Below are 72,089 nucleotides of genomic sequence, written 5' to 3' on the forward strand. Positions count from 1 at the left end.
TGAAGTCAAGATCACTTGGTTGTGCATATTACTTTGTAACCTTCATTTTTAATATTTATATCAAAATCTGAATGGTAACCCATTAAATTCTAATTATCATAATTTAAGAATTTATATATAAACAAATTAATATTTCTCTTTTTAATTTAGTATAGTATTTCATTTTCTTAATTAATTGATCAAGTTTAGAAAAATAAAATAGCAATTCTCAATTATGAAAAAAAACTCCATTTAAAACTAAAATATGTTAAAATTAATAAACCGTAAAAAAAAATTAAGTCGTTATTAAATTTTAAAACAAATAAATACAAAATTTATCTCTATTCAAATTTTCTCAATTTTTCAAAACATTACACATTTTCTAATTACCCAAACCAACTTTAATAAATTATAATAATTAAATCTCGAAAATAATACTCATGTTTAAAAAATATATGCAAATTATATTTTAAAATATTATTTCATTTAATAATGTGACAAATTAATTAGAAAACAAAAATATACACAAAACAAGATGAAATACACTTTTGTAAATTTGATAATTTCAAATTTCATGTCAAAATTTAAAATTTAAGTCTCTTAAAATGAAAATCACCCAATTAAAGTCTCAATTATATTTATTTATTAAATATAATATATATTTTGTTTATTTGATTTATATATATATATATATTCTTTATTTAAAAAATATATAAATAATTATTAAATTAATTAATATTGAATAAATATTTAAAAATTAATAAAGATAATAAAAAAAAAATAATAAAGAGAAATAGAGAAATGATCGTTTTAATTATTATGTTTACTCAATTAAATTTTATTTATTCAAATTTATTAGCTACACATCTCCCTATATAAATTTATCAACCATATAGTGATCACCTTCTCAACACTATGATCCGCGTGTCTTTCCTGTGCATTGGTCGATTCATGCATGATTACACGTGTTAAAATATTACAGTGCAATAATTGTTATATATATATATATATATATATATATATATATATATATATATATATATTCATTCTATTATTATTTATTTAAAATTAGTAAATAAAAGAAAAGAAAAATAACCGCCTTAAAATCTTATATTTAGTCAATTACTTCTATTCAACGTTCAAATTTATTAGCTAGACTTCCCTATAAATAAATTTATTGGCTATTACTTCCAAATTCCAATGCAACACTTAGACCTCATTTGATAAAAGATTTTATGATAAAATTTAAAATTCAAACATTTTATTTACAATAAAATTAAATAATTGTATCATTTAAATATTAAAATTATTCTTTAATTTTATCTTCTCTTTAAATCATTATTCTCTCACCTACACTCTATCCTTTAAAATCAAAAAATAAAATAATCTTAAATTTTAAAAACTAATTTTTTTCATAATTTTACCAAATCAGTAAAACCCAAAAATCTCTTTCCTCTCTTTAATGAAATTTTATCAAAAACCCAACTGTTACAAAACACTTGTGCCGTAGATTCAATGGGCCTTCATGCATGATTCCATGTGTTAAAAATGATCGGGTGTAATAATAAACACATATTTTAAATTGAAATTGAAACTGTAAAATCCTAATTCACACTCTTCCACTCTTCCCGTGACTTAAATTGAAATTTATTGATATGCATTTTAACTCGATTAATGAAAAATGACCTAATTGCCCTAAGTTGTTTACAACTAATTTTGTAATAAATAATTTGTAATCTAAAATGAAAATAAATAATTTGTATTTTACACATCCTCCTTGTGAGAAAATAGATAGGTTCCATTTATTCTCTTCTTCCAACAAACTTCATTTTCTTTTTTCATCCTCTCCTTCAAACCACCATCCCATCTCCTTCATTGTTCTATTGGTCAATTCAACCGTTCCTTTCCTAATCGACATGACTCTCCATCTTCCGAATTCGACCGATAACGGAATCATTAAGGTATTTAGATTTTTTTTAATTTATCAATTCAATATTGTTAGGTTTGATTTAGGGTTGGATTGATATTCCAAAGGTTTTTTATCTTTGTTCATTTTTAGATTGTTTTATCTTTGGATATAAGGTGGGGACACAATTAAATGATTTGATTTCAAATAAAGTAATCAAATCATATCATGTAATTGTATCAACTTTTATCATGTAATTGTATCAATCCAATGATAAAATAATCTAAAAAGAAAGAAAGAGAAATTTTTAAAATATGAATCCAAAATCAATCCAACCCTACATCAATTTAAACTCTTAAGATATTGATCTGATAGATTAAAAAATAAAATCTAAATACCTAAATCGATTTGCCGCCAATCAAATTCGTGATATGAAGAGCCATCGTCGATCGAGAAAAGACTAGTAGGTGAGCTATTCGATTGAACATGGTGGATGGTGGTTATTTGAAAATGAAGATAAAAGAAGAAATCGGGGTGTGATGGAGGAGAAGCTAGATGGAGAATGTGGAGGAAGGATTGTATTTCATAATAAAAAAAATATATTATTTCTAGAATCTACTTAATGATAGGTGACAATTAACTAAAAATAAAATGACAAAATCTACTTAAAACAAAATCTTTGACATCTAGATGGCTAACTTAAAAGTTAAATCACTATTTTAGTTTATGTGTCATTTTTATTTAATTTGTTTTTGAACTTAACTTTGAATTGAATGGTAATTATATGAAATTCTAACTATCATAATTTTAGTCACGTATACATCTTTAAACACATTCAAATTTATTGAAAAAACACTCCATTTAAAACTAAAATACCTCAAAATTGGTTAATCGTAAAAAAAGTTATATCGTTATAAAAAAAAATTAAAATAAATACAAAATTTCTCAAATCTTTCAAAAACATTACACATTTTTTTAATTACTTCAAACAAACTCAATTTTTTTAAAATACATTAAAAACTAAAATTTTGATAATTTGAATATTTAAAGGAAAACCACCCAATTAGTCAAGCTCGGTTCTGCTGTCCCACTTTATTGTCCGAAACGGTGTTCCATATCTAAAACAACGTCGTTTTAATTTATTTTAAAAAAAGAGTTTCACATCGTAAATGAAAAGTGGTGTCCATCTAAATGACATATCACCATCCTTCTTCTCTCTTCTCGTTGTTTCTAAAATAACAACACTTTACTCTTCAATTATAACAATCATATTATATAATAAAACTTTTAGAGGACATCATGAATGGGAAAAAATCTCAATTATCCATACAAATTTATACAAAGATTTGCAAGAAAAATAATTACTATTCTTTATACTAATTATCAAATGTGTTTATTTTTCTGCTTTTACAATGGTGTATTGGTATAAAGATAAAGTTGTTGAATTTTGATTACCAAGCCAAGCTAATCTGAATGTGTTATTTGAAAACACATTTTTTTTTTATCATACTTATTACTTGGATCTCCAAATTTGCATGCTATACAAGTCACTTAATTCACTTTAATACTAGACTTTTGGGTGCGTTAGACAACTCTAACCAAGATTAGAGGAGGGTTAGAGTCTGAATTCAAGATTTGTGTTTGTTCTGTCACAGAAAAGGGGAGGGAAACAGATCAATTATATTTTTTATTTTATTTTTAGAAAAATGGTTTTGTTTGCCATTTTTATTAAAAATCAAAAAAGAAAGAAAAATTAACATGACTTCGTTTGTATCATTCTAGACAAACCCTATAATTGATAGTTATGAAAACAAATGAAACCATTCATAAACACACATGAGTAAATGAAAATTACAATTACACACTTTTAAACAACTAAAGCACCTTATATAAATCTAATTTCGTGAGTTACTCGAACTTGAATTCCCATTCCCGACATAGCTCACAAGGTGTGATTGGAATTGTCACGCCCCAAACCAAGGCATGAGGCGTGCAGACGCCGCATGTCATTACCCAAATATAACAAGCTAGGCTAAACCATTCTTACTAATAAAATAAACACATAACTTATAAAATCCGTCTTCCATTACAACTATTATGGTCAATTCATCTCTAGTTCAAAACAGATGATGACTCTCATTCTTACCAAAAACTTTCCTTACATATTACATACTATCTATATATCCATACTAATACAAAAAGAGAGTAACTTTTTACCGTCTAGTCTATATATACTACTATAGTCTTTCGTTTCTTAATCCCTTTGACTAGTCGTTGTTTTATCTGGGAAAAATCATTTTAAAAAGGATGAGCTAAACACGCTCAATAAGAAAACCAAACCCTTCTATAGCTGGATCAAGAAGTCAAAGATAGGTTAACCAACTATTAAATAATTAAGATTCTCATTCGACAGAAAATAATATACTTTAGTAATAACTTTGGGATCAAGATAAAGTCTGAATTATCATAATAACTTAATAAGTCATCTATCAAGTACTTTAAGTCTTTCATAGATGCATTAGCCATCAACTAAGACATAAGCGTCTTGCGTTGACGCACTATCAATCAAGACACAGGTCTTGCATTGACGCATGGGCCATCAACCAAGACATAAGTGTCTTGCGTTGACGCATTTAACCGGTGTAAGCGGCACTCGTGGCACAAATAGTTCATTATTAGACAAACAATACAAAATCAAGTCCAGAGTAATAAAATAGGCATATCTTCAAAATTGTTTAGAAGCCAAATCTTTTAAGTTCAGATATACCAATTTCTATTTCAATGTCGAAATAAAAACAATATCATACTATTTGAAAACAATTTATCCCTAAATCATCATTTTCACAAAATCATTTCAGAATTATCCTTCATAAACTAAAGACTATTTAAAATCAAGTTTCATAAACCATCATCACAAACCATTATTTCTTTATCAAAATTTACATGCATTCTTGATCCATAAATTTATAAACCCATTTAACAATAAATTTGTTTACCCTAAAATCTGTTGGATGAAAACCAACATCTTATACCCAAAATACTTATACATATATATTTTTTAAAACAAAAACTGTAGAAGAATAGATTTCCTTACCTAATTTTCAATAAGCTCTTATTTATCTTTCTTCACTTCAACAAAACCCAAATCTATAAGCCCCGATTCTCTCTATGTAGAGAGTAAAAACAAATAATCTCTTGTTTTAAGACTACATGCATTGAAATGTTAATAGTTAATGACATTTGTCATTTACCTAGTATCTCAAATCCATTTCACAATTCTCTTTCTTTAGAATAGTCCAAGTGTGATTCATTCTTTGTTCCCTCCACTTATTTCCTTTAAATTAAAGCATTTTTCACCTACATATTAAGCCACTATAATTAAAATATGAAGTCTTTTACTTTTTTTTTAAAATTTGGATATTACAGGAATACGCCTCCACGTGTGAATTAGAGCATGACCGTCAAAGATAATATCATTCCAAACTTTCTCTTCGGTTCTTCTAACTCTCGAAAAGACCCTAGCATTCCTTTCCATCCATACTTGATATACAATCACCCCAAAATAGCACAATATTAACTAAAAATGAGCTTCCCTTGGCCTTTTCAATCATTAAATCCTTTATTTGGTGTCAATATATAAGGAAATCCAGTAACACTATAACTTTAGCGAACTATCTTCATATTTTAGCAATAAACAGACAATCACCAAACAAATGATTTATAGATTCTTCCTTCCTTGAACATAAAATGCAGCAAGTACTTGAAATTGACATATTTATGGAAACAAGCCATATGATGAATTGATGACGCGAGAGGATCTTGGAGGACCACACCACGGGCACCCACTCTACAACTGCCCCCTCTCTCAGATTACATCCCACACTTCGCTGAATTTTAGTCTTCCGTCCTCATTGTCTTCCTATGAGTGCAAGTCAACTTTCGTGAAACTAGATACTATTAAGGTGCTCGAGTACTCGCCTCCCGTCCGGAATACATCAAAGAAGTGAGTTCCAATTCCCGTCTCTAATTTCCTTAACCGTGACAGCCATACAATCCCTTTAATTCGAACGTTTCAAAATTCTTCCTTGAGTATGATTTATTTGGTTTTTCAATCACAAGTCATGCCAAAACAGCGTACCCGACCGTGCCCCAACCGAATGTCAAATAACAAAGTAATGCTGATTTTTAGTTTTAAAAAACAGATCAAATGTTAGAGACTAAAGTAAAGTAAAATGGTTGCATTGAGAATGAATTTGCTTGCCTTTTGGGTTCATGGTGTATTGCATACTAAACAGAATTGAATTTTGAATTAGAATAAGTTTTAAATGGCAGTGGCAAAGACCATTTCAAGATGTATAACATGTGGTACATTTTCATTTTTACATTGCAATCTCAAATCTTTCTCGATTTTTGAAATATTATAAACTTAACACATTTATTGAATTATTGAGATTTTAATCTTAACACATTTATTAAATTATTGAGAACTAAATTTACGTTTATAAACTATTCAATTAATATTTTGTCCGACCTTCTAATTTAATTTCCGTGCATATAGGACTAAATTATATTTTTATTTTGTCTTATTTTTAAAATAAATTATTATTTTTGTATGTGATTTGTAGTTGCAAATAAATGATTTGTAACAACATTTGCAGATAATATTTCATATATTTTTTTTAAGTAATTGTGATTTTTAGTAAATATGTAATATTAAAAAAAGTTAGTAATAAAGATATACACATCAATACAAAATATATAAACAAAAGAGTGTAAAATTAAATGGATGATTATTTCCATATATGTTATTTAATATATGCGGATTAAATTTTATCAATTTAGCAAAATAATTGTAATAATAATAATTTTATTACAAAATCAAGAAAAATTTTCTTTACTTCTTTAACTTTGAGCCTGTAGTGAGTAGCCCTAATACAAACTTTGAGCCTGTGAGAAACCCTAATACAAACTATAGCTTCTGCAGTGAAAAATCCTTCTTTCATTGTCCGATCTGTGAAGATGTCGCTGTTGCCGGATGATATTCTACCTGACATTCTTTCTCGGTTGCCTGTTAAGAGTCTACTCCGTTTTAGTTTTAGGTGCGTATCTAAATCTTGGCTTGCCCTAATCAGTTGCCCTGATTTCGTCTTTTTCTGTGGGAAGACAATTTTTATCGTGTGGATTTTGATCCCGATGAAGGCGTTCTTCAACCGGCTGTGGTCAATAACCATCCGTTGAATAGTTGTCCTGTGATGACTTTAATTATGGAATTGTGCCATGGGAATTATGATTGTGGAATTATGTTGTACGGGTCTTGTGATGGCTTACTCTGCATGTCAGATGCCAATTCCATTAACGATTTCTTTATTTGCAACCCATCAACTAGAAAGTCTAAAAAATTACCTTACGAATCGGTTGAATTACCAGATATAAATAACATTTTCTACGACTGTATTTATCGATTTGGTTACGATAACACCAACGATGATTACAAGGTTGTGAGACTTGCGTTTCGTCAAAAAACTTTTAGAGGAGACATCGACGAATATGAGGTGAAGGTTTATAGTTTGAAATCAAATTCGTGGCATAGGCCAGAGAAGTTTTCTCAATGTCCGAAGATGGGGAGCTTTGGAGATTCAATAGCTGGTGGAGCTCTGCACTGGATCTCATATGTGAAAACAGCTACACCAAAGAAAAGATTGATTGTTGCTTTTGATCTTGGAACAGAGAAATATAGAGTAATTCCACAACCAAAATACGCTGGCCCTCATTTCTTTTTATATTTGAATAATTTAGGTGGATGTCTTTCATTGAGTTGTCAGTACGAGTCATCGGTTGTGGAAGTATTTTTGCTGAAAGAATATGGTGGAGAAAATGAGCATTGGTCGAAATTGATTACAATATCACCGACAAATCCTTTTGTAATTTTTTACACTGTGAAACCTATTACTTATTCAAAATGTGGTAAGAAAGTACTTTTGAACATTAATTCGAGCCTTATTTGGTATAATTTAGAACAACAGTCATTTGAGGAAGTTAGGGTTCGTGGTATGGAAGATATAACTCAAGTACAAACTTGCCTTGAGAGTCTCGTCTCTGTCGATTTTCCACCAGCTGTGTGTATCTCATACTAAGAATCATCGAGAAGAAGAAAAAATGAATCTGTGAGTAACACTAGATTAATTTGATTTACAAAAATAAAAAATGAGTTTCTCTTTAATCTCCAGATTTTTGGTTTTGCAGGAACAATTACTTATTAAAGGGTTCAAGTTGGCGCTATAATTCCTACAAGGTGTCTAGATTAATGATTAAATATGTGTATTTATCTCTGTATACTATTTTGCTCATTATGTTTACAATGGTGGATTGGTATAAAGAGAAAGTTTTTGAATTTTGATAATTAAGTTAATATGATTATGTATTATTTGGAAAAACTTTTTTGTCGTATTTATTGTACATGGATCCAAATGAGATCATAAAGAGGAGTATTTCAAGATATGATATTGTCGTGCTATACAAGTGATCACTTAATTCCCTTTAATATGTCTTTTCACTCACAATTTTAGAATATGATTGATATGGAGAACTTTTTGTGGGTTAGAGAACATGAAGAAAGATTTGACGAGGGGTTGAGTCTGAATTCAATATTTGTGTTTTTCTATGTCACAGAAAAGAGGTGGAGGTGCTTGAGCGCTGTAGAAAATTGATGAAGTAACAGATGATATGTTAGAAGCTAAAGTAAAGTTAATGTCTGTTTAATACTTGCTTTTGGATTCTTGGTGTATTGCTAATGCATACTGAAAATAATGGAATTTTGAATTTGAATAAGTTTTGAATGGCAGTGACAAAGACCATTTTAAGATCTACAACTTATCTTAGATTGGAGATTAATATATCTTCACATTGCAATCTCAAATATTTTTTTTTTCTGCTTCTGAAATATTATTAGTTGTTGCTGCTGAAGTTAGGGGTGTCTAAACTGATCATTTCTGTAAATGGGATGATGTTTATTTTTCTATTTGTTATCCCTACTAGAATCAAGAGCCATTTTTTACATTAGTTTGGCTATGCCTATTTGAAAACATTATCTTTTTCTGGATGAGAATATGGATTCTGATGTGGATACCCTCATAATAATTCTTTTTTGAAATGATACCCTAGTCAAGATTGGGGCGGTTCCGATTGCTCCACAATATAAAATCTCTTGATCTCATTTTTATAAAAAAATATATTCTTAGACAAGTTGATTCTCCAGTATTTTCTTTAGATCTAGTATTGTAACTGGTGTGAAAAAAAATAAGTATGCCTATCACCCAGTTTGAGTCAACTCGACCTGCTAATTAAGTTGCTTGATACTTTGATAGAGGATGAGTAACTCATTTTATTTAGAAGTTCACTGTACAGTCTGTACAACGAGTTCCCATTCATCTTGAAGTTGGGTGCATAATCATCATTCCATTTTTGTTATGTTTTTTAGGCTCTTCATTTTAGTGGCCAATTAAAAAGAACGTGGAACCTAGAAAATTATTGAACCTCCTCAACCTAGATCATGATGTTTCCCTTATAAAGTCATTTGCTGTCAAATCTAGTTTTTGTGCCAATGGTTTACATCCATATCTTTTTCATGATTTTTCACTTTATCATTATGTTTTACATTCCTATTTTGATTGTATCACTTATATGGTATTTGTAATTGTATCATTTCCATAGTAGATGTTTGATGATATAGGGTGCATGGTTTCAATCAAATTGTATTTGTTTGAAAATTAAAAATGTATTTTTTTAAAATTAAGAATTGTTTCCTCAAGATGACCAAAAACTTCATTTTTCAAGTGTTGTTAGTAAAAATATTATATATTTATGATAAAAAATTAAGGTAAAATATTGTGTATTTCAAATCATCTTAAGTGTCTTCTCCATTTAAGGTGTATCTAAATTCTGGCTTGCCTTAATTCATAGCTCCTATTTGGTCAAATTGCATCAAAACAAGATTAACTTTAGTCTTCATAAGGAAATGTAGGAGTGTGATAACATTGCCATCTTCTTCTTCTTCTAAGGACAATTATTTATATACAAACTGTGTAGTGAATTCTTAATAACTTGAGTCTCTAAGCTTAAGAGATCACAAATACTATATCTTTCTATCTTAATTATTTTAAGCAAATAATAATTATGCATGTTGCTATGTGTTTTGGACATGTGTAGCTCTTATTTATTTATTTGAACTTCTTCTCTTTTTATTAGAGAAATACAATATTTTAGACAAAAACAAAACAAAAAAAGAACAAAAAAAATAAAGCCCCAAAACAACATAAAGAAAGTAATGCTTTATTTTCATTTAAAGTAATTTGCTGCTTAACTTGTTTGAAGGGTATATATTGTTTTATGTAATTGAGTGGTTTAGTTTCTTTTAAAAGTTATATTCCTTGAGTGTAGTGTTTTGGTTTGTATTATTATTATTATTATTACAAGTATCTGATTTGAAATGCTTATAAATTGTATTGATGTGGTTTGATAGCTATATTCTGGATTATTGTTTTGTTTGTATTATTATTAAAAGTAGCGAATTCAAATGATTATAAAAGTTATTGTTTGTGTCATACTATGAATGGATATAGTCAAATGTTCTATAAAAGTACTTGATCTAATTTTCTTTGCAGCTTTAATTGGATTGCAATTTTATTTTTACATATTTATTTGATGAATATATATAGTTAGATCTATCTGTTGATCAGAAAATTTCTACAGTTTGGTAAGTTAGAATTATTATTTAGGGAATGATGTATTGGGACTCTTGATTTATGATTGATAACCATCAAACTTTTAGAACATTTAAAATTTATGGTTATTTAGTTTTAGGTCTGTAAAACACTATAAAAGATTTGGGATGGTTTATATCTCTGAGCATAAAATCGGACAACTTTAGTGATTCAGATATTAATGGGACTGATATGATGCTCTTTATTTGTGTGATATTTGGATTAAACATGTCGGATTTTCTAGCAAAGCAAGGGAAATGGTGATGTTTTTTAATATATGTTCTTATCAAAAATGATTTTTACTTGTTCAAACCTGCAATCGGATATAGATTGATTCTTTGAAGTTCTCACTTGCATAGAAAGTCTCGTTACCATCGATGTTGTAGCAGTTGTTATTGCAAGTAGCTATAACCAATGCTCATGATAAGAAGAATCTTAACGAAAAAGAGGAAAATTAATAATATATGAGTAGACTATATACATTTATGTTAAATTTCATTTAGAAGTTTCAGATGGGTTTCTCTATGTGTTTTGGTTTGTATTATTATTACAAGTATCGAATTTCAAATGTTTATGTACACTACGAATCACAATCGAGATAGACAAATGTTCTATTAAAGGATTTGATCTAATTGTCTTTGCAGCTTTAATTGGATTTCTATTTTATTTTTAAATATTTGATTTGATGCATATATAGTTAGATCTATCTTTTGATTAGAAAATGTAGAAGTTAGAATTCTTGATTTATGATTGATAACCATTAAACTAAAGATGACATTTGAGGTCCATTTAAAAATGACACTAACTGAGTTGAGTTTCAGTAAGAACGGGGACTCGACGAGTGATCTCATTGTTATTTTGGAATATCTTCATGCTCGGTGATCTTACATTTTTATGTTTCTCATTTTGTTTTTCATTTTTTCTTCATTTTTCATGTAACACATTTTCGTTACTTTAATCTTACTTTATTTATAGTAACAAAGTTTAAAAAAGGACTAATTCTATTATATATTATTATTTTACTTTAATTTTAACTTGTACTAATGTTATCTATATAGATTTAATCTTCTTTGGAATTATTTATAGAGTAACAAAGAATACCAATGTGATTAAAAATTGTAAGGTATCATTAATTTTGGTTCCTTGATGTGAATTCTGACCAATCAATAATGAAGTAGGCTAGCTAGGTATACTTTAGTGGATAGAGGAAATGATATAAAATTTATCCTCTTCAATTATATATTTATTTAATGAATTCTAAGGAGTTTGTCGGATAATAACGCATCATCTTTGGATCATCGTCATCTCCAAGTGTTGTTACGATACAATTTGTCTTTTTCATGTATATACTTAATTTATTCAACTCCAAGTAGTTTGTCGTATTCGCATCTTGTTTGGATCCTCGTCATTAATGTCTTGAGCATTGTCTCATACAAAACGGAATCATTGGATATTGGCCCACATCAACATCATCCACGACATTTGGCGGCGCTCACCATTGATGATCGATTTCATTTCTCAATTGACTTTCTACATTAATTTTCGAGTGAAGGAGCAAAAGAACAATATCAAACTTGACATGAATTAGGATTACAATTTGATCCATTTTCTAAAATAACAACACTTTACCCTTCTATTATAAGAATCATATTAAATAATAAGACTTTTAGAGGACATCATGAATGGGAAAAAATGTCAATTATCCATACAAATTTATACAAAGATTTGCAAGAAAAAGAAATACTATTTTTATGCTACATATTCTCCTTCAATTCTAGTAAGTATATTATTTCAGATGAAATCTTTAATTTTGGAGATTTTTTTTTATGATATCCAAATTTCAATTTAATTACATTTAACATTGAGCTTGTATAGTGGTTTATACTTGATGTTTATTCTTTCTCTGTTTTACATTCGTTCTTATTTATAAATTTATATATATTCGTTTTTGTAAAAAAAAAATATTTTGGATGAGTCATTTATATCCTAACAACAAAATTATATATATATATATATATTAATATATTAATATATATATTTTGGAAACTCAACGAGAGAAAGTGAGTACCAGAGTTTTTTTTATTTTTAAGACAAAAACAGATTTTTCTCCTAGCTAATTTAAATCAAACAATACAACAAAACATGAATAAACAAAAAATCAGAAAAATATGAAACAATATTACAATAGCATGAAACACTGGTAAAAAATCGACCTTTACCGAAGGTTTTACCGAAGGTTTTTACCGAAGGTTTTATAAAACTCTCCTAAATACTCCCGAGAGGAACAAATCTTTCGGTATTAAAAATAGATTCCGAGAGGGGTGTAAAACCTTCGGTTTTACTAATTAGTACCGAAAGTTCTTTGTAGAACTTTCGGTTTTTACCTTCCCAAAAAACCAAAAATAATTCTAAGTGTTGGATGTGGGTTAATTGCGAAGGTGTTTTTTTTAAAAACACCTTCGTTTTTGCAATTCCTGAGATTTTTAATTGCGAAGGTTATTCAAAGAACTCTCGGTTTTACCTTTTTTGAATTCTTGTTTGCGAAGGTTTTTTTAATAAACCTTCGGTTTTGACTCATCCCAAAACAATTAAAAATAATTCTAAGTTTGGTGATGGTTATTTCCGAAAGGTTTTCAATAAACCTTCGGTTTTGACTAGTATTAAAACCGAAAGTAATATGAAAACCGAATGTTTATTTGAAAACCTTCGGTTTTGACCAAGGGTAAAAAAAATCGGAAAAAATTCTAAGTATGGGTAAGGGTAAAAACCAAAAGTTTTTAAATGAACCTTCGGTTTTGACCCTTGTTTAAAAATATCGGAAAAATTTCTAAGTATGGGTAAGGGTAAACACCGAAGGTTTATTTGAAAACCTTCGGTTTTGACCCTTGTTTAAAAAAATCGGAAAATTTTCTAAGTATGGGTAAGGGTCAAAACCGAAGGTTTATTTGAAAACCTTCGGTTTTTACCGAGGGTAAAAAAAATCGGAAAAAATTCTTAGTATGGGTAAGGGTAAAAACCGAAGGTTTTCAAATGAACATTCGGTTTTGACCCTTGTTTAAAAAAATCGGAAAAATTTCTAAGTATGGGTAAGGGTCAAAACCGAAGGTTTATTTGAAAACCTTCGGTTTTTACCAAGGGTAAAAAAATTGGAAAAAATTCTAAGTATGGGTAAGGGTAAAAACCGAAGGTTTTCAAATGAACCTTCGGTTTTGACCCTTGTTTAAAAAAATCGGAAATATTTCTAAATATGTGTAAGGGTCAAAACCGAAGGTTTATTTGAAAACCTTTGGTTTTGACCAAGAGTAAAAAAAATCGGAAAAAATTCTAAGTATGGGTAAGGGTAAAAACCAAAGGTTTTCAAATGAACCTTCGGTTTTGACCCTTGTTTAGAAATATTAGAAAATTTTCTAAGTATGGGTAAGGGTAAAAACCGAAGGTTTATTTGAAAACCTTCGGTTTTGACCCTTGTTTAAAAAAATCGGAAAAATTTCTAAGTATGGGTAAGGGTCAAAACCGTAGGGTTATTTGAAAACCTTCGGTTTTTACCAAGGATAAAAAAAATCGGAAAATTTTCTAAGTATGGGTAAGGGTAAAAACCGAAGGTTTATTTGAAAACCTTCGGTTTTGACCCTTGTTTAAAAAAATCGGAAAAATTTCTAAGTATGGGTAAGGGTCAAAACCGAAGGTTTATTTGAAAACCTTCGGTTTTTACCAAGGGTAAAAAAAATCGGAAAAAATTCTAAGTATGGGTAAGGGTAAAAACCGAAGGTTTTCAAATGAACCTTCGGTTTTGATCCTTGTTTAAAAAAATCGGAAAAATTTCTAAGTATGGGTAAGGGTCAAAACCGAAGTTTTATTTGAAAACCTTCGGTTTTGACCAAGGGTAAAAAAAATCGGAAAAAATCTAAGTATGGGTAAGGGTAAAAACCAAAGGTTTTCAAATGAACCTTCGGTTTTGACCCTTGTTTAGAAATATTAGAAAATTTTCTAAGTATGGGTAAGGGTAAAAACCGAAGGTTTATTTGAAAACCTTCGATTTTGACCATTGTTTAAAAAATCGGAAAAATTTCTAAGTATGGGTAAGGGTAAAAACCTTAGGTTTTTAAATAAACCTTCGGTTTTGACCCTTCCCAAAAACATTCTGTTTAAGGTTAGGACCGAGAGGTTTATTCAAAACTTTCGCAAATACACATCAAAACCGAAAGTTAATGGTATAACTTTCGGTGTTACTACTTCCTAATTTGTTAAATTATTTTGTTTTTAACGTACTAATCTAAACTCCTAACTAATATAATCAATTGTTTGTTGTATTTTAAAAATTAATATTGTGTTTAATGTTAAAATGTTTATGATTGTGTTTGATTATTATAGAGAAGTGTATTTGAATGTTTATGTTTGATTATCTTATGAATGTGTGTAATGTTTGATCATATGGATTGTGCAATATTTTAAGGATATCAAATGTGTTAAATTAATGTTGTTCAAGGTCATTAGAAAGTGAGAAATCATTTAATTTAACAATTTGTCAAGTGATAATTCCGAAAGTTATATAATTATCTTTCAGAAATAGCTATAAAAAACGAAAGTTAATGATATAACTTTCGGTTTTACCTTTCCCCATAAACATACTGGTTAAGGTCAAACACAATAAACTATATATATCTACTACAATAAATTATTTATTTCTGTCAAAAATCAAACCAATTGTGTTTTGTTGGAAAAGTTTATCAATAAGAATTATATAATCAAGAAAAAGTTATCATTTATTTTTTACATTTTTATCAAATTTAATTATTCTTATCTGATCTCATTTTCTTCTTGCATTGTACAGTCTGTAGAAGATGTCGCCGTTTCCGGATGAGATTCTAGCAAACATTCTTTCCCGATTGCCTGTTAAGTGTCTGCTCCGTTCAAGGTGTGTATCTAAACCCTGGCTTGCCCTAATCAGTAGTTCCTATTTTATTAAATTGCATCTGAACCGATCAGTCCAAACCAAGAGCAACCTCGGCCTCCTCATGTGGAAAGGCAATTCCTATAGGGTGAACAATGATTCTCTCGACAACGGCGTTCTTCAACCTATAGAGGTTGATAACCATCCCTTGAGGTGTTATAAGAATTTTGGGACCTTTGGGGATCCTGTGATGGCTTGCTCTGCATGTCGAATGACATTGGAAATGTCATTTTATGGAATTCATCAACCAAAAAGTCTATAAACTTGCCTTCCACACCAATTAAGATTACCATTGGTGGTAGTGAGAAGAAAGACTTTAGAAATACTTTACTAGAGGAGTTTATCGATTTGGTTATGATAACATCAATAACGATTATAAGGTAGTCTCAGTGGTGATTGCAAAAGATGCTAGAGGAGGAGACGCCTGTTTTGAGGTTAAAGTTTATAGTTTGAAATCAAATTCCTGGCGTAAGTCAGAGAATTGTCTTCACTGTCCGGACTTGATAAGTACCGGAGGTTCAATAGCAGGGGGAGCTATGCACTGGATCTCAAATGTGATATCAGATTCAGAAAAGGAAAGCTTGATTGTTGCCTTTGATTTTAGGACAAAGAAATATAGATTAATTCCACAACCAGAGTTTCGTGGTCTTAATTCTTATTTATATTTGGATAATTTAAGAGGATGTCTCTCGTTAAGTTGTCAATACCAATCGATGAATGTGGATTTGTTTTTGTTGAAGGAATATGGCGAGAATAGTGAATATTGGTCGAAATTTGTTACAATGTCACCTATAACTCCCTTTGGAATTGTTCACGTTGTGAAACCTATTGCCTATTCAAAAAGTGGTAAAAAAGTACTCTTAGAAGTTTATTTTCAGAGGTTTGTTTGGTATAATTTAGAGCAGGAGTCAGTTGAGGAAATTAAGGTTCATGATATGGATGATTACTTTGAAGTTTTCACTTGCATGGAAAGTCTCGTCTCTGTCAATGTTGCAGCAGATGTAACCAATGCTAATGCTATGAAGAATCTTCATGAAAAAGAGGAAAATAATATGTGAGTAGACTAGATACATATATGTTAAGTTTGATTTAGAAGTTGGAGATGAGTTTTTCTTAAATTTCCAGATTTTTGTTTTTGCAGGAACAATTCTTTTATCGAAGGGGCTCAAGTTAGTGCTATAATTCCTAAAATGTAATCTACATTAATGATTAAAAATTAATCAGGATTTCAATTAGAGAAACTTATGATTAAAACTTATGATACATATATGTGAGTTTTTCTCGTCTCTGTCAATGTTAATGATTAAAAATTAATCAGGATTGCAATTAGAGAAACTTATGATTTTAACATTTGTTTAAGGAGAATTGATTCAGAATGTTTGATTTGGTGGTGACTGATTTGATTAAATTGTATTGATGTGGTTTGAAAGCTATATTCTGGATTATTGTTTTGTCTGAATGATTATTAAAAGTATCGAATTTCAAATGCTTATAAAAGTTATTGTTTATGTGTCATACTACGAATGGATATAGCCAACTGTTCTATAAAAGTATTTGATCTAATTTTCTTTGCAGCTTTAATTGGATTTCAATTTTATATTTACATATTTATTTGATAAATATGTAGTTAGATCTATCTATTGATCAGAAAATGTCTACAGTTTGATAAGTTAGAATTCTTGTTTAGTGAAGGATGTAAATGAGCTTTATTGGGACTCTTGATTTATGATTGATAACCATTAAAATTTTAGAATATTTAAAATTTATGGTTATTTAGTTTTAGGGCTGTAAAAAACTGTAAATGATTTGGGATGTTTTATATCACTTAGCATAAAATCGAACATTCATATATGCTAGATTTTCAGATGTTAATGGGACTGATATGACGCTCTTTATTTGGGTGATAGTTGGACTATAATATGTAGGATTTTGTGAAATGGGGTGTTTGTAAATATATGTTCTGATCTAAAAATGATGTTTACTTGTTCAAACCTGCAAACTGTTCCGATATAAAATCTGACTGATTGTGTTCCAAATTACAAAGTGTTGTTAAAAAAGAGTTAGACTATTTTTGCATATACTTAATTTATTCAACTTTAAGGAGATTGTCGTATTATTATCTTGTATTGATCCTCGTCATTAATGTCTTGAGCGCTGTCTTATACAAAACCGCATCATTTGGCGGTGCTGAGCACCATTGATGATTGATTCCATTTCATGGTTGACTTTCTACATTTGGTCTTTAAATTGGAATATTGAAGCTTAACTCTCTTCGTTTAGATTATCCTAACAAATAAAAAATGACTAAGTCTATTATTTTTTATTATCCTTTTTTTATACTATTTTACTTCTATTCTCACTTGTACTAAAGTTATTTATATAGATTTAATATTATTTGGAATTATTTATAGTAACAAAGAGTAACAATGTGATTAAAAAGTCTAAGGTATCATTCAATTTAGTTTCTTGATGTGAACCTTGGACAATCAATAATGAAGTGAACTAGCTACAATTTGTCTCCTTCAATTTTATACTTAATTTGTTGAATTATAAGGATTTTTTTGGATAATATGGCATGATCTTTGGATCATCGTCATCTTCAAGTGTTGTTTCGATACCATTTGTCGTTTTCAAGTATTAAACTCTAAGGAATTTGTCGTATTCACATTTTGTCTGCATCCTCATCATTAATGTCTTGAGTTGTCTCTATTGCCGGTTGAGTGTCTGCTCCGTTTAAGGTATCTAAATCCTGACTTTCCCTAATTAGTATCCCCATTTCGTTAAATTGCATCTGAGCCTGCAGTGAAAAACCCTAGTACAAGATATGGCTACTACAGTGAGAAACCCTAGTACAAGCTATAGCTGATGCAGTGAGAAACCCTAAAATAAACTATAGTTGTTCATCCCTTCTTTTATTGTCCAATTTGTAGAAGATGTCGCTGATACCAGATGAGATTCTAGCTGACATTCTTTGTCGGTTGCCTGTCAAGTGTCTGCTCCGTTTAAGGTGTGTATCTAAATCATGGCTTTCCCTAATCAGTAGCTCCCATTTCGTTAAGTTGCATCTGAGCCCCATTTCGTTAAGTTGCATCTGAGCCGACCAGTTCAAACCAAGAACAACCTACGTATTTTTATGTGGAAAGACAATATTTAACGAAGGATATCTTCCACCGGTGGCAGTCGATTACCTTCCGTTGAGTTGTCTTGTGATGTCTTTGATTATGGAAATGCGCTTTGCGGATTATGATTATAATGGTGGAATTTTGCTTTGCGGGTCCTGTGATGGCTTAATCTGCCTGTCAAATGCCATTTCCATTAACACTGTCTTATTATGGAATCCATCAACGAGAAAATCTATAAAATTGTCTTACCCATCAGTTGATCTCCGAGATAAGTATGAAATTGTCTACAACTGTACTTATCGATTTGGCTACGATAACACCAATTATGATTACAAGGTTGTGAGAATGGTGTTATATTCAAACATTTTAAGAGTAGGCAGTCATAGTTTGAAATCAAATTTGTGGCATAAGTCAGAGACGTTTCCTCACCGTCCAAGGTCGGAGAGCTTCGGAGATTCAATAGTTAGTGGAGCTCTGCACTGGATCTCGGTGGAATCAGATTCAGAAATGAAAATCTCTATTGTTGCCTTTGCTATTGGGACAGAGAAATACCGAGTAATTCCACCGCCAGAGTTTGTTGGACCTCATTTCCGTTTTAATTTGAATAATTTAGATGGATGTCTTTCGCTAAGTTGTCATTACGAGTCATCGTTTGTGGATGTATTTTTGCCGAAGAAATATGGTGGGGAAAATGAATATTGGTCTAAATTGATTACAATATCACCAACAAATCATTTTGTATCTTTTCACACTGAGAAACCTATTACTTATTCAGAATGTGGTAAGAAAGTACTCTTGAACATTGATTTTCTAAGATTTATTTGGTATAATTTAGAACAGAAGTCATTCAAGGAAATTAGGGATCATGGTATGGGAGATTTATCAGAAGTACATATTTTCTTGAAAGTTTCGTCCCTGTCGATGTTCCGCCGGCTGTTTGTATCTAATACTAAAAATCATCAAGAAGAAGAGAAAATGAATCTGTGTGTAAACTAAATTAATTTGATTTACAAATAGAAAATGAGTTTCTCTTTAATCTCTAGATTATGGGTTTTGTAGGAACAATTACTTATCAAAGGGGTTCAAGTTGGTTCTATAATTCCTACAAGGTATCTAGATTAATAATCAAATATATGTATTTTATACTATTTTGCTCATTATCTTTACAATGGTGGATTATATAAAGAGATAGTTTTTGAATTTTTGATGATTAAGCTAATATGATTATTTTTATTTGCAAACACATTTTTTGTCGTATTTATCGTATATTTATCACGTGGATTCAGATGAGATCCATAAAGAGAAGTATTTCCAAATATGGTTATTGTCGTGCTATACAAGCCACTTAATTCCCTTTAAAATGTCTTTACGCTCCCGATTTTAGATTATTGAGAACTTTTTGCGGGTCAGACAACATTAAGCAAGACTTTATGAGGGGTCGAGTCTGAATTCAGTATTTGTGTTTTTTTCTGTCACAGAAAAGGATAGAGGTGCTGAAGAAAATTGATGAAGAAACAGATCAAATGTTAGGCTTTAAAGTAAAGTAAAGTTATGTAAATAACTGCTTAATGCTTGCTTTTGGATTCATGGGGAATTGTTAGTGCATACTAAAAACATTAGAATTTTGAATTAGAATAAGTTTGAATGGCAGTGGCAAAGACCATTTCAAGATCTATAACTCATATTAGATTAGAGACTATTATCTTATGGTAAATTTACATTTTCACATTGAAATCTCAAATCTTTCTCAATTTCTGAAATATTGTTAGTTGTTGCAGTCAGAAGGTTTTTTTTTTAGAAAATGACTTTTAGTAATATATTTAATAAAACTCAATGGGAGAAAGTGAGTACAAAAGTTTTTTATTAGGACAAAAACAGACTTTTATCCTAATTTGAATAAAAAAATACAGCAACAATCATGAATAACCAAAAAAAACAAGCAAACTAAAATGTGAAACAACATTACGGTAGCATGAAAAAGCAATTTCACTTCATTTCGTCCTATACGTTTGAGTTTTTATGACTTCCTCGAATGTCATTTTCCATTGTTGACATAGTTCCCAATTAGTCGAAGTTATAGGGATGTTTCACCATGTATGAATTAAGGCTAGGCCATCAAAGACAACATCATTCCAAATCTATTCTTCATTCCTTCCAGCCCTTGAAAATATTTTAGAGTTTCTTTCCACCCAAATTTGATACACTATTGCTCCATATAAACATATGAATATATTAGTAAGATTCCAATCCTCGGGAAAGATACAGAAACTAAAGTTATTAGCAAATTTTTTCCAAAGTGCCTTAATATATATACATTCCCCGAGGATATGAGCTATTGTTTCCTCGTTGTTCGAACAGAGTACACATCTTTTACATGGAGGTCATAAACTTGTTTATCCTATCCATTGTCATGAGTCTTTGTCTAAACGCCAACCAAAGGACAATTCGATGCTGGGGTATAATTTTAGGAGACCAAACACAATGAGCCCACTCCATCAACTGTCATCTGCTGCGTATAAGCGGCCATGCTAGCCTAGTAATGAGCCTGCGCGCTATTAACAATCACCTTCCAACACATGCAAATCAATTCGATCATTAAACGTAATTTGATTGATTTCATTAAATATTTTTTTCCTTCTGGAATAAGACTCAAAAGGTCATTACATTCATCATCCTTCACTCTATTAGGTGCTATATTAAGGTATTTTCTTCTAATTCTAACATTTTCAAAGGTATGATGTTCCTTCGTATCATGGATCATACCAGATTTCGTCTAACTCCCATCTCCAAATCAAACATGAAACGTAGACCCTGCATACTGATTCAATTTGAAGATTATTTTCAAAAGTTAGGTTTGTGTAAACTGGTCATCTCTTTAAAAGACAATAAACCAAATGGAGAGAAACCTTATTTTTCTATTTGCTATCTTACTAGAATCAAGAGGCATTTCTCCATTAGTTTGGAATTGGACTATTTGAAAACATATTCTTTTCTTGATGAGAATCTGGATTCCAATGTTAGAATCTATGTCTCGTTAAGTTTTGTCTATAAATTTGATTTGATGTAGATTTACATCATATATATTTGAAAAAAAAAACTTTTCAAATCTACATTTGATCTTTAAACTGGAATGTTTAATGTTAAGTTTCTTCCTTTATTATGCTACGTTTTGTTGACCCGTGAATAATGAAAAGATTTTTTCATTTGAAGCTTGAGTTCCAAATTTAAAGATTGTTCTATTAGTATATTTTTTTTAATGAAATATTATTAAATTGCAAATTTATGAAAAAATTCAAACCTTAGTCAATTGTGAAAATATAAAAGGTAAAATTTTTAAATAGACGCCTTGATGATAAATGGTTTCTTTTGTGAAATTTGTATGTTGTTCAATTGGTTATGCGAGAGATCGCCAGTATGGCTATTGAAAGACATAGATTGAGACGCTAAAGGTGAGATTTGGTAAGAACGTGGACTCGACGAGTGATCTCATACTCATTGCTCTTTTGGAAGATCTTTGTGCTCGATGATTTTACTTTTTTATTTTTTCTCGTTTCACATTTGTCGTTACTTTAACGACACTCTAATTTTAATGGATCATTTTAAAAAATGAGGGAGGAAGTGGAGTGATGTAGAGAATTGAATTGAATGGATGAAGAAATTAATAAAATGATGAATGGATTTGGCGATGAATCTTGGAAATTCTTACATATTTGCATATTAAAAATAGTGTTTTCAAATTTCTTCCTTTGGTCTTTAAATTGGAATATCGAAGGTTAAGTCTCTTCCTTTAGATTATCCTCAAATTTACACCTTTTATTTTTAGTCTCTTTTGTAATAAAAGTAATGTTTTTTTTTTCATATTCTAGTAAAAAATACTAATTCTATTACTTTTATTATCCATATATTTTTTATTATTTTACTTTTATTCTAACTTGTACCAAAGTTATTTTATATAGATTTAATCTTCTTTGTTTACAGTAACAAAGAGTACCATCAACATCAAGGAGTTTATATATACTTAATTTATTCAACTCTAAGGAGTTTGTCGTATTCACATCTTGTTTGGATCCTCATCATTAATGTCTTGCGCGTTGTCTCATAAAAACCGCAATATTTGATTTTGGCCCACATCAACATCATCCACCACATTTGGCGGCACTGACCATTGATGATTGATTTTATTTCTCAATTGACTTTCTACATATTCTCGAACGAGCTAGACCAAAATCTAACATTGAAATGAATTAGGAATTAAGTTGATTCATTTTCTCAAATTTGTACACTCCTATTATTACCGAGAAAACAATTATATCAAATAATGAATAAAAAGTAATTACTATTTTTTATGCTACATTTTCAGAGGCTTTCGTTCGGTATAATTTAGAGTAGGAGTCAGTTGAGGAAATTAGGGTTCATGGTATGGAACTATTCATTCAAATCTTTCTCCATTTCTGAAATATTATTAGCTGTTGCAGCCCATAAGTTAGGGTTGTCTAAACCGATCATCTCCTTAAAAGGCACCAAATCAAATGGAGAGAATACTTATTTTTCTATTTTCTATACCACTAGAATCAATAGGTAACCATTAGTTTGGTATTTGGAAATATATATATTTTTTTTTAGATGAGAATCTGGATTCCTATATTAAATCTTGATTCGATGAAAATTTCCTGTTTTCGGATTTTTGACAATAACCAAAAATAAAAAAAAATGTTTTCAAATCTCCATTTGGTCTTTAAAATTGGAATCTTGAATGTCGATTCTCTTCCAGAACATTTTCACCTCTTATGTCTCTAGATTCTACAATGTAAATTTGTTTTTCTAATACAAGTTAAAACCATTAAACTCTACTTTACTTTTAAATGTTAGAATTATTTATAGGAACAAATAAAAGTTAAAATATTTTTTTTGGAAAGGGGAAAATTCACATGAGCTTAGAGATTAAGGCAAAAACAAACGTTTGTCTTAAATTAATTAGATGAAAAATTAGACAACAATTAGAAATAAAAATACAATGAATTACAAATAACCAATTATACTATCAATAGAAATTTAAAGAGCTTGAAATCAATAGATTGAGTGACTTCTTGGGGATGCATCATCTTGAAATATCAACCAATTTATTTCGCAACCAATTTATTTCGCAAGTGAGTATTCGCCTTCTAGTTCGAATTAGTGCATTTCCATAAAAAAATCATGTCCCTCCACTCGAACTCTAGAAAATGAATATGTGAGTAAACATAAATTAATTTATTTACAAATAGAAAATGAGTTTCTCTTTAATCTCCAGATTATGGGTTTTATAGGAACAATTACTTATCAAAGGGTTCAAGGTTGTTCTATAATTCCTACAAGGTATCTAGATTAATAATCAAATTTATGTATTTTATACTATTTTGCTCATTATCTTTACAATGGTGGATTAGTATAAAGAGAAAGTTTTTGAGTTTTGATGATTAAGCCTAATATGATTATGTATTATTTGTAAACACATTTTTTTGTCGCATTTATCGTATATTTACCACGTGAATCCAGATGAGATCCATATATAGAAGTATTTCTAAATATGGTCATTGCCGTGCTATACAAGCCACTTCATTCCCTTTAACATGTCTTTTCATTCGCGATTTTAGAGTATTGAGAACTTTTTGCCGGTCAGACAACAATAAGCCAGATTTGATGAGGGGTTGAGTCTGAATTCAATATTTGTGTTTTTTTCTGTCACAGAAAAGGATGGATGTTCTGGAGTTCTGAAGAAAATTGATGAAGAAACAGATCAAATGTTAGGCTTTAAAGTAAAGTAAAGTTATGTAAATAACTGCTTAATGCTTGCTTTTGGATTCATGGTGTATTGTTATTGCATACTAAAAACATTGGAATTTTGAATTAGAATAAGTTTGAATGGCAGTGACAAAGACCATTTCAAGATCTATAACTCATATTAGATTGGAGACTATTATCTTATGGTAAATTTTCATTTTCATATTGCAATCTCAATTCTTTCTCCATTTCTGAAATATTATTAGCTGTTGCAGCAAAAAGGTTGATTTTTTTTAAATGACTTTTAGTCATTTATTTAATAAAACTCAATAGGAGGAAGTGATTACAAGAGTTTTTATAAGTGAAAAACGTATTGTTTAAGGACTAAAAGTTTTTTCATCATAAATGTCTTATACTAATGTTAGGGTAATAATTGAAGGGTTTAAAAATAAACTATGATTTTAAAAAGTAATTGAACGAAGTTAAACACATTTTACCAAGATTTGTCCACTTATATAATTTTAATGACTAATACTTCAATATTGAATCGATAATAGATGAATTGGTCAACTTAATTGGTAATTCATGTCAAAAAATTTAATTACTTATATCATGTTCTCTTCGTTAATTTATTCTATCTAAATTATTATAATATTAAAAAATATTAATAATCATGATTCATCTCCACGTATATATAATTTCATTATTCATTATTCTCATAAATTTAGCGATAAAATTAGAGAGAATAATGTGTAAATTTATATGGGATCCTCAAACTCATCATTTTAACATTTAGTTAGTTGAGATAAAGTTAAATGTTTTAAAAATCAATGATGTTTAAATATTCGAGATCTTATTTACTTTAATAAGGCTATTTTAAAATAGTGTTATAGATTTGCAACAGAACCGAATAGTCTTTGAGCATCGATGATCAAATGTAAGTATGACTACGATTGGTCTGGTTGGTTCACAAAAATGTCTAATTATCCAACAGAGTGTAGCATTTGGAATGAAATTTATTTTATGTGGAATAGTTTTCGTGAGCAATCTAAATTCATTGTGGGGATGATTTTCAATCGGTTTTTTGGACGACAATTGGTGTTGTATCAAAAGTCTAGTTACCACACATCCTGAGCTTGCTTCCATTGTTATATGTAGAAGTCACATAGTTAAGGACATGTTTGATCATGGATCAAGTGGTTTCACTAGCCGAATTAGATATAAGAATAAACATTATGGAGAGTTTGTCTCATAATAGAATTTTACTTTTGGTAGGACACAAACAAGTGTCTCTGTCTGAACAAGATAGTATGCGTTGGCAAGACATTGATAGTTTTTATGTGGGGTATTGTTACAAGTTTTTTGCTAAGATGAATTCATATAATTTTTGTTGGGAAAAACTTTAGGAGTTAAATATTCCAACCAATATCTCGTTCTTTGGATGGAGCATTATTTGCGATGGAATTTTTACGGATAATATGTGCAAGGCTGTCAAAATCGAGAGTTTACGTAAAATCGAGAGTTTACGTATAATAAACTCGTAAAATCGAGAGTTTACACAAAATCGTAAGAGTTTACATAAAAGCAAATAAATAATTTAAAATAAAATTAATTCATCTAAATATAGATAAATAATTGATTATTATTAAAAATTAATCAATATATTAAGAAACTTATATTATTATAAATAAATAAAATTTATGTATCATAATTATTGTATTTAAAATATTTGTTGTTAAATTATTATAATATAAAATATCATAAAATGAAATTAAAATATAAAAACTAAATACTTAAATTATAAAAATAAATCAATTATAAACTAATTCATCAAAATAAAAATTAATAATTAAATTATTTTATCTTTCCAAATAATTTATTATATATATATATATATATATATTATTATTATTATTATTATTTAATAGGATAACCCTAATTGCTTCCTTTCCAATTATATTTTTTCTCATGACGGCCTCTAAATACGCCTCTCCTCCATTGTTCTCTTTCATTGTTCTCATTGTTTCCTCCATTGTTTCCTCTTTTTACTTTCACTTTTTTTCCTCCATTGTTTCTGATTTTGTTCCTTTACTAACGATCTCTTGTTTCACATTCTATTATTGACAAATGATTCACTACAACAAAAAAGACCTTTTGCGACCCTTAAAAAACTTCTGCCAACCTTTAAAAGCGTCGTCAAAAATATCACCGACCCTTATTTTTACGTCGCTATAAGCAGGGTGAGCACAAGTTCTTACCACGCTTAGTTAAGCGTCGGTAATATGAATTTAAGCGTCGCCAAAACCTATTTAATTTTGTTTGTATTTTTTTTAAATTAAAAAATCATTAAAAACATTTAAAAATCCCTTTCTATTCATTAAAAACAATTTAAATAATAACAAAAGAAAGATAAATTTTCTCATAAAATAATATCATTATCAAATAATAAATATTAATTATCATAATACAAGTTTTTAATAATATTCTAATGTTCAAATAAAAAAACATTAAATTCCCATTTATTTTCAACTTCAAGTGAACTCTTGCCTGAGATGATCACTATTCTTGTCGGAAAGCTGCTCACCAACAAAACCATTAAATATTAATGGGCTTGTCGGAAAGCTGCTCACCAACAAAACCATTAAATATTAATGGGGTGATATGATAAACAAAGATGAATCATTAATCACCCAACAAATATTATCAAGTTCAAATAAATATATCTAAATATTGCACTTACAATTGTGATGTTTATAAGCTTCATAGAATTTGTTCTAATATGCAACCAACCATGTATAATAACTTATCTCTCCAAAAATAAATAATAAAATATTATAAGTGCTACAAAGAACCGTGCCTTTTGATTTAACAAAAAATAATAAAAACTATTAGAGAACAACTTTTTTTAGAATTACCATTATAATGAGCATCCTAGCTGGTGATGACATCTACAAATCATATAACGCAATGCTACGATTACTAAACCCAAAATAAAATAAAATTAATGAACCAACAATTCTATTTGATCAACATAATTTATAAGACTATATATGGTTCAATCAATACATATTTTAAATCATTCATCTAAAAATACCTACCTTCTTGATGTTGCCAAAACATTTGGTTCTTCAGAAAATATAACTATGTCTTTATCCCACTCAAACCTGTTTACTGGCTGGGACCTATTTACACGAAACAACAGCCAATTCGATTTCCACATCATCCAAATGCTCGATGAAAGAGATAAAAAAAGAGATTAACACCTATTGGGTCTCAAATGTCTAGTTGAGCACCAGCAGTGGCGAAGTGTGAACCATCTCATTGGTAATCAACAGCCCTAACAAATCGCCCCAAATCAACAACTGGTTCATGTTTAGCATCCCTATTGAACACATAAAATACCTCTTATTATTATTAGTAGATAAATCTGTTGGATTATTTGATATATAATAGAACAAAACAGAAACTGAGCAAACATAAACTAGAAGCTACTCTAGTAGATGTCATCAATATAGACTCTTACAGGGGGGTCAAAGAAATTAGTAATGACTCTTCGAGGCCTGTGTTAATGCATCATACAAGGCCTGTGTTAATGCATCATACAGTTGTTAATAGACTTACTAAAAATCAGGTCACGACACCATAAATACAGTCCATCCAAATGGGATTAATTTAAACAATTGTAGTAATGTTTCCAGTGCAGTTTGAGAAAAGTTATTCACCAAAACATTTGAAACAGGGACGAATGTCTAAATTATTTCCATAAAAAAATTTAAAAGAAAATCTATTGCCAGCCAACAGTCATTTTGTGTCAAATGACTTACAAGACAAAGCTGCATTCTATCAAAACTGTAACTGTCTACAACAACAAAATTATTTTTCCCAATAGAAATCATCATCAACTGTGTCCCATGAACAATAAAATAAGAACTGAATAGCATTGAACATTCATTATTTCCCTTGAGAAGTATGTTTAATGTGTTTGGTATCTAAATGCTTCAAATAACTTACCTAAAAAAATTCCAAAGATACATATATTCAGGGAGTTTGAGGATGTGGTTGTTCTTTTAATCACTGAGGAAAGGATACACATAATCCATAATTTATTTTCTTCCCAAGTTGCATCAATAACTAAAACTAAACAACATAAACATTTCTGTTGCTAAAAGTATAACTCTACAAGTAACACACAATCATCAAACTTCCACGTACGTTGTCCAAAAGGGAGTTATTTAGTATAGAATCCCAGCTTTCGTTATCTAAACTAAGCACTTCAACCTCCCCATTCTCATATGTAATCTACAAAAGATAGGCTAGGACATCTGAAGCAAAAAATTGTAGAGGAGCTTAAAAGGATGGATTACAACATAGGAAAGAGCATAAACTAGACAATAATTTTAGTCATCTGTATGTAATAAGAAAATCTCATAAATATATCTATATCAATAATAGAAATGGAACATAAAAAAGGCAGTAACAAAAAAAAATCCAGAGCACTTCACAAGGACTGAATGGTTGTGGGTTTGAGCCTTCGTGACCATTTAAAAGAAGAAAAACTACACAAGGACTGGACTGAAGCAGCCCTGGGAATTTGCACTCTGTAGTGACTTTCAGAGATATATAAATATTTGCATAACAGTTCCAGAAAGCTATTGAATTGATTTGGAATTATTTTTAAGCTGTTTAGGATTTAGGATTTAGGATTTAGGATTTAGGATTTAGGATTTAGGATTTAGGCTGTGTGGAATGTTTTATATTTGTGAAGCTTTATTTAAACCAAATCAAGCATAATTGCAACTCTTTTTTCTAGAATACTTTCTAAAGGCTTATTACATAATCACCAATAATAACAGGATGCACAGAACTTTCATCCTGTTTCTTCCACGGATGAGAATATCTCATTACTAGAAATTTTATCATTTTATTTTATAAGAGAATCCATTCCTTATCTATGCATGAAGCACATATATATACCCATTTTCTAGCAATTAAGAATTTAGAGTGGCAAAAACCTTATGCTTCTTATTTTGAGGATCTAACACGTCCACATCCGCTGAGAAATAGCTGAGAACAAAATTTAAGACTATCACAAAAGGTCATTGAACCATTTTCTAAGAATAAGAGTTAAGAGAAGCAAATGCTAACCAATTATGAAGCGGCGACCATAATCTTATTTTCTGTCCCACTAATTGTTGTCCGTTGTTTCCATCATCCTACATGATTAAGACTTATGGAGCTGTAAGTATTGGCATGGGATGGGTCATCAAAACATACTTCTATGTAACCTCAAACCATGACTTTATGTCCTTAGCTAATAAACGGCATAGTTCTTCCTTTTTGCCTTGTTGAATTTCAGGAGTGATCAAGTCAAAACCATGACTTTATGTCCTTAGCTAATAAACGGTTTCAAGGAAGAACGACTGCACTGAAATGTAACCTCAAACATAATATAAAGAACTACGCTGATTGGATAACTTACTCTTGTTATTAAATAATTCTCAAAAACCCCTTCATCTAACATATGTTCTAATGCAGAATAAATTCCACAATCCTTCAACAAGATCAGCTTGTGAAGGCCATCTTCTGCTTTAGATGGATCATGGAAGATTCTGCCAAAGATGGCGTCAGTTCTTATCTTTGATTCTTCAGAGCCATTTTCCTGCAATAAATTATTTAAAATATCCCAAAATATATGAGATGAATATTCATACTAGAATCATCATACTTCTAAAATGGGAAAAGCACATATTTATACATTAACTTTCTAAAAGGGCAAATATACCATGATGCAATTTTCACCAGAACTACACAATATTGAAGAGTCAGAATAAGGTTTTCTCCTGAGAAATTCTTTAAATAAAATGAAAAATGTGTAATTCCAAGGAAACTAACCCTGGAATAAGTTGAGTGGCAGTTAGCCGCGTCAACAAGGATAGTAAATAAGCTAGAAGTTCAGCTTTCAGTTAGTAATTCAGCATTTCAGTTAGAAGTTCAGTAATTCAATTAGTAGTTAAGTAGCAGTTAGTAAATCATTATTGAGTTGAAAAAGTTCAAACTTATGGACAGTTATTAGTGTGTGAATCACTCAATTGACAGAAAGGAGAAGAGCATAATAGTCTTTGATTTTGTGAATACAAATTGCAGAGAAATACAATCCACATATAATCCGAAGGTAGAGATCAGAATATATATATATATAACATACTAGTACCAGATCACATAATTGTAAAATTAGAAGTAAAGAAGCTTAGAAAAACATATCATCAAATGTTAACCTAAAATTAGATAACAAGGTCAACGAAGAACGCAACAATCCTTGTTGAGTTGCAATGGTTTGTAGAAAGAGAAGAGAAGATAGGGGATTTGAGAAAGGTAACGAACCATAAAGAAATTGTAGAGTGATCTAGGAGAAAAACAACATGAAGCACAACGATCTGACGCCTCTATCTGTCCACTAAGTTTTGTTCTTTGTGTCTGTGAATTCGCCCTTTGATTCTACGCTACCACTGCTGGCATTTGTAGAACAAGAACTCGTCTTCTCTTCTAATCAATTCAGAGTGTGATTTTTCCGAGAGAAAGGGAACTCAAAGTGAGCGACTTCCGTTTGTTTTGACAGTGAGTCTGATGATGAGGGTCTGATTAGGGTTTAAGAGAGAAAAGAAATTGGAATATTGGTTTCTAATTTAAAAAAAAATTATAGGTTAATTTTTATTCATAAATTTAATATAACATTTAATTTGTATTATTTTTTATTTAATTAAATTTAAATAATAATTAATTAAAGTATAAATGTTTATAAAAAATTTAATAATGAAATTTAATAATTATGTTATAAAAAATTAATAATTAAATTTGAATGTTAATAAAATTAATAATTAAATTTTAAAGTTAATAAGATTATAAGTCAAAATAATTTAAAATATTAAAATAATGAAATAAAATATTTATAATGTTAAAAAATAAAAAATATTAAAATTTATAATGGTTAAAGTATGAAGTTCTCTATTTATATATAAAAAAAATTAATAAAGGTTGGTGTATGTATAAAAGTTGGCAAAAGTTTTTTTTATTTTATTTTTAGCAACGCTTAATATACGTTGGCATATAAGGATCGCCAAAGATATGTTTTGTTGTAGTGATTGTAGCTTGAAGAATCTAACTATGTAGTCTTCAGAGAATAGATGAGCATTCAACAAGAGAGGAGAATAGCTAAAAATACAAAAATCGGGTCGATGTTACCGATTTAAACGAGTTTGACGAGTTCACGGTATACGGTATTAATTCGCGATTTCAGATTGATTTTACTGCTGACCAAGTTTTTAAACTCTTGAATAGAGATGGCAATGGGTACCCGTATGCCCGATACCTGTGGGTATCCGATAGTCGGGTTCGGGTATTTTAAATCGGGGTCGGGGTCGGGCATGGGGAGAGGGAGAAGGAGAAGGTACCCGGTCGGGTACGGGATCGAGGATGGGGAGTATGCGAAACCCAAACCCGATACCCGGTTATATTAATATTATTGATTTATTTTTATAAGTTTAATGTGTGACTTTTCAAAAATGCTTAATCATTACAAATGTATAATATAATATGTTATAGTTTTATTATATTATAAATTTATTTTTGTTTAATATAATTAATATGATTTTTTAAATAAAATAATTTATTTATTTGAATATTTATTTAAAAAATTGTTTAGAGATAGTTTATATTAAAAAAAATTGAATAAATTATTTTATAAATATTTAATCTAGATGATATTTTTATAAATTAATTAATATTTTTTTATTTAAATATATTAAACTTTATTTTCTTGTATAATTATTTATTTATTTGAAGTATTTAAAATTTAAATATTATATTAGATGATATAGTTGATTATAATTTTTTTTTATTTAATAAAAATACTATATTTTTTTTAAATGAAATAATTTCTTAATTTAATTTATTTGAAATAAATTTTATAATGTAATAAAATAAATATTAAATATATATATTAATATTAATTTTTATTAATATAATAATTTATTAAATATAAATAATTTAATATTTTAATTTATAAAATAATTAATTAAATTAGTGATTTAATTGTTAGAGTTTAAAATAAAAACGGTATTTTATCCTGATAACCAAAAATATTATTAACCATTCAAATTTATTCGTTACACTATTCCTATTAAATTGATAATGTGAATTTATCTAAATTGATAATGTGAATTTATCAAAACACCTGTGCGATAGATCAGTGTAATAATAAAAACATATTTCCAGCTGTAAAACCCTAATTTAAACTGTCATTCCCGTGACTTAAATTGAAATTTGTCGGGATGCATTTTAACTCAATTATGAGAAATGACCTAATTGTCCTCCCGGAGAAACCGATGAAAAAATATTTGTTTTCTTTCTAAACAAATCCCTCATACTCACTTTCTCACCACTCCACTCTCTTCTCTTCTGTTTCACCACATTGCTCTGTTCTTACTATTTCGCCATGATGTAAGTGATATTTTCCTTTTGTAATCATCATATATAATCTAGGTTACATTCTAAAAGATTATGTTTTTCATTTCTTTCTGGGTTTTTCAGTTTGTCCATGATGTCTCCATTGCTGCCGGATGAGATTGTAACAGACATTCTCTCTCGATTGCCTGTTAAGTGTCTTCTCCGTTCAAGGTGTGTATCTAAATTTTGGCTTGCCCTAATCACTAGCCCATATTTTATCAAATTGCATCTGAACCGATCTGTTCAAACCAAGGACAACCTTAGTCTCTTCATGTGGGATGAGTATCTTTACCGTTTGAATTTTGATTTCATCGATGACCACGATCTTCCTCCGACTATAGTCGATTACAGTCCTTTTAGGTTTAAGGATGGGTCCATACTCCATGGCACTAGTAATGGATTGGTCTGCATGTCAACTTCCATGGGCATTTTCTATATATGGAATCCATCCACAAGGAAGTCTAAACAACTCCCTTTCTCACCACTTCGGATGACAGAACATCCTGACATTTTTCAAGAGCATACTTACGGATTCAGTTACGACATAATCAATGATGATTATAAGGTGGTGAGACTTGTGGTGTTTAAAACAGATGTTAATGGAGATTTCATCAATTTCGAGATTGAAGTTTATAGCTTGAAAACTAATTTGTGGCATAAGGCGGAGAAATTTCGTCACTATCCGAACTCTTGCGGAACTAGAGATTCAATAGCCGGAGGAGCTATGCATTGGATCTCAACTGTCCCAACTGTGGAATCAGAATCGGAAAGTAAAAGTTTGATTGTTGCCTTTGATATGGGGACAGAGAAATACAGAATAATTCCACATCCAAAATACAACCCAGGTCCTCTATTCTGTTTATGTTTGAATACTTTAGGAGGATGTCTTTCTTTAAGTTGTCATTACTGCTCAATGAATGTGGACGTGTATGTGTTAAAGGAATATGGTGGGAAAAATGAATATTGGACTAAAATAATTTCACTACCACCAGCATATTTTTCTGACCCTTTTCACATCGTGAAAACTATTGCTTATTCAAAATGCGGTAAGAAAGTACTTTTGAACATTGATTTTGAGTGCCTGGTTTGGTATAATTTAGAACAACAGGCACTTGAAGGTATTAGAGAACATGACACGGACCAATTATTTGAAGTAGTCACTTGTTTGGAAAGTCTAGTCTCTTTCAATGTTCCAGAAGCTGTAAACAATGCTAAGAATCATCGAAAAGAAACAACACGAATATGTGAGTAAATAGATATATGTTAAATTTTATTTACAAATCCAAAATGGGTTTCTTTTTAATCTCCAAATTTTATTTTGGGTTTTGCAGGAAAAATTTCCTATCAAAGGGTTTCAAGTTGGTTCTGTAATTCCTACAAGGTATATATGTATTTTCCTCTGTATACAAATGTATTTGCTCTTTTTTTTTTTCCAATTGTTAATTGATATAAATCTAATTGTGACGATGCATTATTTGAAAACACATTTTATGTCATATTTATCATGTGGATGAAATAAGATCATAACAAAAGTATTTCCAAATATGCTCAAATGTTGTCTTATACAAGTCCCGGTTTTAGAATATGATTGATATTGAGAATTTGAGACAACATGAACCAAGATAGAGGAGTGGTTTGACTCTTAATTCAAGATTTGTGTTTTTTTAACAGAGAGATGAAGAAATGGAGGTGGACTGTAAAATGACTGCTTTGGCAATGAATCTAGGAAATGTGAGATATGGGAATCTAAGAGCTCAAGTGATGGCTTTGGCATTCAGAATATGTGAGATATGTTTTTTTACCATTTGAGAATATGTTTTTCTTACTGTCACTTAGAGACTAATATATTTTACTATTTGAGAATATGTTTTTCTTACTGTCATTCAGAGATTAATACTGCCATGGGAGTAGGTGGGTTAAGCCCACCAGAAAAAACAATGTTCCTTTTCAATGCTATATTTTATTCATATTTAGCCCTAATCTTTTTATAATTTTCTGCTATATTTTATTCCACAAATTTTTTATTTTCTAATTATTTTCATATAACTTTTTTAATATATATATATATATATATTTATTTAATTCTAAACCAATTGAATCTCATTTTCTTAATTTATTATATAATTCTCTAACTTAATTGCCATCTTCATAATATATAAATGTCAAATTAATTATCTATTTGATATTTAAAATAATTTTATTTTTGTTTGATTGAAGGTACAAAATTTAAAATTTATCATATTAACATCATCTAATTTATTTTTCATCGATCAATAAAATATTTATTTAACCTGAGTAGTTAAGTTTATCTGAAAATTCAATATAAATATAATTTGAGAATTAAATATTTAATAATTTGTCCAATTAACATTGTATTTAATAAATTATATATAGAGATAAAATAAAAATAGAACATTAATCTACTCCTTCTAATTTCATCTTTGAATGTAGTGAAATTTTGATATGGTCCAAATAGAAGAATTAAAGCTAAAGTTTAACATTACATTAATTAAGTCCGTTATAACTCTAATTTTTAGATTAATCCTCTATTTCATTCAAAAAGAGAAATTGATTCAAAATTCAAATGTGAATGACCCAAGATTTAATTCTTGGGTCATGAAAACCAAGAAGGTAGAAGATATTGGAAATCCAATTTGGAATGAGTTGTCTTGTGGATATCCTTTCTTCAAGATGAAAGTCCTCATTCAAAAAGATAAATTGATTCAAATGTGGGATGATTCATAGTTTAATTCCCGCTAAATGAAAACCGATATTGGAAATGCAATTTGGAATGAGTTGGGTTGGATATCCTTTTTACAAGATAAAAATAATAATTTAAAATAGTACGAACATCTTACTTACACGTGTAAGATGCACGATCTTATGCATGATCTTTCTCAATCTGTTATGAAAGATGAACGTTTTATGATGATACTAAGAGCTCATGTGATGACTTTGGCCGATTCATGTGACAATAGTGATTGATGGATTTTGAGAAAACATCACCTAAATTTGTTAAAAATATAGGAGGTTTGCAATCTATAATACTACATCCCACAAATTATTAAAATGTTTGAAAGCGGATTTTGAGTGTTTTGAAAGAAGTTCCATCATCGCAGACTTTGTATAATTGGTTAATCTTTCTATTTCTTGTTATTTGTCAAAATTGTTACGTGATCTTGATTTAATTGATTAGATTCTAGTTTAGTTATATCTAGAGTGAACAATTACTGGTAACATTATTGATGATTGTGGATTGTTAACTTGTTTATACATGTCTCATGGTTTTTACTCCCATTTTGTACATTATTGATGATTGTGGAATGTTAACTTGTTTATACATGTCTCATGGTTTTTACTCCCATTTTGTATAGGTTTTCCACGCTAATTTTTTTTTTGCATTGTCTCTAATTTAATTTTTTAATGCTTAACCTTCCTACTCAATTAAATGGGAAATTATTCTATTACGAAGAATACCTTTTCCAAGAAACTGGTATCAAAGTCTGATTTTGTATTTGAGTATAAAGATGGAGACTAACACATCTAAAATGGTGAGCTTGAATGATTATAATCATAATATATGGAAGGGAAAAATGAAAGATTGTTTTGTACTTGAAAAGTTTTCACTTGCTAGTGTTTTCTTCAGTCAATTCTGCAGAAAAAAAGTGTGGATTATTGGAATTATTTGCATTGACAAATATGTGGTTATATTACTCAATGAGTTTATGACAATGTTCTGAACCATGTGATTTATATTACTGATACTCATACTCTTTGCATTAAATTTGAAGAATTGTATAAGAGAAAGATTGGTAATAACAAGATGATTTTGATAAAACAATTGATGTTCTTGTGTGCAATAATATACATTTCTAAAAAGTGGATGGTCATCTCTATTATATTTTGATAGGTGATACATTTAAGAATTTTTCGAAACAAAATGAAAACTTTCCAAAATACCAACCAAATCTCATCCCCGGAAACTAATTCACTATTTATAAATCACATTGTGATCTTGAAAATATATCTTCAATTCAAGTTGTCTTTCCAACATCTTCTACTTCTTAGTCTTTCGTTTGTAGGAATTAAATTATATGTCATATATCCATATTTGGATCACTCTTTCTGTAACTGAACGCGTGAGATGACGTAAGCAATAAAGAACAACACAGATTTTAACGTGGTTCACCAAGATAAACTTGGCTACGTCCACCAGAAATAGAGAATCTTATTAGGAGATTAGAACAGAGATTACAACAGTACAGACTAGGGTTATGACACGAGTTTATATAACACTCGGTCCCCTGAAACCCTAATAGTTACAAAGCTGGGACTGAAAACGATGCTCTCAAGGCAAAGACTTCAACCTTTTGAAGTGTCTGACTACACCTTTAAATAGACTTCAACTAGGTCAACACAATATTTTGGCAAATAATATCCAAAATATTATCATAATACTTTCCTAGTTATATTACTATAATAAAAGATCACATTTCCTTTTGTGTTAATCTTATTTTTCTTAAATCAATATTACACACCAAAAAGATATACTTTCATTTTGTTCAATATTCTCTTTCCTTACATCATCAATTCAAGACACCTCAACAAATCTCCACCTTGACTTGAATTCCCTCAAATTCCCCAAATGCATTAATCAATGCTCAAATATTCTATCTCCTCTCTCTGATCCAAAGTTGTTATAAGACAACTTAACAGATGCATTTGTCAATGCCATATGACCTAGATGCACTCGTCGGTGTCGGATGACCCAGATGCACTCGCTAGTGCCGGATGACTTAGAAGTACTCGCCGGTGTCGGATGGCCTAGATGCACTCGCCGGTGTCGGATGGCCCAGATGCACTCGTCGGTGCCGGATGGACTAGATGCACTCGCCGGTGCCGGATGGCCGAAATGCACTCGCCGGTATCGTATAGCCCAGATGCACTCGCCGGTGCCGGATGGCCCAGAAGCACTCGCCTGTGCCGGATGGTCCAGATGCACTCGTCGGTGCCGAATGACCCAAATGCACTTGTCTCTCTCTTCTAGATCCAGAATTGTCTCTAATATAGTTTAACATTTTCTTAGGTAACTCAAATATTCAAGTCTACTCAGCAAATCTCCATTTTAAGTTGAATACTCTAATTGTTGCAAACCATAATAGCACAGACACATTAATTAATGCTAGATGTGACCCAGATATATTTATCAATACCAGAGATGGCCCAGATATATTTATCAATAACAGAGATGACCCAAATACATTAGTTAATGTCAGATCTGGCCCAGATGCATTAGTCAATGTCAGAAATAGCCTAAATACATGAGTCAATAGCATAAGTAGCCCATATATATTAGTCAATGCCAGAAATGGCCCAAATGAATTAGTCAATGTCAGAGATGACCCAAATACATTAGTCAATGTCAGATGTGGCCCAGATACATTAAAAGGGTTAATTAAAATGAAGAGTGAAATTATTATTTTTATTCATTAAATAAAAAAGATTTTTTTGATAAATTTTTAGATCAAGTTACATATTTTTTTTTTATCAAACTTAATTGATTTTAATTTTTAACAACAAAAAAATTCTTATAACAAATAAGCATTTGTTCAAATAAATTATTTATTATGTCAAAATCAAAAAGACAAAGTCAAAGCATTTTCTTTTCTCCTTCTGCAAAACCCTACTCCTAGCTTCTGCGGAAAGCCAAGGTAGTTGAAACCCTATTCGTATGCCTGTTTGGTGAGAAGTGTTAATTCTTATAATCTGATTTCATTTTCTTTTTGCATTGTACAGTCTGCAGAAGATGTCGCCGTTTCCGGATGAGATTCTAGCAAACATTCTTTCTCGATTGCCTGTTAAGTGTCTGCTCCGTTCAAGGTGTGTATCTAAATCCTGGCTTGCCCTAATCAGTACTTCATATTTCGTTAAATTGCATCTGAACCGATCTGTCCAAACCAAGAGCAACCTCGACCTCCTCCTGTGGGACGGCGATACCTATAGGGTGGACTTTGATTCCTTAGACGACACCGTTTTTCAACCTATTGATGTTGATAACCATCCGTTGAGGTGTTATAAGAATTACGAGACCCTTTGGGGCTCCTGTGATGGTTTGCTTTGCATGTCGAATCCCATTGGAGATGTCATTTTATGGAATCCTTCAACCAGGAAATCTATAAACTTGCCTTACACACCAACTGAATTTTTCAGTGAGAAGAAAGTCTTAGAAAATACTCGACGAGAGCGAGTTTATCAACTTGGTTACGATAACATCAATGGCGATTACAAGGTGGTGAGACTTGTGGTACTTTATGGGAGCCAGTTTAAAGATTTTGAGGTTAAGGTTTATAGTTTAAAATGAAATTCCTGGCATAAGTCAGAGAATTGTCTTCACTGTCCGGACTTTAACAGAACTGGAAATTCAATAGCCGGGGGAGCTATGCACTGGATCTCAGATGTGATATCGGATTCAAAAAAAGAAAGCTCAATTGTTGCCTTTGATCTTGGGACTGAGAAATATAGAGTAATTCCTCCACCACCAGAGTTTTTTGGTCTTGATTCTTCTTTATATTTGGATAATTTAGAAGGGTGTCTTTCATTAAGTTATCAATACCAATCAATGAGTGTAGATGTATTTTTGTTAAAGGAATATGGCGGGAAAAGTGAATATTGGTCAAAATTTGTTACAATATCACCAACAATTCCTTTTACATCCGTTTACACTGTGAAACCTATTGCCTATTCAAAATGTGGTAAGAAAGTACTCTTGGACCTTGATTTTGAGATACTTGTTTGGTATCATTTAGAGCATGATTCACTTGAGGAAATTTGGGTTGATGGTATGAAAAAATTCCTTGATGTTCTCACTTGCGTGGAAAGTCTCGTCTCCGTCGATGTTGCCGCAGATGTAACCAATTCCAATGCTAAGAAAAAACTTCATAAAAAAGAGGACAATAACATGTGAGTAGAATAGATACATTTATGTTAAGTTTGATTTAGAAGTTGGAGATGGGTTTCTCTAAAATCTCTAGATTTTTGTTTTTATAGGAACAATTTTTTATCAAAGGGGTTCAAGTTGGTGCTCTAATTCCTACAAGGTATCTAGATTAATGTTCAAATATGTGCACTTTTCTCTGTATACTATTTGCTAATTTGATCATGTGTTATTTGGAAACGCCCTTTATATCATATTTATTGTTTGGATATCCAAATTTGCGTGTTATACAAGTCACTTAATTCCTTTAATATGTATATTCGTTCGCGATTTTAGAATATGATTGATACTGAGATCATTTTGCGGGTTAGACAAAATGTACAAAGATTAGAAGAGGGTTTGAGTCTGAATTCAATATTTGTGTTTTTTATTTGTGACAGAAAAGTCGGGGAGGTGGTGGAGTGATGTAGAGAATTGATGAAGGTTTCAGATCAAAATGGTAGAAGCTAAAGTAAATGACTGCTTAATGATGTTTTGGATTCAATGGTGTATTGCAATTGCATACTAAAAATGATTGTAATTTTGAATTAGACTAAGTTTTGAATGATAGTGACAAAGACCATTTTAGATTGGAAACTGTTATATTTGATGGTACATTTTCATTTTTACATTGCAATTTCAAATCTTTCTCCATTTCTGAAATATTATTAGCTGTTGTAGCCATAAATTAGGGATTTCTAAACTGATTGTCTCCTTAAAAGGCACCAAACCAAATGAGAGTTTTTTTTTTTTTTACTTTTCTATTTGTTAAAAAGGAATATAATCGAAGAGGCATTTCGCCATTAGTTTGAAAACATTTTTTGGTTTTGGATGAGAAATTATGTTCTCTTTTCAAATTTGATCTTATATTGAAAACATGAAAATTGTTTTCAGATTTCCATTTAGCCTGTCTTTAAATCAGAATATTGAAAGTAAATTTTGTTCTTTTACAGTAGCTATATATATTTTTACTAAGTGGGGATAATGATTTATTTTAATAGAGTAAAATTATGTATATTTGGGGTGATCATAATGTAAAGTTTTTCACACTAGTACAATTTAATAAGCGACTTGTCAATCAAATGTGCCTAATTCGAAATTTAGAAGTTTATGGGATTACAAGTGAAGATGCAATTTACTATTCATTTCAAGATTTCTAGTGTTTTGTATTGATGTCAATTTTCTATTCTTAATAAAATAAAACCAGTGGTCAAAATATGCATATATCAAGATATTCTTGCACCACCATTGCAAACAAAATGTGTTTTCAAGTAAATCAGAAGTAAATGAACTATTTAGAGTACTGATGGCTTGTTTTATTGTTCCTTATGCACAAATATTCTCTAATTAAGACATTGGACATTGATTTTCAGTGAGCCTTATTTGGCATAATTTAGAACAGTAGTCATTTGAGAAAATTAAGGTTCATGGTATGAAAGATTTAACTTAAGTACACACTTACCTTGAAAGTCTCGTCTCAGTCATGTTCCTATTACTAAGAATCATAAGGAAGAAGAGAAAATGAATACGTGAGTAAACTAGACAAATTTGATTTACAAATACAAAAATGTTTTCTCTTTATTCTCCAGATTTTGGGTTTTGCAGGAACAATTACTTATAAAAGGGGTTCAGTTTGGTGCTATAATTCCTATCAGGTATCTAGATTTCACTAGTAATTTTAGAAAATTATTGATATTGAGAACTTTTTGCGGGTAGACAACATGAATCAAGATTTGAAGAGGGGTTGAGTCTGAATTCAAGATTTGAATTCAACAGAAAAGGGGTGGAGGTGGTGGACTGCTGCAGAAAATTGATGAAGAGACAGATCAAATGTTAGAGGCTTTGGATTCATGGTGTATTCCTATTGCATAATGAAAATAATGGAATTTTGAATTTAAATAAGTTTTGAATGGAAGTGAAAAAATCCATTTAAAGATCTATAATTTATCTTATATTGGATATTAATATATCTTATGGATTCACATTACAATCTCAATTGTTTTTTTATGTATCTGAAATATTATTAGCTGTTTCTTGCTGCTGAAGTTAGGGGTGTCTAAACTAAATGAAGAGGATGTTTATTTTTCTATTTGCTATCCCACTAGAATCAAAAGCCAATTTAATTTTTCCATTAGTTTGTCTATGCCTATTTGAAAACATTTTCTATTCATGGAGGTATTTTAACAGATGACAAAATTAAGTGTAAGGGATTTATTATGGCAAGTCAATGTTGATGTCTTAAGGCGGAGGAGACAGTTTCGCACCTCCTCTTGCATTGTGAGTCCGTGGTTGGGGGTTTGGAACCTTCTTTGGACTTTGACTAGGGTTCAACTAATGGTTGTTGGAAACTTTGGGTGGAGGCAGTCAAATTGGCTGGTCTAAAATGGTAGGCTTTTATTCCAGTTATTTTGTGGGGATTATTTGGCTTGAGCGGAACTGAAGAACCTTCGACAACTATAGACGAACGTTGAGGTCCATTCAAAATGTTATTATCATGACATTGGCTAAGGTGAAATCTGGTATGAACGTGGACTCAACGAGTGATCTAGCTCATTGCTCTTTTGGAAGATCTTCGTGCTTGGTGATTTTACATTTTTATTTTTCTCGTTTTGTTTTTTATTTTTCTATGAATTTTTCATGTAACACATTTTTCGTTGCATTAATGTCACTTTAATTTTCGTGGATCATTTTCAAAATGAAAATAAAAAATGAGGAAGTCAATGCAGTGGAGTGATGCAGAGAATTGAATTGGATAGAAGAAGAAATGGATCAAATGATGAATGGATTTGGTAATGAATCTAGGAAATCCTTACATATTTGCATACTAAAAATAGTGTTTTCAAATTTCTTCATTTGGTCTTTAAATTGGAATATTGAAGGTTAAGTCTCTTCCTTTATATTATCCTCAAATTTCCACCTTTTATTTTCAAGTCTCTCTATTGTAATAAAAGTAAAGTTGTTTTCATATGCAAGTAAAAAAATGACTAATTCTATTACTTTTTATTATTTTACTTTTATTCTAACTTGTACTAAAGTTATCTATATAGATTTAATCTTCTTTGGAATTATGTGTAGTAACAAAGAGTACCAATATGATTAAAAATTCTAAGGTATTATTAATTTTGGTTTCTTGATGTGAATATAGAGCAATCAATAATGAAGTGGGCTAGTTAGGTATACTTTAGTGGATAGAGGAAATGATATACAATTTGTCTTCTTCAATTATATACTTAATTTATTGAATTCTAAGGAGTTTGTCTGATAATATTGCATCATCTTTGGATTATCGTCATCTTCAATGTTATAACCGATCCAAGAACAATCATGAATGATAAATAAAGAAGCATTAATACAATTCTCAACACAATAAAAGTAAGAAAAAAATGTAATAAGTAAAATGTAGGTATGTTGGGAATAAATGAAAATATCTAGTAAATCAACCAATTAATGATAATGAGTTGATTGTATAGAATCATAGATATATGTAGTGTTTTGGAAACTCCTTTTCCATTGTCTTGAGGCTTCTTTTTGGCAATAAAGACTCATTTTAAATTTAACTTGCTTCTTTTTTGTACTTTCTGTAAATCCATTGGGTTGTCTCATGTAAGGATATAATTCCTTTAAATTTCCACGAAGAAAGTCATATCTAATGGAGAACCAATATTGAGTCCAAGAATTAGGAATTAAGTTGATCCATTTTCTCAAATAATTTTTTTTATACTACTATTATAACCAAGAAAATCATTATATTAAATAATAAAAAATTTAGCGAGAATGAGAAAAATCTCAATTCATAAATATTTGTACAAAGGTTTGCAAGAAAACTAATTTCTATTTTTTATGCTACATTTTCAGGCTTGTTCGGTATAATTTAGAGCAGGAGTCCGTTGAAGAAATTATGATTCATGGTATGGATCTATTCATTCAAGTTCTCACCTTCGTGGAAAGTCTGTCTAGCTCCGTCGATGTTGCAGCAGCTGTAACCAATGCTAATGCTAAAAGAATCTTCATGAAAAAGAGGATAATAATATGTGAGTAAACTAGATACATATATGTTAAATTTGATTTAGAAGTTGAAGATGGATTTCTCTTAAATCTCCAGATTTTGTTTTTTGCAGGAACAATTTTTTTTATCAAAGGGGTTCAAGTTGGTGCTATAATTCCTACAAGTTATCTAGAATAATGATCAAATATGTACATTTTTATCTGTATACTATTTTCTCATGATACATGCATCTTTAAAATTTTGATATTATTTAGAAAACATGAAAAGTGTTTTCAAATTTCCATTTAGTCTTTAAACCCGAATATTCAAGGTAAATTCTTTCTTTTACATTATCTATATGTTTTTACTAAGTGGAGCAAATGAAGATTTTTTTAATATTTAAAAGAGTATTAAAAAATTCTAATGGAACTCATGAAATGATGTATGGGTGATCATAATTCAAATTATTTTCATTTTCAGTACAATTTTAAAGAAATTGTAAATCAAATTTGTCTAATTCGAAGTTTAGAAGTTGATTGGACTACAAGAGAAGATGCAATTTTCTATTCTCAAGATTTCTATAGTCATTTGTACTGATCTAATAGTCAAGACATTATTCAACTATTTTTAATACAATAAAACCAGTGGTCACCATATGCATTAATCAAAATATTTTTGGATAACCAAACAAATATTATTGTAGAAAAGTGACGTGATTCTATTTTTCTTAACTTATTTTAATTTAATTCATTATTTATTTCTTTAATTCGATTTTTTTTAAACTCGCCTTTATCCACCTCTATTTTTCTCCAACTCCAATGTTTGGATAATCTCTCATTGCAAATATCAACTATCAACTATTTAGAGCAATGATGAATTGTTTTGGTGTTACTCATGCACAAATACTCTCTAATTTAGTTTGATTAATTCTCACAAATTACTTGTATAAGTTAAATAGTTAAAAAAAAGACTATTTAACAAGTATTAATATTATATTGTGCATGATTTTTTTATTTGTTAGTCAAGAATTATTATGACCTAGTTTTGACGAAGAGTGACATAATATGATATTTATTTTATAAGGACACAAGCTTAAGAAATTTATTGAATTAGTGAGATTTTAATATATATATTTTTTAAAAACAACTTAGCATAATTTCATTAAAAAAACTTAAAAAAGGAAAAAAACGAAATGAATTATTTGTATCAGGCTAGAAAGTCCTAGACATGATTTTTAAGAAAAACGTCTTAAAAGTCTACAAGCAATGAATTGTTACAAACACACACTTTTAAAGTTCTATTTGGCCTTTTAAGTTCTCCATTTGGGTGACTTCGTTGTAAGAGATCTTCCAGCTTTGACATAAACTCCAATTTTACCCACTTGTAGGAACACGTCTCCATGTTTGCATAATTGATCTACAATCAAACACAAAGTCTTTCCATGTCTCATCAATGCTTCTACGGATTCTTAAAATGATCTTTGCACTCTTGAAAATGCTCTTTGTACTCCGTTCCCACAAAATATGATAGACAATTGAACTGAAGCCGCACTTGAACATATTTGAGTGGAATATTTTACCGTTTTCCTAGAGAAAAGCGACTTCCTTTACATCCCCACATTCCCTTGGAAAGCTAGTAATTCCATATTCTTAGGAAAATTTTTCCATAGTTCCGAAGCAAATGGGCAGCAACCAGATAAGTGATCAATCGTCTCCTCACTCCCTCACACAATAGACAACTCACATCCGGAATCTCCATATACTTCCTTATTCGGTCCCTTGTGATTAATATTTTCCGAAATGTAAGCGATCTCGGAATCACCTTAGAGGACCAAACCAAAGGAGCCCATGCAACAACCTGCTCCCTATCCTGAATAGCATTCCACACCTTCATGGAAATTAGCTTCCCTTCTTCTTTATCCTCCCACGAATGTATGTCGGCTTGTCATGAAATTGAATGTTGTTGATGTGTTCAAAAATCCGCTGCCCTTCCGTTATTCGCCTTAGGAGCAAACTCCATTGCTCGTTTCTTATGTCTCTAATCGTGACCGCTAAGAAGTCTCTCCTTATATGTACTCCTCGGAATTCCTCCTTGAGAACTAGTGACTGATTTTCAAATCAAGGGTCGTTCCAAAACAGCGTGCATCTTCCATCCTCCAAACGTGGGAGGGTCATGAATCAAAATTAGACAAACTCTAGCTATGATTAAATAATGACAATCAAAACACTCTAAAAATACTAATTATTAACCTTCGAAAAAACAAACAATAGAAATTACAAACCAAAATAATACAATCAAAAACAAATTCCAACTACTCCAATTATTTTACAATAAATAAATGAAGAAATCATTCAAAAGTGATTTTAAACCTTTCTACAATTTTATAAGAATAATTGAGTACTTAAGAGTTTATCTTAAAAATAACTGTACTATTAATATGTTATATGTTTCATGAAATTTAGATATATAAAAGTTTAACAGAATTAAAAAAATGGACTAGTACGGTCCCCCTAATTAAATATATCCGCTCTTAATTAATGATATGAATATTAATATTCATACAATTTAGTTTTGAAATTACCTTGAAACTATTGCCCGGTTGTTTTTCTTTAATTGAAATATATATTTTTTCTTCTTCAGATTTTTGTATCTATTTAACATCATTTAATTTGAACACATATTTTATTATTGGTCCAATGTTCATATTAGGGTTTCTTCCTGGCCCAATAGAGATTTCGTGACATTTCATTCAAACATCATAATTTATGACTCATTATTATTAAAATTATATAAAACGATATATAATCTTTAACAATTTCAAACATCGTTTACTTATTATCTAATTACATTTATGAATAAATATATAAAAAATCAATGTCACTAATTTAACTACCGAATTGAAAGTTTTGATTCTTTGAAATTAAGCAGTCAAAATTCTTCCTCAATTCAAATTCTGTAATTCAATGTCACTAATTTAATTACTGAATTGAGAGTTTTGTTTACCGATTATCGAAAATTAGGTAGTCAAAAATTTCTTTTCATTCAAATTCGGTAGTTAAATTAATTATATTTATTTATAAATGTAACTTAGATAATAAATTAACGACGTTTTAAACCGTTAAAACAAAATCTCGTTGGGTAAAATTTTAACCGTAAAGAGACTCTAATTTTGAGATTTAAAGGAAGATTTTCGAAGTTCCAATTAGCCTTGAGAGTGAACCTCATGTTAGAATCTTTAGTCTAGATCATTATTCCTTAAGTCTATAATCTTTATATTCTATGTCGATTAATTGAGATAAACTGTAATTGCGGAAACATACCTAAATCTGTAACGAAGAACAATTCATTAAGTCATTCTTCATTATATTCAGATCTTCTATTGATCTTAGATTTTCTTGTTCTGGATCTGGACCTGGATCGGTCTGATGTGGGTGAGGTTTAAGTCTTCCAACCCTATATCGATAACCTTCTTGAATGTTTTTGAGAGATGAACATAAACATTTTGTCTGATGAGAGAAACAAATTAGGTAGGCTATCTATATGGGTTGGAGACATAACCCTTATATACCCATTTATTATCCGTCCCATCAACGAAATAATAAATGATATTTATTCTTATACACAAATATATCCCCATATTTATTATAGATGTCTAAATAAGCCCAATAATCTTTATACTTTAATAAATCACTTTAATTGGGCTTTAATCTTTATATCAGAAATAATTCAACAATCTCCCACTTGGGTCATATATACTTCCTTCAATTGTATATGATAACCTTAAGAGCTCAAAATATTGTTATCATTTCCAAATACATCTATATCAATCTCGTCCATCAATTATATCAATATAGGATTAAAATGATTTTTGTTACATGTCAATACAATCAAATGACATAGATTAAACATAGGTGTGTAGTGTGATCTTTAACATGTCTAATTACAAATTGGTCCTCCTTTATTCCTTATAGAGATCAATCTAAATAACTTTATATTCTTGATTTCTTTAAAATTGAATCTTTAATTTATTTAAAAATTGATTCTTTTTAATGTGCAGATAAATTCTAAATTATATTTATACAAGCATCCCAATACAAACTCATATTAAAACTGTATATCATCTAAGTATGCAATATCCATATGAACAATATGTTCATGAAATACCTCAAATAAAAAATATTTAGAAAATTGATCCGTAATTTTAGAGTTTGTCCAAATATATGCTCAATAAATAACTAAACATTCTGAATTTTTTATTTTCAAAATACTCAAACCCATATTACTCTTAAAGTAAAATATATCTTTTGGCGATCTTTATATATCATTCATAATTTGCAACCCCGTGACAAAACTTTATAGTCATATTCTTTAACTGGATATCACAAAACACATAATAAATCATGTCATCATGTTTTCGACTGTGACACGAATTTTTGACTGTTTTGATATCCAACAAAATTCGAATCAAAATACCAAATGATTTATTCGATTTCACTATATGATTAAGTAATGTTTTGTTCTTAAAATGTCACATTACTTGTTTGGTTGTTTTCTTAATGATCCAAACTAGGATCCTTCAAATATTTGTCCAACATCATAAATATACTTAATTTATTGATTCATATAATCTTGAGCTTACATTAGACTCTTGTTTAAAGAGTTTTTTTTGTATTTAATTATTTTTCATGGATAATATTGAAATAATTTTGAGACTAAATTTATCTCTAGACCTTTTAAAATATTCAACAATTAAAATTTAATAATTCTTTAGTCCAATTTATTTTATTTAGGCTAACTGGACAACCACAAAATAATTTATTAATTGTTTTAGTTGAAACTATTTCGCATATAAGTTGTAGTTCTTTAATTACGCTCTCCAAATAAATTTATTATATGGAGATATGTCATAAATGTTTGTTTCTAAATACAGAGTTTCCGAAATTGTTCTTTAGTTCTTTATCTTTAATTTGAATTGTCATTATTCATGTAAATATTTCTTTCACCATCAATTGACTTTTAACAACTAACTCAACCATACATCAACACACTCACTTTAGATAGTAACACCTAAGTTCCCATCAAATGTGTCTGAGTACTGAAGTTTAATTACTCTTACAATAAAAAAAACTGTAATGTGTATTTTTTTATGCACCACTTTCTTTAATAATTTTCTTTTAGGTGCAATAACTATAATTCTACAACTTCATTACTTTATTATATTTTCAAATATGTGAGTTCATATAGAGACTAAGTCTCCCTTTATACAACTGCAATTCACATCAATTAATTGAAGTGTGAATAAGAAAATTCAAATTATATGCATGAGAATACATTAGTAAAACTCTAACTTTAATGCATTTAATTTTGAAACAAAATAAAACATATATTATAGTGTATTTCTTATAATATCTTTAGTCTAAATAATACCCTTAGCAATTTTAACCCTTTAAGATATAATTCTTAAAAATAAAAATTCAAGATACGCCTTAAAAACTTTATCATATAAAATGAGCTTAAGATGTTGACAAGAAAAATCGTATAAGTAGAAATGTTAACTTAATTAGATAACAAAACAAATAAACAACTATACTCACAAAAAATTTAATAATCACAATTCAAAATAATGGTACGTCTCATCATAAGATACCTAACGCAACATTAATATTTAGTTTTTGGACATTAAATATGAACTTACAAACGGTACTCTTTTTGTAGTAATCAAATATTAACAATAAGTCATGTTAAACAATTGGTTCTCTTTGGATAGTCCACTTATTCACATGGCACGCCGTATAATTGTTACATATTTATTATCACATGTGCATAATGTTATTCTTACATATTTATTATCACATGTGCATAATGTTATTCTTACATATTTATTATCACATGTGCATAATGTTATTCTGACCAATTATTTATCTTCCTTTGAGCCGATTAAATAATGTCATAAATTACATACACACTACTTTCTTAATTTATAAAACATATTAACCAACACAAGAGAATCTACTTTGGTAGGATGTTGCTTCAATTAATTGATTTAATAAATTAATAACTTATGTACATACTTTAAGTGTGTGTAACTCGACCAATTATTAAACTTCCTTTTGTCAATTTAATAACGGCATAGTTATAAACACAGCTGTCTTAATCTTATAAAACAAATATGTTTTATAATTTAGTAATTTGTACCTTATTTAAATTTGTAAATCGACCAATTATTAATTTTCCTTTAGGCCGATTAACAACCGCATAATTACAAATTTAACTGCTTAAAAGTGTACCAAATTTTGAATGTGTTATTAATACTAAAATTCTGAAGATAGTTTTAAGTATTAAAATTGCATAAATTCTATATGCGTGTAGCACAAAACAAATAATTGTGATAAACATCACACAATTACTTCTTAATATATAATATAACAATATTGATAATTCATCCAAATATAATAATAAAAATAATTAATTAATTAATTATATACGGATAAGAGGATTAGAGGCTAAAATTCTAAATTGATAATTCATCCAAATATAATAATAAAAATAAATAATTAATTAATTATATACGGATAAGAGGATTACAGGCTAAAATTCTAAATTTATTAACTATTAAGTTAATTGATTCCTTTTTATGAGTAATTCCACTGCCAAAGTCTTTTGTTCTTGATTCCTTTTTAAATTTGAATAATTTATGAGGATTCCTTTCGTTAAGTTGTCAATACCAATCGATGATTGTTGATGTATTTCTGCTGAAGGAATATGGCAAGATTAGTGAATATTAGACGAAATTGATTACAATTTCACCATTAATTCCTTCTGAACCTTTTTACTATGTGAAACCTATTGGTTATTCAAAATATGGTAAGAAAGTATTATTGAAAATGAATTATATAGGCTTGTTTGGTATAATTTAGAATATAAGTCAGTTGAGAAAATTATGGTTAATGGTATTGAACATTTACTTGACGTACACACAAGTACTAAGAAGAAAAGAATATGTGAGTAGACTAGATAGATATATGTTATTTGTTTACAAATGGTATATTGATATAAACTCTTTTTTTTTTTTTTTATCATATTCATTGCTTGTATCTCCAAATTTGCGTTCTATATATATACAAGTCACTTAATTCCCTTTAATACTAGATCTTTTGACAGGTTAGACAACTCTAATTCAAAATTTGTGTTTTTTTTCTGTCACAGAAAAGGAGAGGAAACAGATCAAATATTTAAGGCTAAAGTAAAGTAAAATGGATATGCTTTCTTTTTTGGTTAATGGTGTATTGCTATTGCATACTAAAAAAATTGAATTTTAAATTAGAATAAGTTTTGAATGACAGTGTCAAAGACCATTTAAAGATGTATAACTCATCTTAGATTGAGACTATTATTTTATATTTTTGTGAAAGATCGTTACTTAAATAAAAAGGCACAAAAGGGAAAATGAATTACATAGTTCAAGAAAAATCGGAGTAAAAACAAACCAAATGAAAGATAATAATAAAAATTGACAGATAACAAATGACAAATAGAATATGCATCCACGTTCAGATGAGAGAGTTGTCGTCGGTGATGATATTATTCCAGATTGTATCCGCATTGTTACAAACACCTAAGAAGGCTCTAACGTCCATCTCTATCCAAATGTGATAAATAAAATGTTGGCGAAGAAACACTTAAAGGTATTGGAGTTGAAGTCATTGCCCTTGGTCTTAGTGATGACGAGGTCTTTGATGTCAGTCCATTCATTTGGGAAGATGATGAGACCCATTGATGTAGAAAATCTGTACCAAAGCAAGAAGGCGAAATGGCAGTTCCAAAAGAGGTGTTCAATGGACTCCTCATTTCCCAAGTAAATGAGGTAATTAAGATACGGGATGCTCATGTACGTTTTTGATCCGATCACGAGTATTGAGTATTATATGACATGGTACATTTTTATTTTCACATTGCAACCTCAAATCTTTCTCCATTTCTGAAATACTACAAACTTAACACGTTTATTGAATTATTGAGATTTTAATCTTAACCCATTTATTAAATTAATGAGAACTAAGTTTACGTTTCTAAACTATTCAATTAATATTTTGTCCAACCTTCTAATTTCATTTTCGTGTATATAGGACTAAATTATATTTGTAATTTTCGTTTATTGAATTTAGCAAAATAATAATAATAATACTTTTATTACAAAATCAATAAAAAATTTCTTTACTTCTTTAACTTTGAGTCTGCAATGAGAAACCCTAATACAAACTTTGAGCCTGCAGTGAGAAACCCTAATACAAACTATAGCTGCTGCAGTGAGAAACCCTAATTTATTTTCTTTCATTGTCCGATCTTCCGATCTGTGAAGATGTCGCTGTTGCCGGATGATATTCTATCTGACATTTTTTCTCGGTTGCCTGTTAAGAGTCTACTCCGTTTTAGGTGCGTATCTAAATCCTGGCTTGCCCTAATCAATAGCCCTGATTTCGTTAAATTGCATCTGAGCCGATCAGTTCAAACCAAGAACATACTCCATATTTTTATGTGGAAAGAAAATATGAAATTGCATCTGAGCCCTAATCATATCTTTATCGTATGGATTTTGATCTCGACGAAGGCGTTCTTCAACCAGCGGTTGTCAATAACTTTCCTTTGAGTAGTTGTCCTGTGATGGCTTTGATTATGATTGATCGTCTTTTCAATAAGAAGAACGAGGCTCGTCTCCAGATGCTTGAAAACGAGTTGGCAGCCGCAAAGCAAATCGGATCTGTCTCGGAGTTCTTTCTTAAGGTAAAGAATATTTGCTCAGAAATTTCTTTATTGAACCCAGATGAGAAAATCTCAGAGGCTCGAACAAAGAGGCATATTGTTCGAGGACTTCGACCCGAATATACACCATTCATCACCTCGATTCAAGGTTGGGCTCAACAACCTTCACTCGAGGAGTTTGAAAATCTCTTGTCATCTCAAGAGTCGTTGGCCGCACAAATGGCTGGAACGAGTATAAAGGAGGAGTCGAACAGTGCGTTGTTCGTGAAGAAATCGAGCTGGAAAAAGGGAAAGTCGAAGAAGGAAGAAACAGGTCAAGATTCTTCAAATACTCCTAAGAAGTCCCTTAAGTGTTTCAGGTGTGGCAAGACTGGACACTTCAAAAGAGACTGTCGAGTAAATTTGAATGGAAATTTTGTTGGTTCAAATTTCGGAGAAAAGTCTAACCAGCGTGTTGAGGAGGACTGGGACAAGGCTTTTCATGTCGATGTGACGACTTCGAAGGAAAAGAAAACAGAGGCTTCTCATGGTAAACAGGAGATCGATCAAAGGTGGATCGTCGATTCAGGGTGCGGACATCATGTTACTGGAGATGATTCTGTGTTCTCGTCGAGTCGAGTTCATAATGGGGGCGGTGGCATTGTCACGGCAGATAACTCGGTTCACGAAGTTAAAAAGGAAGGATCAGTTGTCATTGAAAGCGATAAAGGAGAATCTATTACTCTGAAGAATGTCTACCACGTTCCAGGAATTCAGAAGAATCTCTTCTCGGTTGCAAATGCTGTAGATGCGGGAAATTTGGTGTTGTTTGGTCCAAATGATGTGAAGTTCTTAAGGAACGTGAAAGAAATCAAGGCGGATGTGGTCCACACTGGAACTCGGGTAAATGATCTTTTTGTCCTTTCAGCTTCAAATTCGTACATAGAAAGGGTGAACGACAAAAGCACCTCTTTTCTATGGCATGCAAGACTTGGGCATGTCAATATGACTAAGCTCAGTGTTATGTCTCGAAAGAAACTTGTCGAAGGTCTACCTGAAGATCTGAGAATTGAGGAGGGAAGTGTGTGTGAAGGATGTCAATATGGGAAGGCTCATCGACTTCCTTTCGACAACTCTGTATCGAGAAGTAAGGGTCCTTTGGATCGAGTTCATAGTGACTTGATGGGACCAACTCGAACTGCCTCATACTCGGGAAGTAAATATATGCTGTTGTTTGTGGATGATTTCTCCAGGTTCACTTGGGTGTACTTTGTGAAAGAGAAGTCTGAAGTGTTCTCTAAATTTCTCGAGTTCAAGGAGACAGTAGAAGGAGAACAAGAAAGGAAAATTCGAGTATTGCGGACAGACAATGGTGGGGAATTTTGCTCAAAAGAGTTTGAACTGTTTTGTAGGCAAAATGGCATAAAAAGAGAACTCTCCTGCCCTGAGACCCCGCAACAGAATGGGATAGCCGAAAGGAAGATTCGACACCTTACAGAGACTTGTAAGTCTTGGCTGCATATGAAGAATATACCAAGGCAGTTATGGGCAGAAGGCATGAGTTGTGCTGCTCATGTCATCAATCGAGTTCCGCTTAGCCCAAATGAGTTCAAATCTCCATTCGAGATGCTTTTTGGTTTTAAGCCAAATGTTAAACATTTTCGAGTTTTTGGATCTACTTGTTATGTCCATATTCCAGACTCGAGAAGGAGCAAATTGGATGCGAAGGCAGTCAAATGCGTGTTTGTCGGCTATGACCAGAGAAGGAAAGGGTGGCGGTGTATGGATCCGTCAACTCACAAATGCACTGTGTCGAGAGATGTTGTTTTCGACGAAATTTCTTCGTACTATATGAAGGATGTTGAAGAAACTGTTCAGACTGATCTTCCCATTCTCACGTCTACGGGAAGCTCCTGTAGTAATAATAGTGACAGGGGGAGCCCTGACTTAGCTCAAGATACTTCAGTCGATGAAGGAGCCAAAGGTGAAAGGTTACCAGGAAGTCCACATCAGGAAGAATCAAGTCAACAACAGAATGGGGAATCTCGACCAAAAAGGAACATTGTAAGGCCCCTTCGATTTAGGGATGATAATTTTGTAACAACCTTCTCTTGTTTCTTGGCAAACGCAATAGACGACGAAGAACCCACTTCTTATAATGAAGCAAAAAATGTCAAGGAATGGGTGACAGCAATGGAGGAGGAAATGCATGCTCTCAAGAAGAATGAGACATGGGACGTTGTTCTGAAGCCTCCTGATACTCAAACAGTCACATGTAAGTGGGTGTATCGAATCAAGCGAAAGGCTGATGGAAGCATAGATCGATACAAAGCTAGATTGGTCGCTCGAGGATTCTCACAGAAGTATGGAGAAGATTACGAGGAGACATTCAGCCCAGTTGCGAAGATGACGTCAATTCGCACTGTGTTGGCCTTAGCAGCAAGTTCTCGATGGAAGTTGTGGCAATTGGATGTCAAGAATGCATTTCTCTACGGAGAACTTGATCGTCCAATATATATGGAACAACCACCCGGATTCGAGAAGACTGATGGTTCCCAGTTGGTCTGTAGACTTAAGAAGGCACTATATGGATTAAAGCAAGCCCCGCGTGCTTGGTATGGAAAGATTGCGGAATATCTTCAATTTTGTGGGTACAAGGCTTCAGAATCCGACTCAAGTCTATTTATAAAGAAGAATCATGGACAGATGGTGGTGGTGCTTCTTTATGTGGATGACATAATCTTGACGGGCAGTAACTATGATGAGGTTGCTCGTCTACAAGATGAGCTCTCGCTTCGTTTTGAGATGAAGAAGCTTGGTGAACTTGGAACCTTCCTTGGTCTACAAATCGAAAATTTCGATAAAGGGTTGTTTGTATCGCAGATCAACTATGCAAAGAAGTTGGTAGAAAATTTTGGTATGACTGATGGAAAAAAGAGCTATACTCCTATCGACGTAAATCCCAGACTTAGTCGAGACGAAGGAACATGTCTACCAGATCCTCGTCCTTATCGTGCTCTTGTAGGAAGTTTGATTTATCTGACTATAACAAGGCCTGACATTGCTTATGCAGTTGGAGTGGTGAGTCGATACATGCAGGAGCCAAGGAAACCACACCTCGAAGAAGCGAAGAAAATTTTGAAGTATATTAATACCTCACTAGATATTGGTCTACTATATGAGAAAGATGCGAAATTTGTCTTGCAAGGATATGCAGATGCTGACTTTGCTGGAGATCGAGACGATCGAAGGTCCACATCTGGGTTTGTTTTTCTTTGTGGAAACACTAGCATATCTTGGAGTAGTAGGAAACAAGGATCGGTATCCTTGTCTACAACAGAAGCGGAATACAAAGCATCAACTCACGCAGCACAGGAGTGCATATGGCTTCGTAGACTATGGGAGGATTTTCATGTCAAGTTTGATCAACCAGTTCCTATACACGGAGATAATTTGAGTGCTATTAAATTGACTTCAAATCCTGTGTTTCATGCGAGGACAAAACACATTGAGTTGGAGCATCACTTTATTCGTGAAAAAGTACTAGAGGGAATCATTGAGATGGTTGCAGTAAGGAGTGAAGACAATGTTGCTGATATCTTCACAAAAGCACTTCCTAAAGGTCCGTTCGAAAATCTACGATCTAAGTTGGGACTAGTTCATCGGGCATCACTTTAAGGGGGAGTGTTAGAAATTAAAGTAATGATAATAATAATTAAAGAGTCTTTAGTTGTTAAAGAGAGCCTCTTGGATTGTCCAAGACTCTTGATCTTATCTAGTAATGAGACTCTTCATGTCTCTTAGTTATGCTTTATTTTATTTAAGGATTGTAATCGTGTTCTTATTTACATCAAGTTAATAGACAGATTATCCTTCCAGTTTTGCTTTTCATTCTCTAAATTTTCTATTCACTTTCATATATATTCTTCACTGTTCGATCATCGAGGTCCTGGTTGTGACTTCGTTACAGTTCCAAAAGAGGTGTTCAATGGACTCCTCATTTCCCAAGTAAATGAGGTAATTAAGATACGGGATGCTCATGTACGTTTTGATCCGATCACGAGTATTGAGTATTATATGACATGGTACATTTTTATTTTCACATTGCAACCTCAAATCTTTCTCCATTTCTGAAATACTACAAACTTAACACGTTTATTGAATTATTGAGATTTTAATCTTAACCCATTTATTAAATTAATGAGAACTAAGTTTACGTTTCTAAACTATTCAATTAATATTTTGTCCAACCTTCTAATTTCATTTTCGTGTATATAGGACTAAATTATATTTGTAATTTTCGTTTATTGAATTTAGCAAAATAATAATAATAATACTTTTATTACAAAATCAATAAAAAATTTCTTTTACTTCTTTAACTTTGAGTCTGCAATGAGAAACCCTAATACAAACTTTGAGCCTGCAGTGAGAAACCCTAATACAAACTATAGCTGCTGCAGTGAGAAACCCTAATTTATTTTCTTTCATTGTCCGATCTTCCGATCTGTGAAGATGTCGCTGTTGCCGGATGATATTCTATCTGACATTTTTTCTCGGTTGCCTGTTAAGAGTCTACTCCGTTTTAGGTGCGTATCTAAATCCTGGCTTGCCCTAATCAATAGCCCTGATTTCGTTAAATTGCATCTGAGCCGATCAGTTCAAACCAAGAACATACTCCATATTTTTATGTGGAAAGAAAATATGAAATTGCATCTGAGCCCTAATCATATCTTTATCGTATGGATTTTGATCTCGACGAAGGCGTTCTTCAACCAGCGGTTGTCAATAACTTTCCTTTGAGTAGTTGTCCTGTGATGGCTTTGATTATGATTGTACGGGTCTTGTGATGGCTTACTCTGCATGTCAGACGCCAATTCCATTGACGATTTCTTTATATGCAATCCATCAACTAGAAAGTCTAGAGAATTGCCTTATGCATCGGTTGATTTACCAGATATATATAACATTTTCTACGACTTTGTCAAAAAACTTTTAGAGGAGACATCGAGGAATATGAGGTGAAGGTTTATAGTTTGAAATCAAATTCGTGGCATAGGTCAGAGAAGTTTTCTCACGGTCCAAAGATGGGGAGCTTTGGAGATTCAATAGCTGGTGGAGCTCTACACTGGATCTCATATGTGAAATCGGATACAGAAAAGAAAAGATTGATCGTCGCCTTTGATCTTGGGACAGAGAAATATAGAGTAATTCCACAACCAAAATACGATGGTCCTCATTTCTTTTTATATTTGGATAATTTAGGTGGACTCCTTTCGTTAAGTTGTCATTACGAGTCATCAGTTGTGGATGTATTTTTGTTGAAGGGATATGTTGAGGAAAATGAACATTGGTCTAAATTAATTACAATATCACCAACAAATCCTTTTGTATTTTTTCACACTATGAAACCTATTACATTTTCAAAGTGTGATAAAAAAGTACTCTTGAACATTAATTCGAGCCTTATTTGGTATAGTTTAGAACAACAGTCATTTGAGGAAGTTAGGGTTCGTGGTATGGAAGATTTAACTCAAGTACACACTTTCCTTGAAAGTCTCATCTCTGTCGATGTTCCACCAGCTATGTGTATCTCATACTAAGAATCATCGAGAAGAAGAAAAGATGAATCTGCGAGTAACACTAGATTAATTTGATTTACAAAAATAGAAAATGAGTTTCTCTTTAATCTCCAGATTTTTGGTTTTGCAGGAACAATTACTTATTAAAGGGGTTCAAGTTGTCGCTATAATTCCTACAAGGTATCTAGATTAATGATTAAATATGTGTATTTTTCTTTGTATACTATTTTGCTCATTATGTTTACAATGGTTGATTAGTATAAAATGAATGTTTTTGAATTTTGATGATTAAGCTAATATGATTATTTATTATTTGGAAACACTTTATTGTCGTATTTATTGTATGTGGATCCAAATGAGATCATAAAGAGAAGTATTTCAAGATTTGCTCATTGTCGTGCTATAAAAGTGATCACATAATTCCCTCTAACATATCTTTTCGCTCGCAAATTTAGAATATGATTGATATGGAGAACTTTTTGTGGGTTAGAGAACATGAAGCAAGATTTGACGAGGGGTTGAGTCTGAATTCAATATTTGTGTTTTTCTATGTCACAGAAAAGAGGTGGAGGTGCTTGAGCGCTGTAGAAAATTGATGAAGAAACAGATGATATGTTAGAAGCTAAAGTAAAGTAAATGTCTGTTTAATACTTGCTTTTGGATTCTTGGTGTATTGCTAATGCATACTGAAAATAATGGAATTTTGAATTTGAATAAGTTTTAAATGGCAGTGACAAAGACCATTTTAAGATCTACAACTTATCTTAGATTGGAGATTAATATATCTTCACATTGCAATCTCAAATTTTTTTTTTCTGCTTCTGAAATATTATTAGTTGGTGCTGCTGAAGTTAGGAGTGTCTAAACTGATCATTTCTGTAAAATGCATCAATGTACCACACTAAATGGGATGATGTTTATTTTTCTATTTGTTATCCCTACTAGAATCAAGAGCCATTTTTTACATTAGTTTGGCTATGCCTATTTGAAAACATTATCTTTTTCTGGATGAGAATATGGATTCTGATGTGGATACCCTCATAATAATGCTTTTTTGAAATGATACCCTAGTCAAATTTTGGGCGGTTCCGATTGCTCCTCAATATAAAATCTCTTGATCTCATTTTTATAAAAAAAAATAAGTATGCCTATCACCCAGTTTGAGTCAACTCGACCTGCTAATTAAGTTGCTTGATACTTTGATAGAGGATGAGTAACTCATTTTATTTAGAAGTTCACTGTACAACGAGTTCACATTCATCTTGAAGTTGGGTGCATAATCATCATTCCATTTTTGTTATGTTTTTTAGGCTCTTCATTTTAGTGGCCAATTAAAAAGAATGTGGAACCTAGAAAATTATTGAACCTCCTCAACCTAGATCATGATGTTTTCCTTATAAAGTCATTTGCTGTCAAATCTAGTTTTTGTGCCAATGGTTTACATCCATATCTTATTCATGGTTTTTCACTTTATCATTATGTTTTACATGCCTATTTTGATTGTATCACTTATATGGTATTTGTAATTGTATCATTTCCATAGTAGATTCTTGATGATATAGGGTGCATGGTTTCAATCAAATTGTATTTGTTTGTAAAATAAAAATGTATTTTTTTTTAAATTAAGATTTGTTTCATAAGGAAATGTAGGAGTGTGATAACATTGCCATCTTCTTCTTCGTCTAAGGACAATTATTTATATACAAACTGTGTAGTGAATTCTTAATAACTTTAGTCTCTAAGCTTAAGCTTAAGCTTAAGAGATCACAAATACTATATCTTTCTATCTTAATTATTTTAAGCAAATAATAATTATGAATGTTGCTATGTGTTTTGGACATGTGTAGCTCTTATTTATTTATTTGAACTTCTTCTTCTCTTTTTATTAGAGAAATACAATATTATAGACAAAAAAAAAGCCCCAAAACAACATAAAGAAAGTAATGCTTTATTTTCATTTAAAGTAATTTGCTGCTTTAACTTGTTTGAAGGGGTATATATTGTTTTATGTGATTGAGTGGTTTAGTTTCTTTTAAAAGTTATATTCCTTGAGTGTAGTGTTTTGGTTTGTATTATTATTATTATTACAAGTATCTGATTTGAAATGCTTATAAATTGTATTGATGTGGTTTGATAGCTATATTCTGGATTATTGTTTTGCTTGTATTATTATTAAAAGTAGTGAATTCAAATGCTTATAAAAGTTATTGTTTGTGTCATACTATGAATGGATATAGTCAAATGTTCTATAAAAGTACTTGATCTAATTTTCTTTGCAGCTTTAATTGGATTGCAATTTTATTTTTACATATTTATTTGATGAATATATATAGTTAGATCTATCTGTTGATCAGAAAATTTCTACAGTTTGGTAAGTTAGAATTATTGTTTAGGGAAGGATGTATTGGGACTCTTGATTTATGATTGATAAAAATCAAACTTTTAGAACATTTAAAATTTATGGTTATTTAGTTTTAGGGCTGTAAAACACTATAAAAGATTTGGGATGCATGTTTTATATGTCTGAGCATAAAATCGGACAACTTTAGAGAATCAGATATGCTAGATTTTTAGATATTAATGGGACTGATCATATGATGCTCTTTATTTGTGTAATATTTGGACTAAATATGTCGGATTTTCTAGAAAAGCAAGAGAAATGGTGATGTTTTTCAATATATGTTCTTATCTAAAAATGATTTTTACTTGTTCAAACCTGCAATCGGATATACAATGATTGTGGTTACATTTGAAATAATAAAATCTAGCAATGAATCCTTACATACTAAAAATAGTGTTTTCAAATTTCTTCATTTGGTCTTTAAATTGGAATATTGAAGGTTAACTTTCTTCCTTTAGATTATCCTCAAATTTCCACCTTTTATTTTCTAGACTGTATTATAATAAAAGTAAACTTGTTTTCATATGCAAGTAAAAATGACCAACTCTATTATTTTTTATTATCCATTAAATTTTTACTATTTTATTTTACTTTTATTCTCATTTTCCTCAAATTATCTATATAAATTTAATTTTATTGTTGGGTATTGGTTGACCCAAGATTTGAGATTGCAATGTGAAAATAAAAATGTACCATATCATATAATACTCGATACTCGTGATCGGATCAAAACGTACATGAGCATCCCGGATCCTAATTGCCTCATTTACTTGAGAAATAAGGAGTCCATTGAACACCTCTTTTGGAACTGCCATTTCGCCTTCTTGCTTTGGTGCAGATTCTCTGCATCAATAGGTCTCCTCAGCTTCCCAAATGAATGGACTGACATCAAAGACCTCGTCATCACCAAGACCAAGGGCAATGACTTCAGCTCCTATACCTTTAAGTGTTTCTTCATCAACATTTTGTTGATCACATTTGAATGGAGAGGAACGTTAGATCCTTCTCACGTGTTTGCAACAATGCAGATACAATCTGGAATAATATCATCACCGACGACAACTCTCTCATCGGAACGTGGATGCGTATTCCATTTGTCATTTGTTATCTGTAGAATTTTATTATTATCCTTCATTTAGTTTGTTTTTACTCTGATTTTCCTTGAACTATGTAATTCATTTGCCCTTTTGTGCCTTTTTATTTAAGTGACTCTACGTCGTCTTTCACAAAAAATAAAAATAAAAAAATAGTCTCAATCTAAGAATATACATCTTGAAATAGTCTTTGACACTGTCATTCTAATCTGGACTAATGTAAAAAATGACTAATTCTATTCTATTTTATTATTTCTTTCATTCTAATCTGTACTAAAGTTATCTATAAAGATTTAATCTTCTTTGGAATTATTAATAGAGTAACAAAGAGTACCTGTGATTAAAAATTCTAAGGTATCATTAATTTTGGTTCATTGATGTGAATCTTGAACAATCAATAATGAAGTAGGCTAGCTAGGTATACTTTCGTGGATAGAGGAAATGATATACAATTTGTCTTAATTTATTGAATTCTAAGGAGTTTGTTTGGATCCTCATCATTAATGTCTTTAGTGTTGTCTCATACAAAATTGCATCATTGGATATTGGCCCACATCAACATCATCCACCACATTTGGCCGCACTGACCATTGATGATTGATTTAATTTATCAATTGACTTTCTACATTTTCTCTAACGAGTTATACCAAAATCTAACTTTTACATGAATTAGGAATTAAGTTGATCCATTTTCTGAAATAATTTTTTTAACACTCATATTATAACCAAGAAAAAAATTATATCAAATAATAATGTTTTGGTGAGAATGAGAAAGAAAAATCTCAATTAATACAAGAAAACAAATTTTAATTCTATTGTGAGCTTCCTCTTTGACTACTCTTATTATGCTTTATAATTCCAATCTGCATTACTGATAATTCTCGAATTCCAGCGATTATATTCATATTGCATCCTCACATGTTTGACTCTAGAATTTACTATTGGTGATAGAAATGTTGCATATGATGTATGTTTGTTAATTGTGTTTACATCTTTCATTTGAGTTAACTTTTACTTTAGTTGAACCAAAACTTATTTGATAAGAAGTTTTGTTTTAGTATTTCAGAAATTTCACATTTACTTGATTTTTCATAATTTTCTAGTTCTTTTTTCTTTCATTCATTGGCTTCAACTTTGTTTGAGTTGCTTCGATATATTTTTATAGTCTTCCTCACTTCCCACCACTATTTTTTATCACTTTAATTTTCTAATTTTGCATTACTTTCATCTATTCTTCATTTTTCCCCTCTGATTCTTCTTTATTTTTATTCTCTAATTCTTCTTCTTTATCTAATTTTTTATATTTTCTTCCCTCTAAATCTTCAATATTTTCATCTTTTACTTCTCTATCTTTAATTTTCTCTAGATGTCTTTCAGTTCTTGATTCTTCAGTTTCATTTTTCTGAGATTTCTTATTTTGTTTCTGAACTACTAAACTTTCTGAATTTCTTGTCTATCTTCATCAATTGTTGAGAATAATAAAAAATTACTAGTAAAACAACCAATTAATGATAATGAGTTGATTTTATAGAATCATAGATATATGTAATATTTTGGAAACTCCTTGTTCCATTGTCTTGAGTCCTCTTTTTGTCATAAAGACTCATTTTTAATTAACAGACTTTAAAAAAAATTAAAGTTTTTTCCTTAAAAGAAATTAACTTACAACTATATTTAAGGCTATTAATAATAAAAATATCATTTATTTAAGTACAAATTTGTTTGAAGTAAAATATTGTATATTTTTAAATATTATAAAATAATAATAGATGTCATTTAAACCAGAGTAAAAAGACTTAAAAATAAATAAAGACAAAATTAAGAAATTAAAATTAAATGTGTAAACTAGTATTCTTTTGAAGGTAGTACCTTTTGAGCCCGTAGTTGAACTTGAATCCCTAGGTATGTCTATGCCTATTTGGTGAGGAGTGTTAATTCTTTTTGTTTCATAGTCCGATCTGTAGAAGATATCTCTGTTGCCGGATGAGATTCTAGCTGACATTCTTTGTCGATTGCCTGTTAAGTGTCTGCTCCGCTCCGTTTAAGGTGGGTATCTAAATCCTGGTTTACCCTAATCAGTAGCTCTCATTTCGTTAAATTGCATCTGAGCCAATGTTAGGATCGGGGACGCCCTTGGAGGACCGGGGTGTTTCCGGTTTCAGGAAGGGTGGCCTCTTATAACATGCAACACACTTTGGTGATAGTCCGGTTAGAGACTATGACCGTTCTCAGCACTTCGCAAACTGTCACAGACTTTTGAACCGGGTTCAAGGGCGGAAATGTATGTTTCAGTCTGAAGCAACGTATGCGACTTAGTTTGATGAGATTAACAAGGAGTCGGTTAGATGAAGTTTATAGACCGGTTTGATTATGGATTATGTTTAGGTTGGTGATAGTTCGGTTTTTATGAGTAGGTAATCAAGAAATAAAGAAAAAGACACGAGACATGATTTTTTATGGATGTTCGGAGTAAACCCTCCTACGTCACCCCTTCTTCTCAGGTTATGAGAAGGAACTACACTAACTTTCAAAGTTACAACACTTACAATGTCGGTCGAGCCCAACTCGCTACTCGCCGGTTACACCAACTCACTCTTGATGTAATACACAAATACAACACAAACATACACAAACAAAACTTCTGGTTAATGACACAACGGTTTTAGATCGCGCATAAGATTTCTTTATCTCTCTAAGATTTTCGTAACTTGTGTCGCCATTAATGAGGTCGTTTCGTCTTCCTTTTATAGTAAGGCTGATCCCAACGGTCACTTTCTTCTCTCACCGTGGGATTGGTTAATCCAGCGTCATGCCGGTGCAGGGAGGTTGCTTGCACGTTTCACCTTCCTCAACACTTGACAAGCATGCAGACACTCCTCAGGTAAAGATGACGTTGCCGGTTTGCAGATTCGGACACGTGTCAGGCATGCACCTTCCGGCTGTCGAAGTCGGATCAGTAAATCATCATTGTTTTCCTCGCATGCTTCTGATCGGATCTTATCTTCGTTTATCCCTTCGAGACACGTCTATTTCATCATATTACGGCATCTCTGCAGATTGTAGTTTCCGATTGTTTCTTACACAGTATAGTCCGGCTGGAATGTAAACTTGTCTTTGCTGGCTGGTCTCTTGAGAGAGTTAAAACCGGTTCCTCTGATCTTGACTTGATCACTTGGAACTGAATTTCTTTGAAGTGTTCTTCAGCCGGTTTATGAGGCTCCAGCCAGTTTATACAATTCGATATGTTCCTGCACATAGAAGTTAATAGTTGTTTAGTTTTTCTGGCCGGTTCCAAAAATTAACTTTACTTAATTTTTCTAACAATTTCTCTCTTTTTGATTATTTAGAATAAATATTCAAAAATTGTAATGTATGGCCGGTTTGAAAATTAACTTACTTAATTTTTCTATCAGCCAATCAGTTCAAACCAAGAACAACCTCCATATTTTTATGTGGAAAGACAATCTTTATCGGGTGGATTTTGATCCCTCAATGAAGGCTTTCCAAAAAAAACATTATAATAAGATAGTTCATTTACGTTTTTGCTTTCAAAATCATTCTAAGTCTTTCTAGAATGATCTCTTAAACTTGTGATTTTTCCCGTTTTTGGGAATTTTTAATGAAATGACGCTAAGTCGTTTTTCAAAAAAAAAATTCAGTTAATTTATAATTCCTCATTTTTTTTCCTCTTTCTCTAGTCGTCCACCTTTCCGACCTTTGTGGTCCTTTAGTTGCCCACTTCATCTCTAATTTAAGAATATCAAAATTCTTCAAATATCTAGCTATTTCACTAGTAATATCACCACTGTCATCAACACCTCTTCACTGCCATATATTGTCGTCGTCAACATTATTTTAATTCCGTCGTTCAATTGCCGAATATTGAAGGTATTATTTTTTATAATTTAAGTTGATAAGATATATTTAACAACTTATTTATTTTGTTAACTCTTTTAAGATTTTTTTTTATCTTATAAGTAGATAATGTTCAATATTTGGTTTGAACCGAATATTCGACCGAATTTAAACTGAATTCGAATAAACCGAATTCGAATTTATTTAAATCGGTTCAGTTTCCGAATTTGCTTAAAAATATAAAAAATTTGAAAAATTCAAACTAAAAACTCGAGTTGACTCGAAAACCGCACCGATGAACACCTCTACTTCTGATCGATTAAAAAATGGTATAACATTTCTTCTTCTTTTTTCTCTTTTACATTTATTTTATTTCTAATTTTTCATTGTTATATTTTTTTTTTAAAATTATGTATATATTATTTTATTATTGGACAATTTTCATAGAAGATATCTGATAATATAATGATGGTTTTGAAAATTATATTTTTACAAACACATAACTTCCCAAATAAAAAAAAAATAAGGTTTATTCCTTAAAAGAAATTAACTTAAATTATATTTATAGCCATTAATAATCAAAATATTGTATACTTTTAAATATTATAAAATAATAAAAGATGTCATTTGAACAAGAGTGAAAAGACATAAATAAATAAATAAATAATTAAAAAAAAATTAAAAATCAAAATTGGGCAAATTAAAACTAAATATGTGTAAACTAGTATTCTTTTGAAGGTCGTAACTTTTGAGCCGCAATTGAACTTGAAACCCTAGTTATGCGAATGCCTATTTGGTGAGGAGTCTCCGTAGAAGATATCTCTGTTGCCGGATGAGTGTCCGTTTAAGGTTGCCGGATGAGTGTCTGCTCCGTTTAAGGTGTGTATCTAAATCCTGACTTTCTCTAATCAGTAGTGAGAAACCCTAATACAAACTATAGCTACTACAGTGAGAAGCCCTAGTACAAGCTATAGCTGATGTAGTGAGAAACCCTAATATAAACTACAGCTGTTCATCCCTACTTTTATTGTCCAATCTGTAGAAGATGTCGCTGTTACCGGATGAGATTCTAGCTGACATTCTTTGTCGGTTGCCTGTCAAGTGTCTGCTCCGTTTAAGGTGTGTATCTAAATCATGGCTTTCCTTAATCAGTAGCTCCCATTTTGTTAAATTGCATCTGAGCCAATCAGTTCAAACCAAAAACAACCTCCGTATTTTTATGTGGAAAGACAATATTTATCGGGTGGATTTTGATCTCCTTAAAGAAGGATTTCTTCCACCGGTGGCGGTCGATTACCTTCCGTTGAGTTGTCCTGTGATGTCTTTGATTATGGAAATGCGCTTTGCGGATTATGATTATGATGGTGGAATTTTGCTCTGCGGGTCCTGTGATGGCTTACTCTGTCTGTCAAATGCCATTTCCATTAACACTGTCTTATTATGGAATCCATCAACGAGAAAATCTATAAAATTGCCTTACCCATTTGTTGATTTCCGAGATAAGTATGACATTGTCTACAACTGTATTTATCGATTCGGCTACGATAACACCAACGATGATTACAAGGTTGTGAGAATTGTGTTTATTTCAAACATTTTTAGAGTAGGCATTTGTACCGATTATGAGTTGAATGTTTATAGTTTGAAATCAAATTTGTGGCATACGTCAGAGACGTTTCCTCACCGTCCGAAGTTGGAGAGCTTCGGAGATTCAATAGTTAGTGGAGCTCTGCACTGGATCTCGTCTGTGGAATCGGATACAGAAAAGAAAATCTTGATTGTTGCCTTTGATCTTGGGACAGAGAAATACCGAGTAATTCCACCGCCAGAGTTTGTTGGACCTCATTTCCGTTTAAATTTGGATAATTTAGGTGGATGCCTTTCGCTAAGTTGTCATTACGAGTCATCGTTTGTGGATGTATTTTTGCTGAAGGATTATGGTCGGGAAAATGAATATTGGTCGAAATTGATTACAATATCACCAACAAATCATTTTATATCTTTTCATACAGTGAAACCTATTATTTATTCAAAATGTGGTAAGAAAGTACTCTTGAACATTGATTTTCTAAGCTTTATTTGGTATAATTTAGAACAACAGTCATTCAAGGAAATTAGGGATCATGGTATGGAAGATTTATCAGAAGTAAACATTTGCCTTGAAAGTTTAGTCTCTGTTGATGTTCCTCCAACTGTGTGTATCTAATACTAAAAATCATCAAGAAGAAGAGAAAATGAATCTGTGAGTAAACTAAATTAATTTGATTTACAAATAGAAAATGAGTTTCTCTTTAATCTCCAGATTATGGTTTTTGTAGGAACAATTATTTATCAAAGTGGTTCAAGTTGGTGCTATAATTCCTACAAGGTATCTAGATTAATAATCTAATATATATGTATTTTATTTTATACTATTTTGCTCATTATCCCTACAATAGTGGATTAGTATAAAGAGTAAGTTTTTGAATTTTGATGATTAAGCTAATATGATTATGTATTATTTGTAAGCACATTTTTTGTCGTATTTATCGTATATTTACCACGTGGATTCAGATGAGATCCATAAAAAGAAGTATTTCCAAATATGATCATTGTCGTGCTTTACAACCACTTAATTCCCTTTAACATGTCTTTATGCTCGCGATTTTAGTATATTTAGAACTTTTTGCGGGTCAAACAACATTAAGCAAGATTTGATGAGGGGTTGAGTCTGAATTCAATATTTGTGTTTTTTTCTGTCACAGAAAAGGGTGGAAGATGTTGAGTGCTGCAGAAAATTGATGAAGAAACAACTCAAATGTTAGAGGCTGTAAAGTAAAGTAAAGTTAAGTAAATGGCTGCTTAATGCTTGCTTTTGGATTCATGGTGTATTGTTATTGCATACTAAATACATTGGAATTTTGAATTAGAATAAGTTTGAATGGCAGTGGCAAAGACCATTTCAAGATCTATAACTCATATTAGATTGGAGATTATTATATCTTATGGTACATTTTCATTTTCACATTGCAATTTCAATACTCCATTTCTGAAATATTATTAGCTGTTGCAGCCAGAAGTTAGGTTTGTATAAACTGGTCATCTCCTTAAAAGGCACCAAACCAAATGGAGAGAAAACTTATTTTTCTATTTTCTATCCTACTTGAATCAAGAGGCGTTTCTCCATTAGTTTGAATTGGACTATTTGAAAACATATTTTTTTTCTTGATGAGAATTTGGATTCCAATGTTGGAATCTATGTCTCATTAAGTTTTGTCTATAAATTCTATTTGATGTAGATTTACATCATATATTTGAAAAAAAAAACTTTTCAAATCTACATTTGATCTTTAAACTGGAATATTTAATGTTAATTTTCTTCCTTTATTATGCGACGTTTTGTTGACCGGTGAATAATGAAAAAAAAATTCATTTCAAGCTTGAGTTTAAAATTTAAAGATTGTTCTATTAGTATATTTTTTAAATGAAATATTATTATATTGCAAATTTTTGAAAAAAAATTCAAACCTTAGCCAATTGTGAAAATATAAGAGGTAAAAATTTACAAAAGATGCCTTCCTGATAAAGGGTTTCTTTTATAAAATTGTCCAGAATCCAATCGGTTATGGTCGTTAGTGGCTATGGGAAGATATGGATTGAGACAATTTAAAAAGTGAGCTTTATAAGATAGATGTGATTAATAATTTCAACTGGCTTAGGTGAGATCAGGTAAGAACTTGGACTCGACGGGTGATCTCATTGCTATTTTTTCTCGATGATTTTACATTTTTATTTCCCTCATTTTACATTTGTCGTTACTTTAACAACACAACTTTAATGGATCATTTAAAAAAAAAAAAAAAAGGAAATGAGGAGGCAGTGGAGTGATGCAGAGAATTGAATTGAATGGATGAAGAAATGGATAATAGATTTGGCAATGAATATTGAAAATCTTTAAATAATTGTATACTAAAAATAGTGTTTTCAATTTCTTCATTTGGACTTTAAATTGGAATATTGAAGGTTAAGTCTCTTCTTTAGATTATCCTCAAATTTCCACTTTTTATTTTCTCGTCTCTATTGTACTAAAAGTAAAGTTTTTTCATATGTAAGGAAAAAAATGACTAATTCTATTATTTTTTATTATTTTACTTTTATTCTAACTTGTACTAAAGTTATCTATATATATATATATTCAATCTTCTTTGGAATTATTTATAGTAACAAACTGTACCATTGTGATTAAAAATTCTAAGGTATCATTAATTTTGGTTTCTTGATGTGTATCTTGAACAATCTATATAATGATTTGGGCTAGCTAGGTATCATTAATTTTGGTTCATTGATGTGAATCTTGAACAATTAATAATGAAGTAGGATAGCTAGGTATACTTTAGTGGATAGAGGAAATGATATACAATTTTTCTTCTTCAATTATATACTTAATTTATTGAATTCTAAGGAGTTTGTCGTATAATATTGCATCATCTTTGGATCATCGTCATCCTGAAGTGTTGTTACGATACAATTTTTCTTTTTCATGTATATACTTAATTTATTCAACTCTAAGTAGTTTGTCGTATTCGCATCTTGTTGGATCCTCATCATTAATGTATTGAGCGTTGTCTCATACAAAACTGCATAATTGGATATTGACCCACATCAACATCATCCACCACATTTGTCATTGATGATTTATTTTATTTCTTAATTGACTTTCTACATTTTCTCTAACTTAAATTTAAAAAAAATCTTTATGTGAATATATTTTAATATCTCCAATAGAATTGGAATATAAAGTTAGTAATTATTAAAACACAATATAAATATTTTTATTAATCCACCAAAATAACTAAAGTAAAAAGAGTTGTATTTACAAAACTATTCTCAAGTACCTTAAAATGAAACTTAACCAAAAATTTTCTAAATATATAAATAACAAGTTGCTCTATCATTTACCTTTTTTACTATTCCATCATACAAGTACTCCAACAGCTATAAATAGCAAAGTTTCTTTATCATTTCATTGTCATCGCTACTACTAGCAAAGGGAATAACACTACTTCCCATTTTCAAATCCATAGTCTTAGATGATGAATAACAATTCATTCGAACAATCATTATTGTTCGGATGAATTGTCTCACCCATATCATTCTAGGTCTTATGATGATGAATAACAATTCATTCAAATAATCACCCTAAGAACTCAAAGATCTAAGTGTTGTAAGTGAATGATCGGATGAATTGTTATATAGCATCTTGAATTTTAGTGGTCTCACCCATCTCATTCTACGTCTTATGATGATGAGATATAATTATTTATTTCAACATATTCATTCAGTAACATCTCATAGCACTCAATGATCTAAGTGTTGAAGGTGAATGTTTGGATGAATTGTTATGTAGAATCTCGAATCTTAGTGGTCTCACCCATCTCATTCTAGGTCTTATGGATGAAGTGTTTTATTTCCAGATGTATTAATGTTTGATTATGATGCTGATGAGATATCATTGTTTCTTTCAACACATGGTTTGCATTATATATCATTCAACATATTCATTAGGTAACATATATATAATCTTTTGCATCAGAAAAATTCAGGCATCTTTTTGTCCTAGACAATGAGGAAGTTATTATAAAGTTATTGTTTATCCCAGAAAACCTGGAGCGGGAAATTTGATGAAATGGCCCTCATAACACCCTTAATTCCAAAAAAGGCCCGCGCCTCATAAAGATATTTGCGGAATAATAACCACCCCAAAACCTCTATAAACGAGAGCTATCTTGTAATGAGAGTATTAGTTTATGTGTCATGTATATGGACGAAGAAGACCAAGAAAATGCACAAACTGAAATCTCGGGCATTTCAATATTTTCATCGATGGAAGACCAATCTAACGGAAAAATATACAACTTGGATTATAGCGATCGAGTGACAGCTCATTCATACATTTTGAAAAATTTCCCTGAAGCAGAACCTTTTTACATATAAAATTCTATGTTGCTGTTATTAATTAGCATTAAAGAGTATGCTATTTAATATTCGATCTATTTACAGAGATTATATGCAGTATTGCAATAACAACGAGTCCCGTGGAGAAACGTTTGTCGCTTATTTCAAACATAGAGTGAGTAAATTATAAACCATATCTCCTAACTCTTTATATTTATTTTAACGACTACATTTCGGGTATATATATAAGTCGCTCAATTAGCAGAAATTAACGACATATTATGAGACCTCAAGATCTTAAGAGAATGTCCAAGTATGTATGTTTGGTGTGAAGTGAACGGATACAAATTATGTACAGAAAAACACGACGAAGGTTTGACCACTCAAAATAGTGGGGTGGTTGTTGAAGGGTACAACGGGTCTGAAACTATGTCATACTACGGAGTTTTAACGGATATAATCTAAGTACAATACTTTTCTCACAAACGAGTTGTTTTATTCAAGTGTAAGTGGTTTGATACACACTTGGGGGAACTAGGAGTGAAAGTGG

At 30.7% G+C, this 72,089-nt stretch overlaps 5 protein-coding genes and 1 long non-coding RNA gene across 6 annotated transcripts; 5 read left to right on the forward strand and 1 right to left on the reverse strand.

Annotated features, from left to right (window-relative positions):
* Positions 1-6,904: 6,904 nt before the first annotated feature.
* LOC124942972 (F-box protein CPR1-like) lies at positions 6,905-8,019 on the forward strand. The gene is made up of 2 exons (XM_047483539.1): positions 6,905-7,040; positions 7,085-8,019. The coding sequence occupies exons 1-2, from the start codon at positions 6,905-6,907 to the stop codon at positions 8,017-8,019; spliced, it is 1,071 nt and encodes a 356-aa protein (XP_047339495.1).
* Positions 8,020-15,485: 7,466 nt separating this feature from the next.
* LOC124942973 (F-box protein CPR1-like) lies at positions 15,486-18,690 on the forward strand. Its single transcript, XM_047483540.1, has 4 exons — positions 15,486-15,782; positions 15,976-16,649; positions 16,737-16,764; positions 18,526-18,690. Exons 1-4 carry the CDS (start codon positions 15,486-15,488, stop codon positions 18,688-18,690), a joined length of 1,164 nt encoding a protein of 387 aa, XP_047339496.1.
* Positions 18,691-18,822: 132 nt separating this feature from the next.
* LOC124942974 (F-box protein CPR1-like) lies at positions 18,823-19,839 on the forward strand. Its single transcript, XM_047483541.1, has 3 exons — positions 18,823-19,498; positions 19,553-19,605; positions 19,777-19,839. The coding sequence occupies exons 1-3, from the start codon at positions 18,823-18,825 to the stop codon at positions 19,837-19,839; spliced, it is 792 nt and encodes a 263-aa protein (XP_047339497.1).
* A 7,640-nt stretch (positions 19,840-27,479) lies between these two features.
* On the reverse strand, positions 27,480-29,823 carry LOC124941117. The gene is made up of 3 exons (XR_007099601.1): positions 29,623-29,823; positions 27,741-27,859; positions 27,480-27,659 (listed from the first exon to the last, which is right to left on the reverse strand). It is a non-coding gene; the product is annotated as an uncharacterized LOC124941117 (long non-coding RNA).
* Positions 29,824-32,968: 3,145 nt separating this feature from the next.
* Positions 32,969-34,788, forward strand: LOC124942976 (F-box protein CPR1-like). The gene is made up of 4 exons (XM_047483542.1): positions 32,969-32,973; positions 33,064-34,180; positions 34,311-34,346; positions 34,651-34,788. Exons 1-4 carry the CDS (start codon positions 32,969-32,971, stop codon positions 34,786-34,788), a joined length of 1,296 nt encoding a protein of 431 aa, XP_047339498.1.
* A 3,038-nt stretch (positions 34,789-37,826) lies between these two features.
* LOC124942977 (F-box protein CPR1-like) lies at positions 37,827-43,991 on the forward strand. Its single transcript, XM_047483543.1, has 5 exons — positions 37,827-37,969; positions 38,776-39,300; positions 39,391-39,939; positions 41,542-41,607; positions 43,808-43,991. The coding sequence occupies exons 1-5, from the start codon at positions 37,827-37,829 to the stop codon at positions 43,989-43,991; spliced, it is 1,467 nt and encodes a 488-aa protein (XP_047339499.1).
* Positions 43,992-72,089: the final 28,098 nt, after the last annotated feature.

The sequence above is a fragment of the Impatiens glandulifera genome, chromosome 6 (assembly GCF_907164915.1).
Source record: "Impatiens glandulifera chromosome 6, dImpGla2.1, whole genome shotgun sequence".
Lineage (NCBI taxonomy): Eukaryota > Viridiplantae > Streptophyta > Magnoliopsida > Ericales > Balsaminaceae > Impatiens > Impatiens glandulifera.

What these genes read in the sequence shown, in the direction of transcription:
- LOC124942977 (XM_047483543.1), top strand. Translation starts at nt 37,827, where the DNA reads ATGGCCCAGATGCACTCGTCGGTGCCGGATGGACTAGATGCACTCGCC. An exon ending in GTGGTACTTTATGGGAGCCA is followed by an intron (nt 39,301 to 39,390) that starts GTTTAAAGATTT and finishes GGACTTTAACAG; the next exon opens with AACTGGAAATTCAATAGCCG. An exon ending in AAAAAAGAGGACAATAACAT is followed by an intron (nt 39,940 to 41,541) that starts GTGAGTAGAATA and finishes TTTATTCTCCAG; the next exon opens with ATTTTGGGTTTTGCAGGAAC.
- LOC124942976 (XM_047483542.1), top strand. An exon ending in CTTTCAATGTTCCAGAAGCT is followed by an intron (nt 34,181 to 34,310) that starts GTAAACAATGCT and finishes TGGGTTTTGCAG; the next exon opens with GAAAAATTTCCTATCAAAGG. An exon ending in AAGGGTTTCAAGTTGGTTCT is followed by an intron (nt 34,347 to 34,650) that starts GTAATTCCTACA and finishes TTTTTTTAACAG; the next exon opens with AGAGATGAAGAAATGGAGGT.
- LOC124942972 (XM_047483539.1), top strand. Translation starts at nt 6,905, where the DNA reads ATGTCGCTGTTGCCGGATGATATTCTACCTGACATTCTTTCTCGGTTG. An exon ending in CCCTGATTTCGTCTTTTTCT is followed by an intron (nt 7,041 to 7,084) that starts GTGGGAAGACAA and finishes ATCCCGATGAAG; the next exon opens with GCGTTCTTCAACCGGCTGTG.
- LOC124942973 (XM_047483540.1), top strand. Translation starts at nt 15,486, where the DNA reads ATGTCGCCGTTTCCGGATGAGATTCTAGCAAACATTCTTTCCCGATTG. An exon ending in GAAAAAGAGGAAAATAATAT is followed by an intron (nt 16,650 to 16,736) that starts GTGAGTAGACTA and finishes TTGTTTTTGCAG; the next exon opens with GAACAATTCTTTTATCGAAG. An exon ending in CTTTTATCGAAGGGGCTCAA is followed by an intron (nt 16,765 to 18,525) that starts GTTAGTGCTATA and finishes TCCAATTTGTAG; the next exon opens with AAGATGTCGCTGATACCAGA.
- LOC124942974 (XM_047483541.1), top strand. Translation starts at nt 18,823, where the DNA reads ATGCGCTTTGCGGATTATGATTATAATGGTGGAATTTTGCTTTGCGGG. An exon ending in TATTACTTATTCAGAATGTG is followed by an intron (nt 19,499 to 19,552) that starts GTAAGAAAGTAC and finishes GGTATAATTTAG; the next exon opens with AACAGAAGTCATTCAAGGAA. An exon ending in GTATGGGAGATTTATCAGAA is followed by an intron (nt 19,606 to 19,776) that starts GTACATATTTTC and finishes TGGGTTTTGTAG; the next exon opens with GAACAATTACTTATCAAAGG.